This window comes from Lissotriton vulgaris, chromosome 12, assembly GCF_964263255.1.
Source record: "Lissotriton vulgaris chromosome 12, aLisVul1.2, whole genome shotgun sequence".
NCBI lineage: Eukaryota > Metazoa > Chordata > Amphibia > Caudata > Salamandridae > Lissotriton > Lissotriton vulgaris.
The window spans coordinates 79,373,015-79,445,103 of record NC_141700.1 but is presented as its reverse complement, the minus strand read 5'-3'; the positions used below and the strand labels follow the sequence as shown (position 1 = coordinate 79,445,103).

The 72,089-nt window shown below is 44.6% G+C and overlaps 1 protein-coding gene across 1 annotated transcript; it reads left to right on the top strand.

The window, feature by feature from the left end:
- Positions 1–26,043: 26,043 nt before the first annotated feature.
- Positions 26,044–70,806, top strand: LOC147673371 (uncharacterized). The gene is made up of 6 exons (XM_086947230.1): positions 26,044–26,167; positions 34,581–34,694; positions 36,106–36,453; positions 38,337–38,488; positions 43,934–44,046; positions 69,988–70,806. Exons 1-6 carry the CDS (start codon positions 26,077–26,079, stop codon positions 70,157–70,159), a joined length of 990 nt encoding a protein of 329 aa, XP_086803356.1. The 5' UTR covers positions 26,044–26,076; the 3' UTR covers positions 70,160–70,806.
- Positions 70,807–72,089: the final 1,283 nt, after the last annotated feature.

Sequence of the window (72,089 nt, the reverse complement as noted above, 5' to 3'; positions counted from 1 at the left end):
GCGCAAGAGGAGCAGGAGAAAGCCTGGGATTTTGTCTACTCGAGTCTTGGACGAGTAGCGCTTGGGACGCGCCACTTGTGTACTCTTTTTTGGTTTCCTTGGCGATCCAGTGTTCTGTTCCGCACCAGAGAAGAGGAAGGAGAGCATTTCGCTACGAGCGGATAACGGACAGAGAGAAGAAAGAAGGCGGCATCGTAACTGTGAGTTAACGAGCGGCGTGTAAAATCTCAACGCGTAGCTCGAACAGTAGAGCAGACTTCCATACGGGAACATTTGTGCACGGAGAAGAGTGTTTTGGAACTAAAGAGAGAGCGGGGTGTAGTGGGAGATAACCTCCTGCTCGCTGCCGTTACGAAGAGAAACACTAGTGTTTATTCGTGTAATTGCCAAAGCGGAGGGCAGTGGGATAAGCCTACACCTTGCCGTGTTTGGATCATGTTGTTCCAAGGAGTGTGCTATTACAAATAAGAGCGGAAGTCAGTAGTAGAAAGCTGCAACTTACCGTTTCACTTAAGGATTATTGTCTGAGCATTCCTGAAGGAAGGAATTAGCATTTAAGAGACAGATTTTGGTTTTTGATTCACGATTTATGGAATATGGACACTTGTTTTCTTTGAGCACTGAAACACACAAGGCAGGGTATGTGCCAAAATACTAGAGAGCTTTAACTACATGATTTTGAGAGTAACTGTGAGTAACTGGTGTTATTTGTTCCATAGGGACTATCAATGCAGTTCTTCATATCAGAAAACACAGGGGAAAGGTGGAGCGCATTGCTTCTGGAAAGGTGAAACTCTTTTTACCAGTAGTGAGAAGGCAAATGAGAGTAGGGATTCCCTGAGAGCATTTGTAACCTGTGTGCCTGTTGTTTTTGTCTTTCAGCCATCCCTTCCCTGCAGTCCCCTTCCGTCCCCTCCTTGTTTTGTTTTCTTCTTTATTCCCTCGCTCTATCACTCGAACTCGCTGTGTTTTATGTACTACCGTGTTGGTGAGATAGGGAGGTGGAGTCATATGTACAGCAATCGGATCCTGCAGCGTGGAGTCTCACATCCTGTGCCCACAAACTCTGGTCCTCATAATCCTGTGGCCACAAACTCTGGTCCTCATAATCCTGTGCCCACAAACTCTGCTCCTCATAATCCTGCGCCCACAAACTCTGCTCCTCATAATCATGTGCCCACAAACTCTGGGTCTGATAATCCTCTGCCCACAAATTCTGGGTCTGATCATTCGAGGTCTGAAGACACCAGGCCCGCACTCATATGTGGGTCAGCAGGGGCTGTGGGCAGCCTCATCACTCTACAAGTACTGGAGTCTGGGTGCTGCATAAAAAGATTCCACAGTGAACACTTAAACTGCTCTGCCCTTCTGCCGTCCTCTGCCAATGCAGCCACAAAACAGCTGAATTTCCACCATTCTGTAGGAATGTGCCTTTAAATCCCCACAGATATTAGCAGGCGTTTCAAACTAAGGTTCAGGCCCTCCAACATCCACACAACTATCCCCTAAGATCTCTTAATGGGAACCTGAGACGCTATCGGGCATCTCCACCAAATCTGTCCTTATGCTGTAAATGTATCCCCGCTACAAACAACTTCAAGAGCACCGTGACAAACACAAATCATGGATTCAGATAACATGAGAGAATGAACTAACAGGGAGGGGAGAGTACTAGAAACCAAGGGGCCTGGCTTAAAGTGAGAAGTTACAAAGTCCTTGCTGACTCTTGGTATGATCTTGGACTGTTATTGGGCAACTCACTTGATTGAACTAAGTATATATTTATTCTGTTCAGGGCCAATGTAACCAGATCTAAGGCTTTAGGTGACAGCTCTGCTGTTGGTGCCTGGCAGATTCATTGAATCTCAAAAATAAAATATTGAAAGAGCTGCCAATGAGAAGGATTTTTGTGTGTAGAAAGTAATGGTAGGTGATAGGTAATCAGTTATACGTTTCATGCAATTTATGGTCTGCATTTTCTGTAGTTGGAACTTTTGAGAGGGATGTAGCAGTGCAGCAAGGCTGGTCTGAAAACCATTCAATTTTACAGCAAATTGCATGAGTCTATGGGCGCTCAGTTCACCCCCAATGTATTGACTTTGCCCGGACAAGGTACATCTATTAAAAAAAACAGAGTGGGGTTGTGACACACTCCAACTAGAACAAAATACCAATCAGGAATTGCATGAAACCTATTTCATAATGATGACAAAAATAGTTTGAAACACAAGGCCCCTGCTGCCAGGCATGAAGAGAAATATGAATTGGTTTGTTGGGGCGTGGGCCCTACTCTAGGGTTTTGATATTTTGTACATTTTGATCCAGGCATAAATCCAGATGTTTTTGGAAGAGACATAGTCTACGGTGAAGGACCTAAACCATATGATGAGAAAAATATTTTTTAAATCTGGTGAAAATGCTTAATTACTGGTGAGAGCTTTAGATGCGTACATTCTGTGGTATGTGGGGAACCAATGTCACAGGGCATCTTAATGGATCCTCATTGTACTACGTGCTGGATGATAATGAACGAGCCGCTAGAGGCTGCACCGTGGTACTGTCTAGCATAATAGTGCTTTTTTTTGTTTTTGACAAAATGGGGTAACCCTGAGTCCCTCAGAACCTGGGTATATGTGATTGACAAAAAAAGTGGTTCTGTTGGGTATTGTACAATCTCTTTGGGTTAGGCTAAGGTTAGCTCTACAACACAAACAAGCAGAACTCTCTGATATTCAAAGTTTTTATATATATTACAAACAAAAACCAAATGAAACAGTAAAATGGAATTACTTCATTCCACTACATTACTAGCAAATAATTATTAAACACAAGTGCAGTGACTGTGGTGATTCAAGTGACAAGTGTGAAGCATATAGTGACACTTATCTACAAAGACATAAAATCAATACATTTTTCAAAAATGGGGAGGGAGGACCGGGGAAGGTGTAGAACGATGTATTTTTTATTGTTTTGTGGCCAGTTTCATCATAGTAAAGGTTCCAAGGAAAGTAAGGAATTATTGTCCATATTCCTGGAATTAATCTTGGCCAAAAGGAAGAGCGTCGACGTTTCGACCCAAGATGCGCCCCAGTTGGTGGTCGCGGTGGGTCTTTATCAAGACAAAAGGGGGCTGGAAAAGAAGGGAAATGTGTATCAGAGAGATGCTTGTATAAACCGTCAAAAATGACGTGAGTAGCTCCAGATTACTTACATGGGGAATGTTCAGAAGTTATTATATTCCAGAGAGTAGCCCGTTGGTCAACCTGGAACAGAATGTTTAAATGAGGAATTGTTAGGACCAGAAGGTGTGGGATTATTTCAAACTCGTAGTATTAGGTGCCTGGGTGACAGAGTCTATGTCTACTCTGAACAGTGCACGAGTGATTTAGCCGTTCAATTTGGTCTTTGTGAAGGTGCTCCCCTGGTTAGTTACGAGGGATTTGCGAGGGAATTAGCATATAGGCAGATCCTTAATGGAATTACACTTGCGAGAAAGATCTAAGCATAAGCGCCAGCTAGCCATATGAGGACCCGGTGCAACATCATACCATTTAGTGCTAGAGTGTTCGAATAACTTTGCCGGAGTGCCTACGTGATTTTAAAAAACCGATGCGGTTCCGCTTAAAAAACCGGGGTCATCTATGTCAGAGAAAGCGATCCGGGTGTTTTGCATGTGGGCTTACTCTCGATTTACTGTCATCAGCATAGAAACCTCCGCGATGCCAGAAAACGGCGATCCAAATGTAAACGCCAAACCGAGCTCTCCAAATGAAAGCGCTCGTACTAAGGGGCTGGATTCAGCGCGGTAAATATACTCGTATCCAGGCAACAACGACCCGGAACGAGATTAGGCCAATCAAATTGGAGGCGTCAGCAGAGAAGGCGGAGGCCTTTCTCCTCGAGGACGCAGTGGACGTCCGTTGCTAGGCAACGATTGTAAGCTATTGCACGGTGGAGCTGCGCGTGGTCATGGAGGGGGCGTAGTCTCTCACAGGTTGCAGTGAGGGGGAAACTTGTGGCAAAACTCTCATATTAATGAGGAAAAAGTTTAAAAACATAGACAATATAACATGTGTGGTTCTGTTACCCAACATTCAATATCTCATGATGAACTTCGAAATTACAATGCCGGTAATGAGAACGTAATACATATTAATGGATCTTATCAAAAAAGGCATTAGTGAAATGAATGGTGGCACTGATCCAAAGTTGATGAAAGACAGTTGGAGACAACGTACACATTTACATTCAATGTTCAAAAGTAAAAACTCGCATTTTGCAACACATGAGCCGGATTCGTTGCAAAGTACAGGGTAACCATGATCCCACAAGCATGCGCTGGCGCATCCTGGAAAAAATCAATATAAATCCAAGAGGTGGTTCTTTGACCACCACACTGAGCAGAAAAGAATGTAAATGGATCCATATCTTGAACTCTGTGAGCCAGGGACTAAATGAACATGAGGAAATCAGTAAACAGATGGCGCTATTGTGAACAGTTGGCACCAATTATTGTTCTTTATGAGATAACATAGAATATGTTGGTCCAAAACCTTAGGAGAAACATTGAATGTAAATGTGTACGTTGTCTCCAACTGTCTTTCATCAACTTTGGATCAGTGCCACCATTCATTTCACTAATGCCTTTTTTGATAAGATCCATTAATATGTATTACGTTCTCATTACCGGCATTGTAATTTCGAAGTTCATCATGAGATATTGAATGTTGGGTAACAGAACCACACATGTTATATTGTCTATGGTTTTAAACTTTTTCCTCATTAATATGAGAGTTTTGCCACACGTTTCCCCCTCACTGCAACCTGTGAGAGACTACGCCCCCTCCATGACCACGGGCAGCTCCACCGTGCAATAGCTTACAATCGTTGCCTAGCAACGGACGTCCACTGCGTCCTCGAGGAGAAAGGCCTCCGCCTTCTCTGCTGACGCCTCCAATTTGATTGGCCTAATCTCGTTCCGGGTCGTTGTTGCCTGGATACGAGTATATTTACCGCGCTGAATCCAGCCCCTTAGTACGAGCGCTTTCATTTGGAGAGCTCGGTTTGGCGTTTACATTTGGATCGCCGTTTTCTGGCATCGCGGAGGTTTCTATGCTGATGACAGTAAATCGAGGGTAAGCCCACATGCAAAACACCCGGATCGCTTTCTCTGACATAGATGACCCCGGTTTTTTAAGCGGAACCGCATCGGTTTTTTAAAATCACGTAGGCACTCCGGCAAAGTTATTCGAACACTCTAGCACTAAATGGTATGATGTTGCACCGGCTCCTCATATGGCTAGCTGGCGCTTATGCTTAGATCTTTCTCGCAAGTGTAATTCCATTAAGGATCTGCCTATATGCTAATCCCTCGTAACTAACCAGGGGAGCACCTTCACAAAGACCAAATTGAACGGCTAAATCACTCGTGCACTGTTCAGAGTAGACATAGACTCTGTCACCCAGGCACCTAATACTACGAGTTTGAAATAATCCCACACCTTCTGGTCCTAACAATTCCTCATTTAAACATTCTGTTCCAGGTTGACCAACGGGCTACTCTCTGGAATATAATAACTTCTGAACATTCCCCATGTAAGTAATCTGGAGCTACTCACGTCATTTTTGACGGTTTATACAAGCATCTCTCTGATACACATTTCCCTTCTTTTCCAGCCCCCTTTTGTCTTGATAAAGACCCGCCGCGACCACCAACTGGGGCGCATCTTGGGTCGAAACGTCGACGCTCTTCCTTTTGGCCAAGATTAATTCCAGGAATATGGACAATAATTCCTCACTTTCCTTGGAACCTTTACTATGATGAAACTGGCCACAAAACGATAAAAAATACATCGTTCTACACCTTCCCCGGTCCTCCCTCCCCCTTTTTGAAAAATGTATTGATTTTATGTCTTTGTAGATAAGTGTCACTATATGCTTCACACTTGTCACTTGAATCACCACAGTCACTGCACTTGTGTTTAATAATTATTTGCTAGTAATGTAGTGGAATGAAGTAATTCCATTTTACTGTTTCATTTGGTTTTTGTTTTTAATATATATAAAAACTTTGAATATCAGAGAGTTCTGCTTGTTTGTGTTGTAGAGCTAACCTTAGCCTAACCCAAAGAGATTGTACAATACCCAACAGAACCACTTTTTTTGTCAATAGCATAATAGTGCATCAATTCCTTTAAAAAAGAAATTTGTTGAATCTGCAGGAAGAAGTCCAAATTTGAAGTTTTATTATGTATTATTAGTGATCTTTTTATTTTGTAAACCTTGAATTACATTCTACATCTATTTTAGAAAGTATTTGAAATCGTGGAAACCTACCAAGGAACAGAAGAAATTGAACCAGTGTTAAAGACCAGAACAGTTTCACTTCCTTACTCATCATAGGAAACACCTTGCTAGATGCGACTTCCGGGTAGGTTAGAGTAACTCTCAGCAACCTTACCGTACGATATTCAGACTAAAGGTCAGAGTGCACTTTTGGACACTGATGTAAGACCTGGTGCCTCTAATACTCTGATGACCTGCAGTATTCAAGGAAGCATGCATAGCATTGTTAGAAATGTTATCTGTAGTTGCGTAAAAGGGTTTTTGTTAGGGTGAATATGGGGTCCTGGCGTGAGAGTACTGGTCTTTGACTGTTGATCAAAGTGAATTGCATGAGCTTGACTTTATAGCACCTTGCATGGAAGAGGATATTATGGCTTAACCCTGCCTGCACCTTGCCTCTGGTGCACTCTGTCTGCACTTATCACAGCAGCGACCTACATAAACGAAACAAATTCAGATGAGTGGTCCGTAAGGGTGATGTGGTGGCTCAGAAGTCAACTGTGGCTCTGTTTCCAAGTTTAGATCCATCCTCCATCAAACAAGCAAGTATTGTTGGGCTAGGGATAACAGAAAAAGCAATAATTCGGATAAACTGGCTTGAAGTGTCTCAATGTGCAAAGTGCAACTACCCCCCCCCCCCACACACACACACAGAACTTGTCCCATCGACAAATGTATATTGATTTTGTCAAGGGAGGCCCAGCTTCCAAGATGACATCTACATTCTCAGGAGGGAGATCAAAGGAAGTCAGCTGTTACTGCTTAATCTGCGAGCTAGGAGGCGAAGATTGTGCAGGCCTGGGTGGATGACCCTTCCCAGCTGCTGCAACAGAAGATCCTCCCAAGGTGGCAGCCTGATTGGAAAACAGATGCTCACTCAGAAGAGTTGTTAATACCACACTCTTCGAATCCAGTGGCACATGGATGACTTGGACCCAGTCCTTCCATTCCAGATTCACTAGGCAGAAGTGGTTGAGTTTATCCACTCTGTGTTTAAAGGTTCCATCAGGTGGTGTACCACCAGGAAAATTCCATGGTCCCCAAGCAATTTCCACTGGCATGGTGTCTTCTGGCATGTCCATGATGCCGCTCTGATTATTGCAATACCACATAGCAGTGGTGTCTATGAGCACCTGCCCCAGCCTACCTTTGATGGATGGCGTGAATGCCTTCATCACCAAGTGGATGGCCAAAGTTCAAAAAGCTGATTTGAAGCAAGGACTTCACCAGAGGCCAGATGGCTCTGATCACCACCTCCCTCAAGTGGCCATCACACCCAGGAGTTATCATTGTTAGCTCTGGGTGGAATAAGAAGACGGGTCTGCCAATGGCCCAACAACCACTGCAGGTTTTTTGCAAGCACCTCCAAAATCTGATCATGATCAGAGAGGTCCCACAGATCCTACTGCAAGCGTTGCATATACCACGGGCATGCTTTATCAGTAGGATGCAGGAAACCATGAAATCCAGCCGCCTCAGAGTTATCCTCAATGAGATCCAGGACAAAGGCTGAAACAAAATGCCCAAATCTCCTAGACTTACCATTTCCAGGGAAAGGCACACAACTTCAGTGTCCAGAATGGCTCAGATGTAAGGGGAGCATCTGTAAAGGAGTCAAGTGTGACCGTGGCAAGTTTTTCGTGAACCTCAATGAAGTGAGGAGGTTTGCCGTAGTCTGGAGTTGAGTAACGACTGCCTGGGTGAGCCTGCCTTCACAGCCACTCATTGAGGTAGAGGATGATTGGAACCCAGATGTCCTAATGTGCTGTAATGTCCTCCATCACTTTCATGAACACCCGAGTGGCACTGATGAGGCCATTGGGGAGGACAGCAAACTGAAAATGCTCCTGCCTCACCTCACTGTGAATGACAGATAGGCCTGTGGGCTTTGACGACAAGCATGTGGAAATAACTGTCCTGTAGGTCCAACACTACCATCCAGTCTCCAGTGTTGATGGCAAACATGCCCTGGGCCACGGTGAGCATCTTGAATTTGTCCTTGCACAGGAAAGCATTGAGAACGTGAAGGCCTAAAAAACGTATAGATGCCTCTGTCTTGTTTTGGAACCAAAAAGTAATGGGAATAACAAAAATGACCAACTTCAAGACTGGGCTTCACACTGTCCCTATTGTGAACGTAATCTGTTGGTACCTTGGCCATGAAAGGGCTGGGGGAATGCTGAACTGGCTGGGTTGCTAGCGATACAGAAAGCCATATGAGACCTATACTGGAGCCATGATGCACCAGGTGTGGAGGAGCCAAAAGGCAGAGGGAAGGAGCTGTAACCGTGCTATTTTTAAAGTGCTCCAGGACAGAGTCTACTTTGGCCACGAAAATATGGGAAACATTGAATGGCATGTCCATAAGACTAACCTGGACTTCACCTTGTTAAAAAGGGGTTCCAATGACAACCAGTAACTAAAGACCCTTTTTGTTGCCCGGCGGTATCGCCTCTATGACCCACCAATGTTAATCAATGAAGAAGCAGGCGCTGGAGACTGGAAGGCAGGAAACGAGGATTTTATTCTCTCCGGAGGAGAACACATCAATTCAGACAGCAAGTATCGTCACGAGGTGCTCTAACCACATCTCTGAGGCCTGGCCTCTTATACTAGGGTTTATGACCTTTATTGCACATAACACATTCTCGCAATACGTTAATAGTTGAAAGAACATCCTCGGAATCTCCCCTTTAGGCCCGTTCCCACATACATTTACAGTTGGATTCCCCACCCCGGTCACAACAGGTGATGGTTGTCGCACAGCAGGGCATTCCGCCGATTCACGGAATGCATGGGGTTTGATCGGATCTCATGGGGTGGGGGCTTTGATCGGTTCGGGGGTCTTTTGATGGGGAGGGGAAGCTTCCTACTGTACGGGGTAATAAACAGTATCCGCAGAGCCAGGTGGCGGCCTGGGAACAAGGAAGACAAACGGGGACACAGGCAAAAGGGGTTTGCATCAAAAGGATCTGAGGCCATGAAAGGAATGAGGGGAGGTGTCGCGCTGGGAACAGGATGGGATTCCGCGGTGAAGCTGCGCTGAAGAGGGGTTTATGACCCAAGGCATGAGAGAGCGGGGGTTGTCGGCGTGCGGGGGAATGCTTGCGAGGTTAAGAGAGAGAGAGAGAGACGCGCTGGCTATCAGCGAGGGGCAGGGAGGCCATAGTGCTCAAAATGGCTGCCGCTTACGCGCACGAATGGGCTTGGAAAGGGGCAAGATGGCGCCGATAATGTTCACCAAGTTTGTATTTATTTTCCACAGTCCTCCCTTTAACATTTCCAAGACATCTTGCTGGCCTATTTCCTATCTACACCTATATGCAGCGATCATAAGTAAGGGAGAGGGGACTTAGGCGAAAGAACTGTACATAAACATCACATTATAAACATCATATTGAAAAATCTCATCATTTAGTAGGCGGGTTCATCGTTAAGTTGGTTGCAGAAAAAGTCATCGTAATGCAATATCAGACTAGAATTACGTAGCGAGGGCGTTGGGTACAGATCATAGATGCTTATAGTCATTTGGAATAAGAACTGGTAAGTTATCATACAAGTAAGTTATCATACAAGTAAGTCCTTTTTTTTTTTTTTTTTGTACTCGGCGGGAGCATAGTCAGTCCAATGGTGGTTGGGAGAGAAATGAGATATAATAAAAAATAAAAATCAGAGTTCTCAGTGTCTATGCCGTCTTCTGTTGGCACTGTCGAGCACCTGGATTACCTATCAACAGAAATGTTCATGTGGATTGAGTTGTTGGAGGTCTGCAGGCAGGGGTACATTTTGTCTTGTCTCGCCAGACCTCATAGGAGCAATGCGTTGCGGTTTTGGAGCAGGTGCATCTTCTTCCGTAATGCAGAGCATAGATTTGCAATGGAAAATGCAATTGTTCCAGAATTGTGGGATCTGTTTGTTTCTTGAGTCTGTGTGGTGAACATTTCCAGTCGCTTCCATCATCTTCAAGGCGTTCAGCAGCGGGCAGAACCACATACTTCGTTCATCTTCTCTTTAGAGGCGACCCTTGGTGGAGTTCTAGGTCACCGTTCTAAGATTAACATAGTTCGTGGGAGCTCAGTAGGATTTGGAGGAACTTGGGAGTTCGGGTGGAAAGGTGCGGGTGTGAACAGTCCTTATGGTAGGTCGGAGGAGGAGGGGATGGAGCAAGGCCAAGTCGGGAACAGATCAGGGGGACGGAGAGGTTGTGACAGGCGGGTCTGTAACCATGTTCAGAGAGCGGGGACTTTTTGGCACACGTTGATCATAGAGCAGGGGCTTCAGGTCAGCCCTTTCCTTAGCTTTGTTTGAAACAGTGCCCCGTCCTGCGACTCCTTACTGCTGTGGTCTCGCCTCGGCCTCCGTCGCTGATGTTCCACAATCCGCAGTCAGGCCGTGTGCTCCCACATCCGGTCTCTTTCTCCTCCGACAGTGATACCCTTAAATGAGTTTTGAAAAGACAGTCTTTAGAGATTTTGCAGAAGAAGGTATTACATAAATCTATTTCTCTCCCAACACCAAGCAACTGGGGTAAGCACTCGCTACATTTGAGATTTTTGCGGCTAACGTATAAACAATTGATGATGGGTTTGCTGGAATCCTTACAACCTCCTTTTGTTGGCTAATTCTTTGGCGCTCTGATGATTATTACGTTCATTTGTAATAGGTACGAGGTCTGATACTCATTCATTGCATATGTCTATTATAGTAGATGTCAGTTCTTCTGGCTGAGACCCATTTCCCTAGTACGAGTCTTGCAAGGCTAGGCTGGTCTTCAGGGCCTTGTATTTTACAAAAAGTGCAACGTGCTATTCACCATAGTCTGATAGGCATCCTTCTGAGGGATGAACATAGGCTAAACAAGTCTTCATTACATCAAAACATCTTATTTTCAGCAAGGCTTACTGTAACAGGTTCTTTCGATTTTCGATCTAATTTTTAACTTTGCACACATCTTTCTAACTTTCTATATAAATCCTCGCAACCTGGTTGCTATAAAAACTCGGGGGGGGGGGGAGGTTTGCGATAATTATTAAACTTATCCTCGGGGAAGGTGGGATCTTATGGAAAACGATTAGGAACACAGCGAATCGGAGCAAGGGGCGTTTTTCAAGTTCTCGTTCAGGGCAGCTGATACCAAACTGGGGGCATTTTGGGAAGATGGGGGTGTCTCGATCATTTCTTACAGCTTGGGGTATGGAGACAATTTGGAATGGGGATGGTCGCATTACCACAGACATATTTTCCCATAGAAGCCACTGACAAATGGTTCCCTGACCGTGGGTCAAATTTAGGGAACCTTAGTCGTCTTACCTGTCCCTTTCCTTTTGGCCAATTTAAATTTCATCCATATTTAGCAGAAAAGGAGAGGTAGTAACGTGGTACCGATACAATTTTATGTAGGACAAATTTAGTGCAAATACTTGTGGTATTTGGGGCCAATCAGGAGGTGCACCAGGTTCGTCAATTAGGTGCCAGTCGTTAGGAAAAGGGAAAGCGTGGAGGGGTGAAAGAGTGAGAGAGAGGGAGAGAGAGAGAGAGAGAGAGAGAGAGAGAGAGAGAGAGAGAGAGAGAGAGAGAGAGAGAGAGAGAGAGAGAAAAAGAGAGAATAGGCCAAACAGTACACGTGGGACATGGAGAATGACCGTGTATTGTTCGGGCTATTCAGTGCGTTACCCAACGTTAGACGTTTCGGGTTTGTGTTAGGATGTAGAAAGCATGCAGTTTTGGGACAGAAGAGCATTAGATCAGGTAAAAAGGTCGTGCATTGGGTAGAGCGTCCTTGTTGTGCCGTTTTGCAGCGCTAGTCCGTTTTCATGCATCGGGCGTGACGTGGTTCCAGATCCCTTACGATACTCTAATCGGGATTCTAATGTAACCTGCAGAGGGAAAAAGGAGGAAAAAGGGGAAGGTTGGGGGACAACATTCGAACACATCAAATGTATGGGCACGAAAGTCCTTTACTTACCACATACTCGTACTTATCTCTTCGGGATATAATCCCTTAGGGTTTTGGTTTCCTAAAGTCATGGGGGCGGGCAACGTGATAGGTGGTTCATGGGGAGGTTCAAGGATGGCATTAAGGATCGTGTGTAGGGAAAACGCTAAAAAGAGGAATCAGAGGTGCCTAGCGTGAGGTACCCGGTTTTGTAGATGTATCCGGCCATCGGGATCCCTAAATCATTCCCAAAGCTGTGATGTTCTAAGGCATATCAGTTCTTCGTTCAACCCTGTACCTTAGTACCTTCGACCACCATATCTTTATAACATTTTATCAATCACACCGCTTTACTTTACCCATTCTCAGAAGTCGAGGTCCTTCTTCATACGTTAGTTCCTGAGCTTAGTCGCGTATCTTGGAGGCAGTGTATCATACCTTTGATTCGACCATCAACCCAAGGCCGAACAACCATTCTTTTTCAGATAACCTTAAAGAAAGAGCAGAACAGTTGCGCACAGAAAAACCCTCCCACCGATACCCGTATTTACAAAAGTATGCGATGCCTATCCATAGCTTTTTAAGACCTTTATTTGTAGAATTATTCAGTACGTAAAATGTGAGAGCGCAATCATATTTTGGCCTGACATGTCGTCGATGGAAGCACATACAGTAGGGGGTTATTTTGTAGCACAAGAACATGTAAAAAAAGGCCTAATTAATTATTTGCAAGTAACTAAAAACATTTCATTGCGTGACGAAGGAATCAGGGGCATTTCAGTTCATAAATGGAAACACAGTCAAGCTCATCGTAATCACATTTCCTAGATGTAAACCGTGGGTGTGCATCATAAGCGACGTTATGTATCAGTTACAATAAACATCAAAATAAATCGTTCATTGAAATCAACATTTTTACGGAACCCCTCTCAAATGTTCGCCAAGTGAACCCTCCTCCCTTTCTCATCGAGTGCACAATGGTTCGTATATATATCTTAGTACATCAAGTTTCATTAGCTAAGGAATACCACGAGGCATCCGTTAGTTTCCATTGATACCGGCGCCATCTTGGGCGAGGCCGGTTTAGTCCGGAAGTAGCATCAGGGGCAAAAAGTGTCCCCGACGATTGGCGGTTGTACCAGGGTCCCTTTCGGCAGTTCAAAAGAAAACTGTGCTAACAGAGGGGCTGGTGGTGTGGACCGTCAATCAAGAGAGGGAGGGGGATAGAGTCTTTCTTACCGGGTCATGTTGATGCTCAGCCGGAACTTACTCAAGTTCGTTAGCCCATAATGTTCCTGGGTGGTTCAGACGGAAGCTGATGCAGACACGAGAGCACCGCCATCTTGTTGCTGTGCCGTGGTTATTTCAGTTGAGATCAATGCAGCTGTTCCTCACCGGAAGCCTGAAGGGGCCGAGGGCTCTTGGGACTTTGGTAGAATCTTCAAAGTCGAGGGGATGTTTGTCGATGGTGGGGGCTTGCGCCCAGGTGGGCAAGTGCCCGAGTTGCAATTTCGGACAAAGTTACTCCAGCGGCCTAGACCCGCCTTTCGAGGGCCCAGACGCCATTTTGAGACCCTGTGGCAGCCACCTTTGTCGTATCCATCAGGAGTGGAAGAAACTTCTTGTGATGGCGAAGGACAGAGCATCATGCTGCTGGAGCAGGACATTTTGGTTCGGGGCGCCAGGGTGCAGCAGTGGAGCCTTCATCTGGGGAGGTGAGGGAGGCTCACTCGTGCCGTCTCCCTCTCCCGGCGCATCCTACACCGTCCCTTTGAATCAGGGGCGCACATGATGACCACCCTACACCCCTGATTCCGACTCTTGGGGGACCACTGTACATCCGGTGCTCCGTAAATATGCCCGTCGGGCATTGTATGTCCTGTACTACGCAAGTATACCAGCCGGGCATTGTATGTCCTGTGCTAAGGAAATATACCAGTCGGGCATTATGTGTCCTGTGCAGCGTAGGTATATGGCCGTCGCCCGGCTGGAGGACATCGGCGCCGGACCAGGGCAGGGAAGCCTCCTACCTGTGGAGGTGGAAGAGGCTCGTCCGCGTCGCCTCTTCCTCCCCGCCCACCCTGCATCCGTTCGATGGAGGAATTCGTGATGGCCGGACCAGGAGATACGAGGGAGGGGGTCATTTGCATCCGCCCCTTCCCTACTCGCGGCCCGGGGGACGCCATCCCTGGAAGGGTAGTATGGAAAGACCATTTCATTGCCTGCTTGGTGGAGCCTCCAGGACCTTCTCGCCAGCGATCTCTTTTTGGCCCATGGTTGCTGGCAGGCCCCGCCCCACACGTGCTATGTGTTTCGGATGGGCGGGACCATCGAACTGTTACATTTGGAGGACTTCCGGAGTGAGCATAATATGTTTTGTATTTTTCCTATTAGTAAAGTTTGTTTTAGAGAGAGTTCTACTAGTTATTCTATTTACCGTTGGTTGTGTGTTTTCCTTACCGTAATTAAATCCTAAGTTATATAATAGGCGCTTGGTTTCCTTGAGTCTTTTCTCTAACGGGGGGTTGTTTACACTGGCCTGCAGTTGTGTTTGTTTTTCAGAGTGGGGGAGCAACAGAGAGCAATCAGTCCCAGAACTCTAACATGTCGTTAAAATTGGTCTGACGAAATCTGTGCCATCGAGCATAATCAAACGGGGTGGTCCTGTCTGTTCTGTCTGCACTAGTCTGATTGGTTTTTATCTCGCGCCTTTTTCCTTTCTGTCGGTCTGTCCTTTCTGTCAACCCTCCAGTCTTACCTATGCTTTGCAGAGTCGGGCATTGGGCTTTCCAGTGCCCGAGGCATTTACAGAAAGCACATTGGTTCTGTTTTAAATCTATTCGTCCTGTGCGCAGTGTCGGGGGATTACCTTCGGGTCGTTGTGTCCCGGGGTTGACTTGTCGGCACATCCCTTTACACCGTTCTCTTTTCATATCTACTCCTCGGGACTGTGCCATCGCTGGCCCTTCCCTTTGCCTACTAGACGTTTGGTGGTTTGTCCGTTGTGTCCCTTCACCTTTTCTAAATTCGTCGCCTTCCCTTCGTCGTGTGGCTTCTTTGCGCCACATACCGAGACTATCGAGCATAATAGGTGTTGTTTCATTCCTACGAAGGGCTATTTCTACCGTTTTTATTTTGTCAAGATCAAAGGATCCTCTCAGTGGCCACTGTCTTTCTTGATCCTTTTTCGTATATTTATGCCACAGCTCACTATAGGCTATAGCGATCAATCCATGCTTCATGAACATGTCCTTATTAGGGGTGCCTTCCAGCGGAGCCGGATGGTTCATCTCTAATAAGCGGTCCGGGCTAAACAGGCTACTAACCAGTGGGGAGAAGACAGGCATGACGGATCACAATGGGATAATAGTCAGCACTACCTATCTTATCGCTGCGTGCAAAGACTAGATAGAATATTTCTATTCTACGTTGTTTGCACGTAGTGAATACCTCATGAACCAATTTTGAGCAATCAATGTTAGGTCAAAAATAAAAAATCAATATGGTCAATGGGAAGAATAAGTAGGCTCGCAAAGGTTCGCGTCACCTACCCTTTCACTATCTGCAAAGAGGGGACCTATTCTTCCCTGTTTGCAGACAGAGAATCTCCAGAAAACAATCTATAACAGTTAATCAATGTTAGGTCAAAAAATAAAAAATCAATATGGTCAATGGGGAGAATAAGTAGGCTCGCAAAGGTTCGCGTCACCTACCCTTTCACTATCTGCAAAGAGGGGACCTATTCTTCCCTGTTTGCAGACAGAGAATCTCCAGAAAACAATCTATAACAGTTAATCAATGTAGGGGGAGGGAGCAATTGTTCAATGGGGGAGAAAGATAGGTCCGACGGATGCGTACCTATCCTTCGCTGTTTATAAAGGGAGAGCCTGTTGTTTCTCCGTTTGCATACAGCGAATCTCCAATAAATTAACAAAAAGTAATACTAGTATTTTCTCAACAATTATCAATCACTTTCAATTATCTATCACTTTCGCAATTCGTCGTGTTTACACGACCTTACCCGGACCGCATGGACAGTTTCTTGTCTTCCGAATCCAGCGCCCGATCGTCCTCTTCTCTTCGTACTTCTCGTGGCACTCCTGATGGTTCCCAGTCAGGACCGCAGATCACTCGAGAGAGGTCTGTTCGGAACCAGTGAAGTTCGGATGATCGGCTGTCAGACGAGGGTCTATCGGACAGGGTACCTTCCGATCGTTGCAGTCGTTCACTCTGTCGTCAGGACCTCTCCCACTGGATCCACGAGTCGCTGATGGGCCCCACGTTGGGCGCCAATTGTTAAAAAGGGGTTCCAATGACAACCAGTAACTAAAGACCCTTTTTGTTGCCCGGCGGTATCGCCTCTATGACCCACCAATGTTAATCAATGAAGAAGCAGGCGCTGGAGACTGGAAGGCAGGAAACGAGGATTTTATTCTCTCCGGAGGAGAACACATCAATTCAGACAGCAAGTATCGTCACAAGGTGCTCTAACCACATCTCTGAGGCCTGGCCTCTTATACTAGGGTTTATGACCTTTATTGCACATAACACATTCTCGCAATACGTTAATAGTTGAAAGAACATCCTCGGAATCTCCCCTTTAGGCCCGTTCCCACATACATTTACAGTTGGATTCCCCACCCCGGTCACAACAGGTGATGGTTGTCGCACAGCAGGGCATTCCGCCGATTCACGGAATGCATGGGGTTTGATCGGATCTCATGGGGTGGGGGCTTTGATCGGTTCGGGGGTCTTTTGATGGGGAGGGGAAGCTTCCTACTGTACGGGGTAATAAACAGTATCCGCAGAGCCAGGTGGCGGCCTGGGAACAAGGAAGACAAACGGGGACACAGGCAAAAGGGGTTTGCATCAAAAGGATCTGAGGCCATGAAAGGAATGAGGGGAGGTGTCGCGCTGGGAACAGGATGGGATTCCGCGGTGAAGCTGCGCTGAAGAGGGGTTTATGACCCAAGGCATGAGAGAGCGGGGGTTGTCGGCGTGCGGGGGAATGCTTGCGAGGTTAAGAGAGAGAGAGAGAGACGCGCTGGCTATCAGCGAGGGGCAGGGAGGCCATAGTGCTCAAAATGGCTGCCGCTTACGCGCACGAATGGGCTTGGAAAGGGGCAAGATGGCGCCGATAATGTTCACCAAGTTTGTATTTATTTTCCACAACCTGAAAATCCAGTTGACCTGATCTTGGCGTGTCTGCAAAGGACCACACTGATGTTTGTGGAATCCAGCCCCCTTTAAATAGTGAACCTGGCCACATTGCAACCATCCTACATGGCTAGAGAAAGGATGGCACAAACTTATTCTAGAACCATAGGTAAGTCCTGGGCTACTGTGTCCCAAAATGTGTGAGATAGCAGCCTAAAAGGCAACTGGCATTCACCAAGCGAAGGACTAAACTTGTGGACAAAAATACCCTTTTTTCAGAAGGTCTCTATCCACTTCGATTCTCTGCCAGGTTGAGTGGTCGGTAACAAATTTGGGTTAAACTTGCTAACTGAAGCCTGCACTACAAGGCTCTCTGTTATGTGGTGATGGGTAAGAAAGTCTGGGTCATTGGGAGCAGGGTGATGGCACCTGGCAATCTTCCACTCAACAGGAGGAACTGAACAGAGGTCAGCCTAGGTCCCCAAAAGGGTATCTGTAAGCACCTCACTAAAAGAAGCCGTGGCTTAGAACTTGTTAGACTAGCTGAAACACCTCAGTTAAAACATTGGTCTTTACTTTCTAAGTAGGGAGGTTAAAATCAAGAACCACAGTCGCACTCAGCACAACCATGGCACAGGAAGCATTTTCTTCTGTGGCAAATCCTTGAGGCGAAACCAATCTAGTGTCTGTGGAAATATCCAGACCACTGGCCTCCTGGAGACTTTAGACCAATTGTCCTCGTGAGGAAGCAGGGCAAATTCATCCTCTACATCACATCCACCATTAATAGCTAGCAAAAATTGTTCCCACAGAACTCATTTTCAAGAATAATCTTTTTTTATCACAAATTGTTACTTTGGTGTTTGGTTTAGTCGAAGAAAAGGAAGGACTAAAAATAAGGCAAAGTCTTTCTGCTGTAAATAAATTGCAATAATACAATGCAGTTGTTTGTTTTGGAAAGAAAGTCATTGGATATGTTCAGTGTCAGCGGCTCGGTCGCAGTAGCTCATGGCCTTCCTTGGTCAAGAGCACTATGGGTTGGCCGTCATTGTCCAGAGCTGATTGTGCTGCATCAGTGGCTCTTGTTCCCGTGTGGGTTGTGACACTTGAGAGAGTGCTGGTACAGAGGTAGGTCCGTAATTCAGAACGAACCCAGAGGACCCAATTGGTCCAAAGGGTGGTCCAAATCGCAGAAACCCGGTTGGTAGGCTCTCAGCTACTTGGGGGTCCGCATGCTCATCGGGGGAGGCGGTAGGCCAAATTGGCTCCAAAGTGAACTGCTTCAGGAGCAATAAAGGCGGCACAGCAACACCCTCACACATTCTCTGGAGATCGAGAGTGGTGAGAAAGGGCAAATTACTGCTTGGATTTTCTAGTCTTTTTTTACCCAACGATTTGGACCACCATGACAAGCTATCCTGGGAACGGCCTGGGGACTTGTGCCGGGACTCTCCTTAGGTCCCCGGCCAGTCACAACGTGGAGTATTGTGATACTTTTTCATGAACAGTTATGCTTCCCGATCCTGGGTGACCATGGGGTGCATCAAGGCATCATCACTATAGGCTTTGGAGTTGTGGTATAACCACAGGCAAACCATGTGGAAGACTGTCACAGACATCTGTTTGACATTCCCCACAAGTTTTAAACCCTACAGGGGTGAGATTTTCCCATTGCACATTGCAGAAACTTTTAGAAAAATCGAAAGAATAGTGTTGAAAAATGAGCGGTAGCGCCGGATCAGCATCTGTTGGCGCAGAAAGGAACTGATGTCAGTGCATGTGGGTTGCGCCTATATAGGGTCTTGCATGTCCCTTGCGGAGTCAAGCAACGGTGCAAAGGAGCATCATGCTACTAGTTGGCTCAAAGGGTTACTGCTGAAGATTTTCCAGCACCAATCTGGCACTGGAGGAAATATTCAAAAGGTCAGAAATCTGCGGTTAGAAGTCTCTATCAGAAATATTCCCATTAGACTGGAAATACTTTATAGTAGGGGTTCAAATCCTAAACATGTCAAGCCTGCAGGGGCAAATAACTGTCCTGTAGGCCCAACACTACTATCCAGTCTCCAGTGTTGATGGCAAACATGCCCTGGGCCACGGTGAGCATTTGTCCTTCCACAGGAAAGCATTGAGAACGCGAAGGCCTAATAAACGGATAGAGGCTTTTGTCTTGTTTTGGAACCAAAAAGTAATGGGATTAACAAAAATGCAAAAGGACTCCTGAGAACACCTTGTGCTGCTTCCAGACCCATTATAACCAAAATAATCACTCAAACTTTGCATTTAATTGAAAGGAGAAGCAGCAGCTGCTTCTAAGGTTGGAATACCACGCCCACTCCACACTGCAAATAGCTACAGGTAAAACGTCTAACTTGTGCCCTTGCATTTGTGTGAGGTCTGCAGTGTGCAAACATCTGTTTCTTTCAAGGCTGCTTTCTTGAATGCAACTGTTTAACATATTTATGATAGAAAATGAAACTTCACTGAAGAACAGGCTGAGGCACTCTGTATGCTGTTTAGTGATCTCCAGATACTGCTAAATCAGTCTGCACTGAAAAGACTTGAAGATGCGTATGCCGTCAGACGATAAGAGATGGCTTGAGCTATTAGGTGTGCTGCAGATTTTGACGGTGGCTAAAAGGCAATGACACTTGCATTTTCTCAATGTCCCAGCATATATTGTGCACAAAGAATGCTAAGGCCGCCCTTTTATATTTACAAATGGCCCAAGATCCCTTGACTCTGCTCTCTATCACGAGTTTTCTAAGACTAGCATTCACACTTAGAGGAACGAGAGGACTTGCCGGAGGGGGCGGAGAATTGTAATGAATGTCCCGGGACCTTTCTCTTCATGCTTTTTTCGTTTCCCGCTGTATAGTCAAATAATATATGTATTTTTTTGTATTTTAAACTGTACTTTTATGGTGTTTTGTACAATACCGAATAAAGATTTTTGAAGATTGAAATTGATTAAAAGTCAATAAAAAGTCCAACAGCATCAGACTGTATAAAAAAAAAATTTGAATAAAAAGAAATTTTGATATTCTCTATTTAATATTTCCTTTCTACAAGAAACATACAGTATGTACAACAGTTACACGACTTAACATACAATCATTTGAAGTTTTACATATTGTTCTGGTAGCCCACAGGACATAGTGGAACAGAGACCTGCAACTTACACGAGCGGATACAAATATGCATATTACGCAATGACCTCATGCCCCCCCTCCTCTCACACACACACCCATAGCATTGTCTCCCGTTTCTTCTTCTGATCAATTCCTTTAACCCAGCGATTCAGACTGATCATGCCACACCACTATTTTGGTGGATCAACAGGTTTGTGCCTGTGGTGTTGGGTTTTTGTCACTGGAAAAAAAGTGTCAGGTTTCTAAAGGATTGAAATAATTTTCTTTATTTTGTGAAAAGTGTTTATACTTAAAGATGTATATTTGGTATGTGAAAAGTAAGTTCACTAATATATTCAGAATACAGAAGATCCAAATATTCTACATGGAACCTTAATGCATCTTCGCATCTTCCTTTAAGGTTTTGAAAGAGTTTCTCACTTTGCAGACTATGTCTTCCTTTAAAAAAAATGGAAACTCAATGAACAGTCTGTGTTCTGCCCATTTGAACGTAAGAAGAGAAGCAATGGCATACTGTGAACACAGGTCTCTGCTAACTGGCATGCAGATCCAGCAGGAAAATGGGGAATGGGTGAAGGACCAAGAATGGTGAGGTGCTGATACAATTTAGCATTACTGGTCGCAAGCAGGGGACTTGACACACAGGCTGCAGTGAAGGCCATTTAGCTAAGGACACAAGTATTCCCAGATGTGTTTATGCGTAGTCATAAAAGCATGGCAACTAGATGTATGAGGGTTTAAGCTTAGTATCGTGCAGTTGGAGTTCAAGGATGTGATCGGGACACCTCTAAACATGTACATAGTGTAGACAGTTGACCGTGATATTGTGTTAGAATGTTGAGGGATACTATATGAAGATCCCAAACCCACAACATTTGTATGTGCTGTTAGGTCAAGGAGACCACATCCTATAAAATGCTGCAGTTGGTAGGAGGCCCTGGACTGGGACATAAAAGCCAGGATAGCGAACAGACTACTTTTATAAATTAGGTGTGTGTCAAATAGGTTATGGTGACAAACAGTGTGAAATACGTGCCGGTTGTTGCAGGTGGTGGGCAATGGCACTCGTTTTTGGAGACCAGGACATATTTTGATCCTCAGTCACTGACAACGAGAAAGAGAGAGAATGGTATGAAATGGAGGAAGGAGAAAAAGAAAGATAGCAAAACAATGTCAAAGTGAAAGAGCAAGGATGAGAACAGCCTGCAAGAGTGGTATGAAGTGAAAATGGTGGAAGAAGGAGGCTAGCGCATTTGGCAGCACCAGGGGTGGGAAGGCTCCTGAGAAAAGCACTGTCCTTGTACCCAGTCCTAATCAGTTCTGTGCAGTCCTGGAGCACTTTGTTGACAAGACTCCTTCTTTCCTTTGTCAGACGCACCACAGGAGGTGGAGCCAGCATTGTGGAAGGCAGGCACAGCCCTATTCAGGTCAGACAAAATACAGGAGGAAGGCAAAAAGTTCAGGGATGACCCTGCAAAAAGGGCCAAGTCCAACAGTCCACCATGAGAGAGTTGGACCTTCCACTTCCTTTATTGGATATGGTATTGCCTGGTAAGGGAGTTATAGATATCATAACACGCCTACAAAGAGATAATTTTGCTCAGGTGACATGAGGCCAAAATGGTGAAACAACTGAGGAGTTTAGTGTGGCCAAGGGTGTTAGGCAAGACGGTGCACTTGCTCCAACCTTATTTTTCCTCTTTATTAACTGGTGTGTGGACTTTCTTCTGAATTGTGCTAATGACTCGCCTAGCCTGGGGGGGCCATCAAAACCCCAGTTTTATTATTTGCTGATTACACCTTGTTGGCTTCCCAAACCCGAAAAGGGTTAGAAACCCTACTGAATAGATTTAAGCTGTTCTGAGCAAGGGTTATCCATAAACACTTCTAAAACTAAGTTTATGGCACTTCATCCTTACAGGCATTTTAGAGGGGTCATAAGTCTGGATAACGTAGTCCTTGAGAGAGTCTCGGATTTCAATTATCTCTGCATCCGCTTGTCCAATAGTAATTCTTGGGCAAGACCGATCTTGAAGACCTTTTCTTTTAATAACCCAAAGGGCAGCAGCTACATTTAAATCTGCAAGTAACACCTCTATACACCCTATATCTCCTTCTTGAAATATGGAGAGCCCAAGCGGTGGCTGGAGCTACTTATGACATGGAAATATGGGGCTTCTGCAAAGCTTGACACCTTGGGAGTTGCTGAGAATATGTTTTTGAGAGCAACCTTAAAACTGCCTAAAAGTACTTCTTTGGGTTTTAAGTATGACCTGGGCATGTCTCCCATTACTTCCAAGGTCAAACTGAAACATGTTTTATATTGGATAAGGGTCTGGAGTAACCCTAAGCTACTTCACTACAGGAATGGCTTGAGAGACATCTTTGGGGAAACAAACATTGTGACCATCACTTCCATGGTTTAAGCATGTGCAAGAGTCTTTAAATACTGTGGGTTTGGCTGATTTCTGGATCAATCTGGCTTCTATTTCTTGCAGCTCTTCCCGAATGGTTAAGTCTGGTTTCTGGGAAAGTGAAGACAGAGCCCTGGTACATTCTCAAAATCTTGGTCCCCTCAAAGACAGGTTTCTGGAGATGAAGCCTGTGCCAGGTTTCGGGCCCTTTATGGACCCCATTAAATCACTCTTGATCAAGGCTTTTTACATCAGATTCAGACTGGGTGTCTTACCGCTTCCAGTTTCCCTGCCAAGTGTAAGAGCCCAGCTAATGGGAGAAAAATCTGTCAAGCCTGTCCTACTGCTCAGGAATCTGATGATCATCTTTTATTTTTCTGTTCAGCATTTATCTGTCAGCAAAAGCGCTGGATAGTCCCTTTATGCAGGAATCTAGGAGATCGACAGTGGAAAATTTCACTGAGAATTTGATATTTCACCCTATATAATATTCTGTATTGCAAAATTCCTTGAAAGTGTTCGGCCCATTAGATCCAAGCTCCTCCTCTAAGGGGCATCCTCCTGATTGAATAACTCTGTATGGAGTGTGGTCATTTTTGATTGAATCTTTCTATAATTGTTTAAATTGGTATTTGATTATCATTTAGGCATTTAGTGGTTTAGCTTATATTTAGTTCTTTAATATGTCGTCCAACTTGCCCACCTCAATATATATTTTTTTAGCAATGTTTTTATTATGATCCTTTTATTTATGACAATTGAATGCACTTTAAGCACTTTTTGGTGAGATGTACTTACGACTCCCTGCCCTTTTGTATCCCTGTACTTTTACACCATTTTTTAAACAGTTACTATTGTAAAGTGTATGTTGATTGTTGCTTTTAAGGTCTGTAACAGAAATAAAGTGATTAAAGATATAACACAATTATTTAAAAGGAAGGTCAATATATTTTCCGGCCAGAACATTTCAATGTGAAACAACGCTGCTCAGTATCCTTTAATATTTTGGCTTCCTTAGGAAGAGGTTTTATAATTTTTTTCTATCGCGGAAGTCAGTTTGATTACCTCGCTGGTTCCAATTTTCTCCCCAGTGCTCTGTGCTGTACTACATTCACACAATTCAGCACCTCCGATCCAGGATATGCATTTGTTTTTTGTTTTGTTTGAAGAGGGCAATCTTTAGACATATAGTGGGTCAACACAATATTATATAAAGAGAAAAATTTGAAAACAATTAAGTCTTTCGGTTCATTTCACAAAACAGTAAAAATAGCGGCTGAGAATTATGTATCCAACTAAGCATACTTTTACAAGTTTTTTTGCTCTGTTTAGGGACAGAAAAAGCGAAGTTCATCTATAAACTTAAGCTTAAGATCAAAAATTATCTATGTAAGTAGTATCCATGGTTTATACTTTTTTTGTTTTTATTTAGTTTATTTTTATTTTACAAACAATATAGGCCTGTATGGAGTCATAACGGTAAATGCTACATCTAGGTGAGAACCACGATAAAGTGCATAGAAGCATATGCAGTACATTATCGCTGTCAGCTCAACCAGTTATCTAACAACCATAAGAACATCATAAGCGCTTCAGGATAACATTATTAATCCTCTACAGCTGAACATCCACTAGTATCTGAGTTGTGCCGATCACTAGAGCGCACCTGAGGATTTAAAAAACTCTGGCATAGCTCCCTCCAAATCCCAAGGTTCTGATCTCTTCTGCTAGACTTCATATGTATCTCCTCGGCCAGGGTCCGCTCCGGCACATCTCTCGTCCATACATCCTAGGAGGGGGAATGCTTGCCCATCCATGTTATCGCCACCCTACGTTTTGCTAGGACCAGGAGGAGTTGTAGCAGCTTGTACTCCATCTTGCACTTCTTGGGCTTTAGAACATGGCCAAGTAGATCCATGGTTATTACTTTAGAACTGTGTCAATTGATTTGTTACTTGAGCAATTTAATGTGGAGCACCCGAGAAAACTACCACACAGGACAGCTTCCGCTGAAAATGTTTTTGTTATTTTGATTCTATTTCATCCTTTTGATTAATTGTTTATTTAACTTCAAGATTCTTTAGGACACCCACTGAGCTCTACAAATCAAACAAAATCAGCCTCACTCATCACTTTCAACTTCAAGACCTTAGATGTGGCGTATCTAAGACCAGGACACAGCAACAGATGCCGTTCAATGGGTAAAAACTGCATCTACCTAATAGCACATCACTCACTCCAGCCTTCCCTCGCCTACTAGCAAATGACTTACAAAGGATGGCTGGGGCAGCCCAATACCACACTTAGCACTTCAATGTGTTTAATTAGTTCAAAAGAGAAAACTGGGTGCACATGTGCGAGGGATCGACCCGCTATTAGGCAATCACCTTGCTCAAGATATTACTCAGCACTACATATCAAGTCACAAATGCAATATTGCTTTACACATATTATGAATTAATTGTTCATGTAACAATTAAACAAAAGCATCCTTATACGTAGTTGCAGTTAAAACCTGACCTAAGTTGCTCTTGGTGGATCACCCTCACAACCACAGCAAGCAGTGCACATGTAGAAACCACTATGCACCCCTTTCTTTCCTTCTGCAATACAGCGCTTCAGGAAGCAAAAAGAAGCGTGCAGGGTCTTCAAAAAAAACCCTAAGCAAATGCATACTAACCTCTCCACATGTGCAATATCTTAGTGTAAATCACCTCCAAGTAACACTTCCTGCACGAGGAGACCTGCTTGAGTGTCTCGCAACGTGTATCGTTTGCTGCCAGGGGTGACTTAACAGCCAAGTGTGACAGACATCAACTGGTGAAGTAGAAAAGGACATGACTTAAAACATTGTTCTTACTTAACAGCTTACAGCATCGGCTGAATATTAAGCTCCAAACATGGATTGGCCACGTTTCTTCCTCGACAGATTGCTGAAATCACCTTTTGTCATGGGGAAATTTGCATAACTGAAATCCAGCCCTAGAGGGATTGAGACTTTCCTTCCCCTTTCTGCAGCTGCCACCTCCACCCCTTCAGACGTACTCTTGAGAGTGTGGGGTCCACGGCCGGGATGGAGCCTGAGGTGACGTACGCGGAGCTGAAGTTCCCTCAGACAGCCCCGCCGCCAAGGAAAGGACCGGTGGCCGCGGTCAGGACAGCAGGTAGGGGGCGCTGCAAACAAGCTTTCATAGGGCCTCTGCACGAGGACTTCTGTAGAGGGCTAGCCACAGAACAGCTATAAGGTCACAGCTTTAGGATTTCTATAGGGGCACTGTAGCAGATCTTGTGTGGCAGAGGTCTTCAATCTGTGGGGCGCGACCCCCGTGGGAGCCGTGGAGTCATGTGAAGGGGCTGCACACATTCTCCAGCCTTAATTGTGTCACACAAGTATTGCTGAATGGCATCATCTGCTCCGAGTGGTTGTACCGGGCAGAGCCTCGCACTGGAAACTGCCCTGAGAAGCAAGCCTATTGAGCACACTCCTCACCAGCTGATGAGTCTTACCGACCACGACCAATAGGAGGCAGTCAGGCTTTGCTGTAGGCGAGTACCACCTTAATTGAGCTCAGCACGCCTGTTCATGTAATGCGTCTACAAGGGAAGGTGCCAGCTGGGCTTGAGGGGCTGGAGAGGGCTGTGGTCACCGAGGGGAAAAAGAGACGGAAGTCAGAGGCCCTGACCACCCAACCAGGAACTTTCCTTCCCTTCTGCTATCTTGAAATGTGACATTTTTGCTGTTTTTGTCACCCAGTCTAAGCAAATACTTTTATAATGCATACTCTAAAGGGCTCTTGTATTTAGAAGTTGTTTTAAATTTTCGATTTTTTAATTGTGGTGCATAAAAATCCTGGAAAGGCTTATTGACGTCTGTTGGTAGAATATTTTTCCTTTTAAATACTTGTTTGCAGATTATTTTGAACATTTATTTCCATAAACTTTACATTTTGTATTCCTTGCTCTCATTGAGGCATACTTCTGCCAAATATGATATTTCTAAAGTGCAATCGCACAACCCTTTGAGTGATGAAGATGTTTTCCGCAGTGAAAGCACTCGCAAACATATTTAAATAGCCGTTCCCTTACTTTCTGGAAAAAGACAACCGTCCTGGGACAGTTCATTCTGATAGTTAAAATGCTTTGGCTGATCTGTCATTCAAGGAGTGTGGTGCTGTGAAACGATAGCCTGGCAGACAGCTAAATGCCAGGGTGCCTGCTTGCCTGAAAGAAATGCAAATGTGCGCTACGAGTTCATCTGCACATGTAAATAAAGAGTGCTCGGAGGCAGGTACTGCTTTTAATTAATCAAATCACTCAATGCTTTGTGATCACAAAGACATATTCTTTTTGAGTGGTAGTGTAAAGAGAACAATTGAGTTGTGAAGTGTGTGCTTTTAATTTTAATTGTATTTGTATAGCGCTTACTACCCCAGGAGGTGTTGAAGGACAGTATTGTTAAAAAAAAGCACACACAAATTACGTATAATCAGGGTATTCTTAAAATGCAACTTTTAAATAATGACTTACATATTCACAGTGCTTTCTGTCATAATCTGTGACCTCGAAGCACTACAAATGCACAAGTTACTTTTCTCCACTGCACCATCTAAGAGATAATTCTGTGGCTCTCTGGTTACACACAGACCTCTACAGTGCACTAACTAATAAAGGTTTCATAATGTACTAATGTGCATTTCCCACTGAGGAACAACTTTTAAAATTATTTTTTCATTTAAGCTATCCGTAATTTTATACTTAGCACTGGCAGTGAAAGACCTAAAAAAACGTACAGATTACACTGTTTAATATTATTTTCTCACCGTGAAAATGACTTGTCCTGGGAATTGAGGGCATTTATGGTTGTTGCTGATGAATAACAGGTTCAAGAAATTTTTTGTCAGGAGGGGTTCCTTACACCTAAAAATTTTTGACAAGGGGGTCTCGACCTCATCAAAAAGTTTGAAGACCTCTGTTGTATGGTGTCACACATGATTTCTGTAGGGTCGCTGTACCCTTGCTTATAGTCACTATAACATGGTGGCTGTTCATAAAGTTACTGTCGTTAAAATGGCTGGAGTTGCTTTTGCGGGATGTTTGAATGATAAAAGCAGGAGGACATCTGTAATGTTACAGCTGCAGCTCTTCTGAGGGATAACTCAGGTAGTCCTTTAAGGGCACTGCAGCAAGTACTTTGTTTTGCCACGGCAACAGTACGTCTCTTTCCTTGTTCTTATATTTGACAAAGGTTTAGAACAGAAAGCCTTCTTGCCTCAATATTCTTCTGGGATGATATGGCAGAACATTTCAAACTTAGCATAATCATTTAACAGCGCCCAGGGGCGGCTCTAGGCTCATGGCAACCCTGGGCAGGGAGCGCAGGTAGGGGACCCCGGAAGAGGGGGTCCGGGCAGGGTGGGGCGGAGCGCAGAGGCCAGTGAAGAGGGGGGGGGGGTCAGGGTGTTTGGAAGTGGGACAGAGCCGGAGGCCGCCAAATCCCTGCCAGGGGCCGCCACGCAAATATGTATCCATCCTCAGAGGATTATTATATTAAGGATATATATTGGTGTGGTGGCCCCTGGGGTTTGGTGGCCCTGTGCAGGTGCACAGCTTGCACATGCCTAAGGCCGCCCCTGCAGCGCTGACAGTAAGGAAGAGATTTGGCTAGTAGTAATTAGAGAAATTAACATTGGAACATGGGGAACCAGGCTCAGTTCTTTGCCTCAGCTCAACATTCTGTGATTCTGGCCACATCACTCAATCTACCTGTGCCAAGAATAAAAAAAAATGTGTACTGTCTGGTTCTCTATTAAAGCCATCTAATGTTCTGAGCTCTAAGTTTGAACTACAAACAGGAGCTCAGTCTTTTAACCTGTCTTTTTAATTATGTGGTTATCAAATAATACAGTAAAAAATAAGACAATTTCAACAATATTGATTTATATCAGAATCTATCGCTTCTTTATAGTGTTTCACCTTGTGTTAAAAATACGAATGCTTATATATTTTTTTAATTTACAATAAAAAGAAAAAATAAAGAAAAACAAAAAAGATAAGCATGCTAAAATCGATAATAAATACATTCATAAGTAAAAAAAACAAAAATACAAATCTTTAGACATTAGTGCTATCAAATTGTGAGGGTGTCACAAATATATTTAACCATCCTGTATTAGTGTACTTTTGGTGTTTTAATAATGTAAACCCCCAAATGTTCATTTTCTCCTCTTTGTATTTCCTTTTGGAATTGGGTTTAAAGTTCAGAATAGCATGTCTTTCACCTCTTGCCATGAAATTATCTCTTCAACTTCCCATGACTACTCAACAGAATTTCTGTAGGCCCTTGTTTGTTGAGTCAGTGTGGGAGCAAGGTCTACATATGTCATGTTTATGAAGGAGCAAGGACCGCTTACGCACGTCACTTGCATGCCTATGTGAGTACATGTTTTGTTTCAAAGGTTTTTTTTGTCTGAGCACATTTCAAATGATTTTCTATGTTGCTTGTTTCCATGTTCTTATATTTTTGTTCTTTGAATAAATGCTTTTGTTCTCACATTCACTGTATTTCTTGTATTGATTGGTAAACGCACACATGGTTTTTTGTGGTGTTTAGTCAATTGAACATGGTTTATGCTGAAAACCAATCTAGAGATTCTTCTACTGATCTACCAGGGTACCAGGTTGCCCCCATTGTGCTGATGGACTATGATTAACAGGATCCAGCCAAAACTGAGGTTTTACTGAACCACAATAAGGTTTGTAAATTGGTCTAGATAGTGTAGTCGAGTCTATGGGGACTACCTTAAACTGGTGGTGAGAAACTTGTGGGATCTGCTTGATTGTGAGGTTTTGTAAACTCAACCAGTGTCAGTGATCCACAAGTTGTGTTTTTATCTTCTGCACATCTGTAACTGGATTTTTTCCTTTCTATCCTCTGTCGTCGCATTGTTGCTAACAATGCTTTTTGTTTAATCGGGTATTGCTTTTGAAAATTCTCTTTACTTGAAACTTCCCAACATCTTCAACATAGCTGTTTAGTGTGTCTAAACCTGATGAGGTTCAGCCACGTCTTTCACAACCGAAATGATTAATAAAACAGCTATTTTTAATTTTAGTATATCATGCAGAGAATTTTGATGGAAACAGCCCCAAATTCTGGTAAAGAATTTTTTAAATTACAACCTTTGTCATCTTCTTAGATATAGTTCCTGGGTGCTCTTTAAAATACGTAAATGCAAACACCAAAAATTGGGTAGGTGGGCCTTTTGAGGCTAGGCGCTGTATGGTGGCTCTCCCTTTCTCAGGTTACCCCCTGAGTTAACCATCTTCTTTAGTTCAGATGTAAACCGAAAACCTCACTTTTTGTTTAATAGCTTTGCAGTTGTGTTGGGCTGTGCATCACACGCATGCTTCGCTCCGATAGTGGCAAGAAAATCTTTCCAGAGTGTAAGTTGTACTTTCTACAAGTAGTCACTTAATAATAAAAATAACAACAATACTAATAATCACATCAATAAAAAAAGCTCTTGTGTGCTGTCTGAGGGATTTCTATACAGGTGTTTCTGCTGTTTGCTAGGGTTTATAGGCCTGTTGGTGTTAAGCATGGGATTAGTCTCAACTTTGGTGATTTCCTCCATCTAAAAATGCTCTTAATCCTCTACACTCGCTCCTGATAGCTAAGGGAGTTCTCTTTAAATCATTTTGTATTTACCATTCCTCCTTACATAGTTTAGGCCTGCCCTATCTTCCGCATCATCTTTGTCTGTAGACATCAGCCAGCTCTCTCCTGCCCAGAAATTGCAACCGTTCCAAAGCCTGAACATCTCTTGAACTTTTACTGGTGACCACTCCTTTTCCTAGTTGCTGGCCAAACATTAGAACTCCTTCCTATCAATCTTCAAGTCATTACCAACCATCTTCTCTGTACTTGTCAGCTGTGAGCTATAACACTTCATCCTTAGTCAAACAGTAGCTTAGGTACCTGACTTTCCAGAGGACCTATGTTATCGCTCTCTTCTGCATCTTCCCTTGTGAGGACAATGTTAGGTCTTCAACTGTGTCATCTGAGATCAGTCAACCATCTGAGAGGGCCCTAGGGGGTAAGAGGGAATATCTGGCCTTGTGACTTTACTCCAATCCAGTGTGGGTGTAATGTACGTTCTCTCCGTGTGGTGTTTGTGCATTTCTGATTCTGCTCCTCCTGTTGTCCATATTTATTGGTCTACCTGGTCATGTGTTTCCACTCCCCCTATATATCCCCCTTTTCCCATGTGTTCTCTCTTCTGTGTCTCCAAAGCTCCAGGTTCTGCAGTCACACGGATTCTATGTCTCTGTTTCATGTGCCCCTATCCGTCTTTACACCTACAGCTGTCCATCTCCTATCGCACTCATTCAATCCTCACCATCACTGAGTTCCCAGTCCCTATATCCCTACCCTGAATCTTTCTCTTGCCACGTCACATTGTTCCTTCCCGCCATTGGGCCTTGCCTCTACACGTACTCAATGGCAGGGACCCCTGATAGGGACTGCAGATGGGGTGGAGGATATTGTGAAGGCGAAGGGGTGCGAGTGGGGGAAGGGGGCCCTGCCAAGAAAAATGGTTTACATTTAGAAATCTAAAATAAGACCAAAAGGCCTCAAAATATTAGCATTTTTGGAGACCTTTTAAAATATCAAATCAATGGTAGATTGAAAGATGGTACAAGAATAATATTTTCATATTGACCAATTTAATAGCATCAATGAGCTGGGGGCTTTACTTATGGACACACACACCTGCTCATCAACTTTCTCTTGCTCCAAACTTAACACCATTATTAGCTGCATGGATTACCCAAGCATTGGCAGGCTGGTCAACCCAGGTGCCATAAGATGAAGGCCTGTTTTGGCCATGTTTGGCCTGTTTTGGGATTCCCCTGAGTGCTTCTTGAGAGACCAAGTGGCAGAGTAAACGCTACTGAGACCCTTTTAAAGAATGAAGGGTGGGGGGGGCAAATTCAACTCTTCCCCTTTGTCCCTCATTACACCCTAGACTTCCTGCCTGGTTCCAAATGGTGAGACGACAGGGAGTCCCTCCATTTCAAGCCACGGTGGGACAGGCTCAGACCAAGCATTGGAGGCAGAAGGCTTTTTAAAAAAATGCAATAGATGTATTGTTCTATGTTTTGTTATTCTAAGTAGCGCGAACTCTGTCCAAGGGCATTGGAACGCTTTCCATGAGCCCAAGATTGCATTATGCAAGGTCACATTCATTTCTTTTCATTTTCTTTTTTTTTTTAGGCATAGGCAGATTAAGACATTTTCCCTGCATTACAAGACCCTGAGCCAAAGCTGGGACTCAAACCAAGTTCCCCAATTCCAAGGTTTGTGGCTCAGGAGGAGGAGGTGGATTACACACAGACATGCAAATTAACAAAAGAGGGAGGTAGAGTAACGAAGTAGGATTCTTACTCCACAGGCTTAGTTATATAAACAAAGGGAATCCTACTGACAGTGTTTAGAAAAGCGTTACCCACAGTGGTGTGGGAGCACCACACATAGTCATTACTAAAAGTGCTCCCGCGGAGTCGTAGGTCATAGCACGCCCCATCCCGCTAGAGGGGTGCGAAGACCCCTATGATGAAGCATGACACCAAGGGGCCTTTTGGTGTGTGAGGGGTATTTTAAGAAACACTAAGTGCTCCCACACCACTGTGGGTAACGCTTTTCTAAACACTGTCAGTAGGATTCCCTTTGTTTATATTACACACAGACATACCATGGCCATTAGGCTAAAAGTCCTTAGAGGACCAAAAATCAAAAAAATGTTCCCCAAAAATGTATTGGACCAGGCACTCACCACACCATGTTCCGCTCCATCCTGGGCAGTCTTCACCCCGCGCCGTCCCCTGAGTGCAGTGGCTTAACTAGTGAACATGGGCCAAGTAGTGTGATGATGCACATAAAAATTAGAATGCAGGGGCCTTGAAAAACCTGAGTAAAGATAGTGGTGGACTTGAGAACTCATGGGTACATCACTAGGGAGAGATGAAAGTTGGTGTGTGCGGGTAGGGGTGGGTTTCTGGGAGGGGAGAGGTAAAGAAAACCATCTTGGGGCATTGACCATCCATTGAATCAATTATCCACTAAGATATCTAAGTTCACTAGGTCCTGTTCAGTAAGCATGTGTATGCAGTCAATGGGGGTCTAGACATCTTAGTAATTTATGGGGTATAAAGGTACACGCCCCACCAGAGGTGCGTAGGTATGTCAAGATGGTAGAGGTTGATGAGACACACTCAAGGTGGCGAAGAAAACAGACATAGAGAGCCCGGTACTGGTTGGGCTGTTGCATGGCATATGAGACTGAATACAGGATTTATATAGCACAAGGCTGGACCAAAGGCATTGGATCTCTTTATATGAGACACCAATTTTTCAAGACAGACAGATTTTACACATATTTTTTCAGACATGGGGAGGTTAAGTGATGTGCTCAGAATCAGAAGAAGTGAAGCTGAGGTTGGATTCAAACCTGGTCCAACAGTACCAGAGTTGGCAGCTCTAGAAACCAGCCCACCTCATCTCCCATCCGGCCGCACCCATCCTTGTAGCCAGCTTGAGGCAAAAAAGGACATTGAAAACATTTTGGAAGATGCTTGATTTCCTCATACACACGTCCCACTGCATAGCACAGATCTGATCCTAATCCATTGCAAGTCAGTGCCATAATCCAGACATGCCACCCGAGGGAGTGGTTGGTACAGAATTAGGGATGCCAGCTCACTCCATCAAAAGAGAATTTACCACTTCCTCTACATATCAGATTTCTAATTCCTCCAGCTCCAAATCAAGTGCATACATGTGGGCAGTCTGTCCAAATCCTTCAATTTTTGCTTCCCATATAACCCTAAATCAGATCCATGGTGTCCAGTTAGCGCAGAGAGGCAGGATAACCATACCTACCAGATGGCTCTTTACTAGCAGCTGTAAGTGGCACGCTTTGATATGAGTCACAGCAGAAGTGAGCGGTCATTTCAGAAGCGCCAGGCCAATCTGAGAATGACCAGGGGAGGGTCACCAGGATGCTCCAATTCTGCAATGCATCTCCCAATGCCAACAGCATAACACCACATGACTGGGTGCCCCTGTGCCCTCATGTCTCATAGTTAGATTATTAATATTATTTGTATTACAACTGCCTTTATATTTATTAAGCACATGTCTATCTAAGCAACTTCGCAATAAGAACAAATGAAAGGAAAGAAAAAAAAACACCCAAAAAATTAAAAACAAGTAACCAAGAACACTAAAACACTGCATGGAGTGTCTGCGTGTCTAGGACAGAGCCTACAAATAGATCTGTTTATAGGACTTGGGCTGAAAGGTGGGCCCCCCTGAAAGGTGTGGGACCCCTGCACTACAGGCCCATGTGCCTGTGTTACAGTCTAGCTATGTGCTCTGGGGCGTGCAAGCACAGGCAGGGATGCATGACTGATGGGAAGAGGTGTAACTGCTCATGAAACCACAAGACAGCCCACGTCAATCACAGATGATTCATGCTGTAAACATGTCGATTACTGACTTGTTCCTTCTTTCAGTGACCACGACTGGAAAGACACCTGTTTCTTCGCCAGCGTCTACAAAGTTGGTGCGAGCTCTCGCCATTTTATCTTTGATCCTGCTAGTGCTTGTGATCACTCTTTTAATTCTCTGTAAGTATATTCTGGAATATTGTTTTGGTATTTCAATAAGCATTGTTCCAAAGCGTTTTGTGCCCCTGGGGCACTTTGGCATTGCAGAAAGATGGACAATAATTTTTTCTGCATTGGCGCTAAATGTGTGCAAGTGCGATCTCAAGGAGGCAGCCCCTCATTTGCATGGGGGTGTGGTTCTGGGGAAATGAGGAAACCCTTTGCATTAACGCAATATTATAGACATGGGCGCAACCCTCACGGTCCCCATGGGATTTGGGTGACATGGATTGTCCCAGGATCCCTGTCTAGGCAATTGGGTCATTCACTGCACCTGCCTGCAAGGGAATCTCTAACCCTTCGAAGGGCATGCCAGTTACGTCAAACAGCTAGTCCGTCCTTCGCTGATGAGCTGTTCTCAGTGAAGGCATGGTGGGACAGTGTTTCCCTGGTGCTACATATGTTTAAAGTGGATTTCCCCGTGGCTGTTGAGTGGTCCCCTATTCCTTCTACTAGTTAGGTCTTTTTAGCCCACAGCACTTTGCGTTCTAGAATTAGTAATTTTGAGGTTGTCATTATAAGTGGGCTTAAAATTCCCAGCATGCAAAGGGATATTGGCTCATAAAACCAAGAGTAGCAAAGGTGTGGTGTCATGCATAAGTTATACCATCAGGCAGGTATGCTTCCTGTGTGATGTTTCATTGTCTATGTTGAGTTTTATCCTCTCACACTGCTCTTAATGGGAGGGCTGCACTGATGGCTGGGGTGACCAAAGCATTTAATGGCACGGCTGACCACGGTTTCCTGTCCTAAGCATTTCATCTACAAATCAATGTTATCCAGTGCGATAATCTAATTAGTTATTTTGAAACACACCAAGCCTACAATACCCAACATGGGTTAGGTTATTATCACACACAGGCACAGGCCGGTAAATGTGTCAGTAAAGAGATAATATAGATGCAGCCACCCTCCTAATATCCTCAAAAGTCATATGAATGTCCTGGCTTATGATCCTGGAAGCATTCCTGGAGTTAGCCAGGGTATTTTACAAGTGGCCATTGAAGGGTATATATGGGGCTAACAAATGCAAAATCTTTGCTGTAACTTATCTGCCAGGTCATTCTTAAAGGCAAGGCTAGTTGTCCCATTAATGTGGCTTAACAATTGAAGCACTCCTAGGAATGTTGTAGCAGCACTTGGGCTAGCTGGACTGGGAAGGAAGACATTGCAACTAGCAGATGATTTAATAGACGGTTAGAGTGCTTCTGGAAGACAACTGAAGGCTCAAACTCCTTCTTAGAAAAAAATTGGGCGACATTATTAGTAGTCAGCTGCTTTGGATTTGAATCTATGAAAATTAAATGAGCAAATGCAAATTTAAATGATTGAAGTTTGTGACTCTGTTTTCATAAACCTTGATGTGTTCCAGCCATAAAGTGGTCCAGTCAACTGCAGGGGAGGACAGCGGAAGTGATGCAATGCTCTGCCAATGCCACCTTTTTATCAGAAGAAGTCGGGTATTTCTCTAAGCAGTGGGACACCGCCCAACAAAACCTTACCCAGTTGCTAGCCGAGTATGCCACAATGACCCGGTTGTACCAAAATCTGTCTATATCGTACCAAAATCTGTCAATATCGTACCAAAGCACCAACAATACTCTACAAGATGTGCTGGAGCAGCAGAGGCAAGTGAATGAGCTCTTGACCCAGATGTTGACCTGGCTGCCAGACAGAAACTGGTTTCAGTGTTCTAGAGAGGAAATGAGTGGTCATACAGGTGAGGCAGTTTGTGTGTCCGAGAGCTGGGTAGGGGCATAGTAGTTGATCCCTCATAATAGTCTCACATGACATTCTTCATGTACGGCTTGATCACTTATATGGGGATGAGATTAAGTCACAAGTAATTTCTAATAATTGGGTATATTCAGATGTAGACGTCATGTACTCAAGATGTTCAGCCATAATTTAAGAGGCATCTTGCTATGTGGGGTGGAGGTCAACTGAGATTCAGTTTTTGCAGACTTAGTTTCAATTGATAGTAGGTCTTTTATGATTATATGTTCTTAATGATCTGTGTAAAAGGTGTATTCAAGAGGCAAAAGTTTCAAGTAATGGCGAGTTCTTTGGCAAAGATTTCCCCTGTGGTTAATTACAGGGGAAAAGTTTAATAAACTTCAAAAGAAAAATATTATGTTGAATATTATCGGCAATTAATTTATATATTTTAAATGTATAACAAAATTAAAGATTCTGCAGCACTGTTAATTCAAATATGAAATGTAATTAATTTCAATATATTAAATTAATATTTTTGCTGAGTTTAAATCAAACAACCAAAAATAAAAAACAGTATATCATGTTTTAATTATTATTAAAATGATGAGTACAATTACAAGTAATACTTTAAATGTTACTGTTACATTATATAGATTAAGAAAACGTTTTTAAATATTTTACAATAAAATACTAAATGATTTTTTAGATTTTTTTAACATTAAAGTACATTTACTCGTAATTTTGAGTAGTTTAAATAACTTAATTACATTTAACATTATTTTCTATGGGGTTTCCTTTTAAGTCCTTACTGCCATAATTTTCTATGGGAGGATCTTGCAGTACCAGTGGTTGACCCTGCGTGATGCTGAAATTACTTCAGTTCTGATCTTAAGTACATTTGCAACAGTTTTGGTCAGAAGTGCAGTTTGTGAATTACAATGGTTCATTGTTTTGTTGGAGGGGGCATGTCCCTACTTAACCCCTCTTTTGGGGTAAGAGGGACCCCTCCCCTGCTGATGACGGAACTGCTCCGTCATCAACTGCGGTGGCGCTGTGTTGATGAGGGAGCGGTTACGTCATGGCCCTGCCGCTGCGCCTGCGCGGCGCGTTCTATTGAGCGGGCGGGGCCGTGACGGAACCGCTCCGTCATGAGCACAGCTCAGCCGACGCTGGTGACGAAGCGGCTCCGTCACCAGCATGCGCCCGCTGCTCGGCCGCCCTCCCCTATTAGCACTGCGGCGGAATAGCCACCCCAGTGAAGGGGTTAAACTCCTTCCTTACCTTTTCTAAACACCTCCATATGCCTCTCTAAACTCCTCTCATCTAGTAGTAAGTGTGCCACTTTTCCAGCCAATTCTCTTGGCCGAAATACACTGTCAAAATAAACCTCAGGCATTAAAAACGTACAGTGCTGGGCCACAATCTATGCAAAGATGCAGAAAGTTGGGCAGCAAACTCTGGGAAGGTGATCAGCCTTGGTTATGTATAACTGGTTGTAAGTAAGGCTTGAAAATGGGAGTAACTGTGAGTGATTGCAATCATACGTATAGCTCTGGTCATAATTAAAACTGGTCCAAATCTAAGACATGTAACCCAGAGAATGGTACAAGCGGGTAAGCTGAAGATGGGCCCTTTCTAAATGTTCAGTGATCCTGCCTGGTTTCGATAAACGGTTTCCATAAGCCACCAGTGGAACTGTTGCCATCTTGATCACATCTAAGCACATTCATTTCCTCCCAAAAGTATTTACATATATAGCCGGCTTACAACATCTGCTTTGAGTTACTAAGGACCACACCATGGTAACATCAATCATGCGGTTTATATGTTGATATACTGTATCAAACATTAACAGCACTGGTTTCCTTTCCTTTCTCTTTTCAGCCATTCGTTGTAAGTTCTGCCAACAAGAATGGACACAACAAAATATGCACTGCTACTATTTCTCCCAAGACGCCCGGGACTGGTGGTACAGTCAAGGGTGGTGTAGGCGCCATCAGTCCCAGCTAGTGTCCGTGAACAGCCAGGAAGAACAGGTGTGTTAACTTCTCACTCTAGCTGGATCACAGCCCAGTAAGCAGTATATTGTTAGAGCATCATCATCTTGCAAAGTGTGGATCTAGCGTTTGGAATATACATGGGTGCAAATAACAGTCTTTTCTTCTCAAACTCTCCCCAAAGTCTTGCCTTCACAGCATGTTTTTTCTCTAACATGATTTTCTCGCTCTATTCTCAACACTCACTACTTATTTATAAAGCCAACTCTGTGTTACATCAGGATCTATGCTGTACCATTATGGAAAGGGTATGTGTTAAATCTTTACCCTACATTTTAGATCACTGTTCAGAATGCATGAGTGATAATGCGTGAATGGAATGGTAAGTGTGGAATGTTGGCTGCCTGAGTGGTAATGCGTGAATGGAATGGTAAGTGTGGAATGTTGGCTGCCTGAGTGATAATGCGTGAATGGAATGGTAAGTGTGAAATGTTGGCTGCCTGAGTGGTAATGCGTGAATGGAATGGTAAGTGTGAAATGTTGGCTGCCTGAGTGGTAATGCGTGAATGGAATGGTAAGTGTGGAATGTTGGCTGCCTGAGTGGTAATGCGTGAATGGAATGGTAAGTGTGGAATGTTGGCTGCCTGAGTGATAATGCGTGAATGGAATGGTAAGTGTGGAATGTTGGCTGCCTGAGTGGTAATGCGGGAATGGAATGGTAAGTGTGGAATGTTGGCTGCCTGAGTGGTAATGCGTGAATGGAATGGTAAGTGTGGAATGTTGGCTGCCTGAGTGGTAATGCGTGAATGGAATGGTAAGTGTGACATGTTGGCTGCCTGAGTGGTAATGCGTGAATGGAATGGTAAGTGTGGAATGTTGGCTGCCTGAGTGGTAATGCGTGAATGGAATGGTAAGTGTGGAATGTTGGCTGCCTGAGTGATAATGCGTGAATGGAATGGTAAGTGTGGAATGTTGGCTGCCTGAGTGGTAATGCGTGAATGGAATGGTAAGTGTGGAATGTTGGCTGCCTGAGTGGTAATGCGTGAATGGAATGGTAAGTGTGGAATGTTGGCTGCCTGAGTGATAATGCGTGAATGGAATGGTAAGTGTGAAATGTTGGCTGCCTGAGTGATAATGCGTGAATGGAATGGTAAGTGTGGAATGTTGGCTGCCTGAGTGGTAATGCGTGAATGGAATGGTAAGTGTGGAATGTTGGCTGCCTGAGTGGTAATGCGTGAATGGAATGGTAAGTGTGGAATGTTGGCTGCCTGAGTGGTAATGCGTGAATGGAATGGTAAGTGTGGAATGTTGGCTGCCTGAGTGGTAATGCGTGAATGGAATGGTAAGTGTGGAATGTTGGCTGCCTGAGTGGTAATGCGTGAATTGAATGGTAAGTGTGGAATGTTGGCTGCCTGAGTGGTAATGCTTGAAAGGAATGGTAAGTGTGAAATGTTGGCTCCCCACTGATCAAGTTGCACTCAGCGCACCAGACTTCCAACAATATTACTAAGTGGCCCAGCTGCAAAGGCTCTCACTCTAGCTAGCAGGGCATGACGTCACCGAAACAGGCCACCACAACAGCCCAGATAGATTCTTGGACACTACACAATGCACTTTTCCCAAGTCACAAAGGACCCCCAAAGTGCAGTATACTCTTAGAGGTAGCATGCATCTGTATGCATAATGCCCTCAAATACACAAATGCTGCGCCTACTTATGCCCCGGCTATCTCACCGAAGGTCCTCCCAACTCAATCAGCGCAGATAGCTTCCGGAAACTTAACATGCTGGGAGCTTGTATGACTGTGTACCAATGGGGACCTGTTTGAGGAAGCCTTCCCCTTGATTTTGAAGGCCCTGAACAACCCCAGGGACCTTCCTGCGTGCGAGTTTCTCACATATGGTAGAATTCGGCTTGCAATACACCAAGCTTAGCAGATGGCCTGACACGAACCACCCACACATGCTGTATCACAGACTCTTCTCACAATGGGGCGCGGGAAGAGACTAGTGTCCAGACTGTATAGTGGGGTTGGGAGACACACAGGAATCTCCTTATATACACTTAAGTCTGACTTGCAAGATGAACTCCACTTAGTCTTCGATGATAAGGATTGGCAAGCCGCGGTACAAAACCCCTCACAATATCCAGGTAATGCTCTTTTTTAAATGTACTCACACAGATTCTCCACAGAGCATATCAGACTCCGCAAAAATATATGTACCATTACCCTTGGCTTCTCCGGCTTGCCCACGATGTCAACAGATGCCTGCACACTTGACTCACATGTTGTGGGACTGCGCAAAACTGCAACCCTTTTGGTCCGTTGTGCTCTCCACGCTAAGGGGTGCCCCCGTGCATGGTAATGGAGGACCCCCAGAGGTCTCTCTCCTACACCCACTTTTGCTGGAGTCACCTTCAAGTTAGGTCCTACCCATACTCCTCCCCCTCACGAAGTGCGCTGCTAATAGGACAATCTCCATAGTAGACTGATCTGGGCCAACCCTGCACCAAGCAATTTTGATCACCCCCCAATAGGGCTCCACCAGAAACTAATATCCATTGAAACCACAACCCCTGTTGAAAATAGGCCTGTAAATCACTGTACTATATAACTTTTCAAACTTGATAAAAATGGTTTGCAAAAAAAAAAGGTACCAAAAGTTGCTTCAAAGGACTCCATAAATGCGTCAACAAAACCGCCCTTTTTAATCACGCACTTGGATGCAGCACCTTAATCATACTGATCCTAAGCGGATACTAGTTTAGTAATGTAAAGCCTCACTTGCTGTAGTTAAAATTAGGATTGATAGTAATCCATATGCTTTATCGGTCCTCCTTTTTAGGTCTCGCCTAACCCAGCGCTTGTGCTCTTCTGGCCAGACCTTATGCAAGAAGGGCTTCAAAAAATGCTACCGCCGGCTACAGCTTGCAGTGCATGTGCGCGGGCACGCGCTTAGGAGCAGAGGTGCCATAGGGCAAACCTCGTTATGCTCATTAAGCGCCCACGATCACTTTCACTTTCGGCCGCGATCACTTTTGTGACGGCCCTTTGGTGTTCTCGTTCAAAGAACATCAAACACCAAACATCAAAGGACATGCTATTGTGTTAATGCTTTGCTGCTGTCCGTTTGACTTACAACGTGCTTTCTCTTTCCACAAACTCGATGTTTGTGTTCCTTTATTTTGAGATGCTTTTAGTATTACTGTCACACACACAACCACAACCACACACACAACCACAACCGCACACGCAACCATAGGCACAACCACACACACACACATAACCACACACATACACACAACCACACATACACACACACAACCACACATACAACCACACACAACCACACATACAACCACACACACACACAACCACACACATACACATACCCACACACACACAGCCACACACACAACCACACATACAACCACACACAAGTCCACAACCACACACTCAACCACATGCACAATCACACACAGCCACACACAAAGCTACAACCACTCACAACCACACACACACACAACCACAACCACACACACAACTACACACAACCACAACCATACACACAACTACACATACAACCACACACACAACCACACAAACAAACACACAACCACACACACAACCACACACACCCAACCACACACACCCAACCACACCCAACTACAACCCCACACAAACAACCACACACATACACAACCACACACACACAACCACATACACAACCACACATACAACCACACACATACCACCACACACACACAACCACACACACACAACCACACACGCACAACCACACACACACACACAACCAAACCCACAACCACACACACACAGCAACACACAACCACACACACAACCACACACACACAGCCACACACCGCCACACACACCCAAACACACACAACCACACACACACACAACCACACACACAACCACACACACAACCACAGGCACAACCACACGCACACAACCACACAATCACATGCAACCACATATACAACCACACACACACAACCACACACATACACATAACTACACACACGCAACCACAGCCACACACACACACACACACAACCACAACCACACATACAACCACACACAAGACCACAACCACATGCACCATCACACACAGCCACACACAACCACACACACAACCACAACCACACACAACCACAAAAACAACCACACACACAACCACACACATACAACCACAACTACACACACACACAACCACCCACACACACACACACAACCACCCACACATACACAACCCCACACACACACAACCACACACACACAAAAACACACACAACCACACACACACAACCATACGCACACAACCATACACACACACACAACCACACACAGCCACAACACACAAAACCACACACACACACACGACCACAACCTCGCACACAACCACACACACAACAACCACACACACAACAACAACCACAAACACAACCAGACATACAACCATACACACACATAACCACAAACACACAACCACAAGCACACACAACCAAACACACACACAAGCACACACATTCACACACACAACCACAAGTACACACCCAACCACACACAACCACAACCTCGCACACAACCACACACACAACCACACACAACCATACACACAACCACATACACAAACACACACAGCCACACACACAACCACACACACACAACCACACACACAACCACAACCACACACACAACCACACACACACACAACCACACACACAAAACCACACACACACAACCACACACATACAACCACACACATACAACCACACACACAACCACAACCACACACCATACACACAACCACACATCTACACACACACCGATAACCGCACCCACACGCAACCACGCCCACACACATACACACACACACAAACACACACACACACAACCACACATACACACAACCACACACACACCACACACACACACACAACCTTACACGCCACACACACAACCACACACACAACCACACCAAGCATTGGCATAGCTAATAAGTCTCACCTTATAAGTGTTTAACAACGCAACAGTTGATGTGGTTGCACCAAGCATATTGTGCTGCATAACTAAATACTTAGAAGGTCCCAAAAGCGAGACCTATTGGCTATGCCAATGCTTGTTTATTGAGTGTTATACTAACATACAGTTGACAGTGTGTGATTTGCGTGTGTTAGTGTGATTCTTTTCCTATTTCTGGAATTCTATTGACAATAGAACAAGTGCTTGTGATGTCATGGGCTCTCTCTATTTGTAGGATAGAACATGGCGAGTGGGTATTTTGATTTTGTTTCTATCTTTTGGTCAATTGTATAATAATTAGACGAGGAGTCGAGCATACTGAGTGCACTTGTTTGCCTGCACACATACCTGATCTCTTTTCTTGGATTCAGCGTTGTCTTTTCATTTGGATGTAAGCCGGTGAGCGTGCACTAACAAATTCTTTTTATATTCAGATGTTTATTAACAGCAGATCAAAAGACTCATATGATAAACTTTGGATTGGCTATTCAGATGATAAAAAAGAAGGTCATTGGGTCTGGGAGGATGGCTCTTCTCGCTACCTATGGTGAGATCTTCCTTACATATTTAATGGCGCTTTAGTAATAGCTGATGTAATGCTGTTGAAAAAGAAACTCGTTTGATGATATTGTATGTCATGTCTCCTTTTTACAGGCACATTAAAAAAAATAAGATCACTGTATCATCTCAGTTTGCAGATTTGCAATTTGTCTAGTTATGAGTTCTGGCTCTATAATGCACATTGTGGGTTGTAAGGAATTGGGCTATTAGTTGAGAGGGGTGAAAGCCCCATTCAAATAATAAACATAAGATTTGTCAGGGTGAACCACAAAAGTCACTAAATAATCCTGTGCTTAACACTCTGGTTCCTTGGCACAAAAGCAGTAAGGCTTAACTTAGAGGCACATTGTAAAGTATTTCTGCAGCACACAACCAAAAAAAAAGTGAAAATACAAAATAGGAATAATCCTAAACCAATGTAGAAAAAGAGTAATACAAATAAATTTCACTAAAACAAATGAATTCCGAACAGTTGAACCAGAGTTATGAATTTTAATTTTTTTGTGTGAAATCTAGATCCTAAAATATCAAAGCACCAACTGTGGGTATCTGGTTTCGCGAGACCGAGCCAAAGTCAAAAATAAGCGATGGAGCGTGGGTCGGATACAAGGGGTGGATTGGGCCTGGTCTGGACTTACCTTCTGATGAAGAAAAAATCCTACAAAATTCTTGAAGAAAGTATTCTTCAGCAGAGCAAATCAGCAGGCTGTGTCCGAGGAGGTATCATTGACACCGAGGAGCCACTGGATGAAGGTCCTGTAACACCATCAACGAGGACGGGAAGAGCTCCAGGCACGAAAAGGATTTTTAAGCCGAAGTGGTTGTCGTCATAGTCAATGGGGAGCCAGTTGACATTGACCCTGGTGAAGATTTCTACCATCAGACTTGGACTACTTTTTGGAACTCAGATTCCTCTGCTGAAAAGGAGTTGCTGCTGCGGAAAAGAAGGTAGCAGGAGCTATCGCAAAGTGAGACAGACCAGCAATGAACCTTGTGCAAATCTGCTGGCAGGTAGGTAGGTCCTGGTTTTCTGTCAGTTCTCCAGGTAGTTTTTCTTTGAAAATGTTCTAGGCCTCAACTTTTAGAGTTAGGCAGAAGCAGTACCACCAACACCACTTTCAAGGGTCCAGGGCATGGGGGCACCATATCAGCAGTTAGGACTCACAACACCAGCAGGGGTTAAGGCAAAAGGTACCTGTGTAGGTCCCTTTAGCACACACAGGATTCCAGCTAACTCGCTCTTGGAGTCACTTTGGTGGTCCTGGTTTCAAGGGGCAGGTCAAGTTCTGCTCCTTCAGATAGCAGGGCAGCAAGGCAATCCTTTCAGCAGTAGGGCTTTTTTTCTCCTGAATCATCTACAGGACACTGGCAGAAGGCATAAATGGTTAAGAGAAGAACATGGCAACTTTTTAAAAGTTGCATTTTCAGAATTGTGACTTAAAATCAAACTGTATCATTAAAGAGGATTTTAAATTACTATTCCTTTTAGTCCAAACACCATATCTCTCTCTGCATTCAGTCCAAAGTTAGCACTTATTAAAGGTAATAAAGTAGCCCAGTGAGTAGTCAATGGGGAGATGTCCTTCCAGTAGTGAAAAATTACTTTTTCACTACCAGGACATGTAAAACTTAAATCCACATGTCCTACTTTTTAAATGCTAAGGACACTTCCCTATGAGCTTTTTAGGGCCTAAATTAGGACTTACTTATAAATATTCAAAATGCTTTACATGCTGCAATGGCAGGCTTGAGACATGTTTTAAAGTACTACTTTGTTTGCCAGCACAATGAGTGCTGCAGGCCCACTTGTAACATTTAATTTACAGGCCCTGAGTACATGTAGTTCCATATAACAAGGACTTACAAGTAAATTAAATGTGCCAGTCAGGTGTAGAACAATATTATCGTGTTTTAGGGCGAGAGAAGAAGCACTTTAGAACTGGTTACCAGTGGTAAAGTGCACAGAGGCCTACAGCCAACAAAAATAAATTTTGCACCCCATGAGGGGTGAAGGCAAAAGGTTTGCAGGAAAACTACACCAAGGATTTCAGGACTTGCAAGGGTTACTATAAGGCATAACAAAAATATTGCATCCACTTCATTGGGCACTATGACGTTGTTAAGATTAATAGATGTGGAGTTCAGAATAGTAAATCTATATTGTCAAGGTAAGTAGACGTGGAGTTAAGAAAAGAAGGTATATCCTTATCATGCTGATATAGTAGTAGCCAGTGAGGTGTATGCAATATTTTTATAGGTCGATATTGATGACCTCACTATTAGCTTAGTAAATCTGATTTAAGAGCTTACATTGCCTTGCGTCGCCTTGCCAGTCTGTGCTAAATCTGGGGCAGGCTGTGTTGATGCCATTAAGCAAAATGCCAACACTAGGCACAGCAAGTGCCTTAGCCCAGGGTAAGTGGATCACCACATACATTTAGTGCTGGTAGTTACTTAAATCGCTTTAAAAAACCAGCTGAAGATGTGCAGTGTTTGAGTCATTATCAAGCTGTGAGTTCACTCTGCGTATGGTAAAGAAATTGACTGCAAAAGAACCACCAGGAAGAAAGAAAGATGGGACTTTTTACTCCCTCGTTTCTGTCTTCAGAGGTTAATGGTTCCTCCATTTCAGAACACATAAACATGGCAAGAAATGCAGCATGGAGTAGTGTGAAAAAACTAGTTAATTATGCTCTTGAAATGACAAAATGAGTGCCTTGATGATTATGGAAAAGATTAGATGAAAGTTAACAACAAAACTTTTAAAAAGTCATCATGCAACTTTTTTTAATCATAGTAACATTGCACAAATTAGATAGTTATTTTATTCTTAAAGGTATACTCCAAATTAAAAACTATTGTAAAAAGATCTTTAACTGTTCCTGTTACTCATTACTTGTCATCCCCATTGCCTATTGTATGGTGCCTGGACCTGTTAGCTTACAACCCAGTCTTGTACACATGAAAGTGGTCAAGGGAGGAAGAGGGCACTTGTGCTAGTTGAAGTTCTGACCTATATGATGGTGCAAACCTCAAATGTGTACATCTCTTCAATGACACCTAATAGATAGGTCGATCTGTGAGGTCTTGCTGTGACCCAGTACAAGGATTGGCGGTGGGGTCTATTGTTTAATTACTTACACATGTTTTGTGATCTGCATTTATATAGGTAAAACAACAACAATTGCCAGTACTGCAATTCACTTGGATCTATCTTAGAGCATGGAGAACAAACCAAAACTAGATCTCCGAAAGACTAAATCATTTAAATCAATTCATTTATTTTCTAATTGTCAATAAAAAACACATTTTCTGAACATCAAATTATTCTACGTTGTTCGAAAATGCATTAAATATACAGGAGAGGAAAGAACAAGGAAAAAGAATCCTACATAAAAGTATTTGCATTCACAAGTACTAACAATGTGTGGTTTTCATTCACTCATGTGTCTTCATTCATACTCATATGTACAATGTAACAGTCATCCCGAGGAAGTGTTGGAAAGAAAGGTAAGAGAAAAAGAAACAATCAAAAAGTGCCTAAAAAGATTTTTTTGGGTAGTCAAAAATTATATTTTAGAAAAAAACATTTTAATTTTTTGAGCAATAGGCCATCTATACAACTATCTACATTCGGAACGATTTGTTCTAAACTCTTAAGAAGATTGGCCTAACACGATGATGGTCGACGCGTTTCGAGTTCCTTATGTGGAGGAACTCTCTTCAGGACCTCAAAAGTGGTTCTCTGCACTTTCAAATCAGTGTGTTTGTTGTCTGACTGATGTCAATCATTCATTGCGAGTTGTCTCTGTGCTGTTATGGCGAGAGCTTCTGTGTTGCGTGTAACATAGAGCTTCAATTTGAAATTGCTTTAGATGAATTCTTGTGTCGATTTTTCTTTGGTTGGGTAATTTTCTTTAAAGTTTCATTGTTTAAACTGCAGTGACTGCCGTTGAATCACAGACGAGCAAGAGGACAAGTTTTGGAACAAGAAAGCAGAATGAGTGACCTTCCTCTCTGACACGGTTAATAAGCGGGACTATGATTAATCTGCAAGTTGATGATCTGAGATACTAAGTAGGAAAGTAGGACTGTATGAGAGGTCTACGGTAGCGGTGGTAATGTTAATAATGATGTGGTAGGTCAAGCACAACATCTTGAATTTAATGTGTTTCTCAATAGACAGCCAGCAAAGGCTGCTTAACCGTTTTGAAACCGATTGTAATTTAGCAATACAACAGAGTAACCTAGCCTTGGCATTTTGTATTAAGTGGAGTCTCTTGATAGTTGTCTGGGTGATGCCTAAATATAAGATGTTACCATAATCCAGGACTGATGTAATGAGGGCTTGAATAATTGTCTTCTGGGTAGGAGAAAAATTCCAGAGTATTTTCTTTAGGCGTCTCAGGAGACAAAAGTAGCATGTTATAACTGATTTTGTTTGCTAATCAAGAGATAGGTTACCTTCTAGCCAGATGCCCAAGTTCTTTCAGCCAAGAAACCATTCAATTCCTAAATTGGCAGGAACTCCTCTCCTCTGAGGGAGTCAGGTATATAATGAATTGTGTGTCATCCGTGTGACATCAGGGAGACGCAAAGGTTTTAACTATGTCCATCAATGGGCAGACATATATGTTGAAGAGCGTACGGTTCAAGGAAGAGCATTGAAGCATGCCGTAAGCCGATGCTTGATAGTGGAGAACAAAGTGATGGTCACTTTAAAGGAGCGCTCTTTCAAGAAGGAGGTAAAACCTGTCAAGACTTGTCACAGATCCCACAATCTCTCAGTATTTTTAGAAGCACGCTGTGGGAAAGCGGTATCCTATTCCACAATTAGATTTAACAGTATTAGAGCCATAGAGCCTCCAATCAAAAGATTTGCCTTATCTCTTCCGCCACAAAAAAAAATCAGACTACTATCTACTCAAAATATTCCAAAAAATCAGACTACTATCTACTGCTAAATTTTCCCAAAATCAGACTATTATCTATTGCTAAATTTTCCAAGACTTTAGCCTGCACGGGAAGAAGAGGGATGGGGAAATAGTTCTCAAGCCTCACGTAATCAAGTGACAGTTTCCATAGCAATGTAATTAGGACATCATGCTTCCAAGTGGACGGTGCCACAGCTGTGGGTATAGAGAGATTGAGAAAATCAGTAAAGGTAGGGAATAGAATACGCCCAGACATTTTAAGGATTCTAGGCAATAATATTCAAATGCTTTCAAAGGTTTCCAGATTCTTTAGATTAAATGTCGTCCCAATACAGCCGGAGACCAAAATAGAAAACTAATATGATCCAAAATTTGGGGAAAAGGCCCTTTAAACGCAACCATTACAACGGATGCAATTACATTGCATGCCTTTGCAACGCAAAAGGTGTGCGGCAGTGGGACAAAGGCGTTGGATTTAAATCCAACACCTTCCCTACTGTTGCACACACTGGAGTTGGAATAGAAAATTAATCTATTTCCATTTCCAGCGCTCCCCCGACAGAAAGTCAGGGTAAAGTTTTGCGTTGCAACGGCATGCGATGTAATGACATGCGTTGTAACGTCACATATTCATTCTGATGTTAGTAGCATGAGATGTAGGGCTACATGCCCTGACTGTGTGGGTTGAGTATGGAAGCAGGTGGACTCCAGACTGAAGTCTGAAGAGGATGGATGCAGTGGCTTGAAGTCTAGACCCTTTGTGGGCATCTTTTTTTTTCTTTTTTTTTGTTTGTTTCCAAGACCTTTATTGAAAATGTATGTTAAAGAAACACGGCTTGGTGCCTACAACCTTACTTAGGCCGGCAGCGTTATGATCCGTTAAGTAAGTGGCACTTAAGGAAACTGCATAGATAGCGCATAAATACACAGCAAGTCGCCTACAACCACTACGGGCCGGCCGCGTCAACAGTAATCTTTGGTCTCGGGGTTTTACTCTTACCAATGCAGAACAAACATAAACCAAACTGGATCATTCCACTACCGCACTTCCCACCCACTCGACAGTACAGCGTAAATTGACTTGTGGTGCTGTTATACCGTTGATACTGCAGTAATTACAGGAGATCCCTACACATAACTGATAACAAAGACATTCAATAAGCGTCATGTGCATTCAGGTAGGTCGTCAGATATACCCAATAGTCCTTAGGTCGGGACCTCGGTGGCAACATTTCTTCATAAGTACGTAGTGTGTCCTGGCAATAAGACATATCCCTCAGCCACTGTTTGACCATTGGTACATTTTTACTCTCCCGGCACATTGAGATTCTGCGTTCAGCCAACAGCAAGGCCACCGCACAGAACTTACGTGTTGTGGCTTTCACTTTTCCCAGTAGTCCCAGGAGACAGCAGCGAATAGTACATTCAATAGCAACCTCCACCATTTCAGACAATATAGTTACGACTTCCGTCCAGTAGTTCTGTATCCTCGCACAATGCCATGCTAAATGGATAAAGTCAGCCTGGTGGTAGTTACATCTTTTGCATCGCGCTTCGTCATGTAAACCATATCTATGCAATTGAACCGGGGTGTAATATGCCTGGTGTAGGTGCTTAAAATGTATAATCCGCAAATTGCCATTAGGTGTAAGCAGTTTAGTCAGTGTGCAAGCAGTCTCCCAGTCCTTTTCTATGAGGGGGTCCTCCAGCACCAGGTTCCAACGTTCCTGAGCTCTGGTAGCCCTATAGCCTATTTCCGTCTGTGCCATTGCTTATAGTCGAGATACTAAGTGTTTGGTGTTGGGGGACGTCAGGACAAGTTGTAATGTGTTCAAAGTAGACGGTTCATCAGGAAAGGTAGGGTAAAGTTGTCTGATCGCACCTTTCAGCCTGTGAAATGTGAATTGAAATAATAGCGTTGGGTTTTGTATATAGGCCAAATCATGGCCCGTGAGGAATACTCCATCCTTATATAAGTCTCCCATTGAGACTATTCCCACTTGATTTAGTAGACCCGTACCCACAGTTTCAGCCGTCACCGACAGATTGGGATGATGGTGGAGTGGTAAAGCAGGAGCGTAGAGTGGCAGTTTGTGTGCTAGAGGACCTAACCTCCTCCATGCTGCGTTTGTAGTGTCAATTGTATTAATGTCCTTGTTGTGGAGTGGTGGTCTAACATGCGTGATGATGGCATCCAGTGGGACAGGCTTAGCGTCTCCCTCCTCAATAGCTACGTGAGTCAGATTTGGAATTTTATGGTACCAAAAGGTGGCATAGTGTGGCTGGGCACATAAGTAATATAATAAGAAATCTGGTACTCCCCATCCCCCTTTGGAGTGTGGTAACGTTAATATAGCTAGAGTGACGTGTGCTTGCTTACCCGCCCAGATCAGTTTCAACACCATCGCGGTTTTACGCTTGAAAACTTCCCTTGACGGTTGAATGGGGATATTATTGAAGAGGTAAAGGAGTTTGGGAAGTACTACCATCTTTACTATCGCTATGCGGTCAGCTAGCGATAGCGGGAGCTTAATCCAGCTCTTAATTTTGTCCTCTAGGGTGTCTATTGCTCTGCCGTAATTTGTCCTAATGACTATTTCTGGGTCTCTGTGGAACCAAATTCTTAGGTAGCGTATGGGATCTGTTTGTAACTCCAATGGATATTCTATCGCAAGCGGTAGGGTAGTGTCCGTTAGCGGGAATATCGAGGATTTTTCCCAATTTATCTGTAGTCCCGAAAATCCCCCAAATTTAATGTATGTACGTAAGAGAGGGTTTGATTTCTTGCGGAATCGCGAACATACAGTAGCATGTCGTCCGCGTAAAGGGATATATGCAGGGGTCTACTTGGGAATTGGAGCGCCAGATGATGATTCTTCTGCTGAACTATGCAGGCCAAAGGTTCCAGGGCGAGGGCAAATAGTAGGGGGGATAATGGGCAGCCCTGTCTGGTCCCCCTTCCTATATTAAAAGCCTCCAAGACATAGCCATTGATTTTAACTCTGGCCGTGGGTCTTGTGTATAATAGTTGGATCCATTGAATAAATATTAGGTGGAAACCCATCCTGTGAAGTATTGCAATTAGATAGGACCATTCAATGGAATCAAATGCCTTTGCGCCGTCTAGCATAACCGCTACAGCTTTCGTAGTTGGGGTCAGGTAGTGTGAGACCGCAAAGAGTGTCCTAGTGTTGTGTGCAGTGTTCCGAGAGGGTATAAAACCCGACTGGTCTGGGAGGATCAAATTCTCCATGAGTGGTTGTAATCGCGTGGCGAGAGCCTTTGCGAGAAATTTCGAGTCCACATTCAGCAAAGACAGCGGACGATATAAGTTACATCTGTCAGGATCTTTGTCTGTTTTAAGAAGCGCTATGATCAGTGCTTCCCGCAGCATGGATGGTAGTATCTGGACGTCATGCGCAGCCCCAAACATAGCCACGAGCCGAGGCACTAGGATATCTTTGTACGTTTTGCAGAATTCACAGGTGAATCCGTCAGGACCTGGAGCCTTGCCATTCGGTAGCAATTGGATCACCTCCGTCACTTCCTCAACAGTGATTGGCAGAGATAAATATTGCCTCTGTGTGTCGGAAAGCCATACAATGGCAATGTCCTCCAGATAGTGGAGCGTTTCATGCTGTGTAGCTACCGGTCGTGATTGATATAAGTCACTATAGTTTTGGACATAGCACTGCAGTATACTCATTTGATCTGTGTGTATTCTATTATCATCCCCTCTAATCTGCGTTACAGTGTGGGTTTTGCGGCTGGCACAGATTTTAGACGCTAGTATTCGTCCGGGACGCACACCCTCTCCGTACACTCTGGCTATGTGTCTTTTACTCAGATATTTGATCTCGTCCGCTGCGAATGCTTGATGTTCAGTTAGTGTGTTTCTGATTTCACTAAGTATAAAGGTTGTGGTGCCTCTTCATACTGATGTTCTAACATACTAAGTTTGGATTCGCAACGGGTCAGTTGTGTTCTGATGTCTCGCAATATCCCCGCCGTTGTGCTTATCCAGACACCATGTATTGTGGCTTTAAACGCCTCCCATAATAGGCTCGCGTCGTCAGTGGATTTGTCATTCAGTTGAAAGTATTCCCTAATTGCCTTTTCTATTATATCTGCATAGATTGAGTCAGTAAGCGCTACAGCATTGAACCTCCAGCTATACGGTGGCGGCGTGTAGTTAGGAATTTGTAGGGACAACTTGATGGGGTTGTGGTCTGAAAGAGTTTTGGGCATATGTGCGATCGCCCTGGTCCACAATAGTAGATCATCTGAACCCAGCCAGTAATCTATGCGCGACCAGCTGCCATGTGCTGCCGACGCATGTGTCGCTTCTCTAACTCCTGGGTTACGCGCCCTCCAGATGTCTGTGATATGTAAATCTAACAGGACATCATGTAGTTTGGCACGGGCCTGTGTGTGGTGTTCCATCGTGTTGCCCGATCTGTCCAAACTATCATCTAGAGCGATATTTAGGTCACCACCCCAAAGCAAAGTCTGATCATCCTCAGAATGTAGCTGCTGCCAAATCTCATGATAAAAATCAGGTGTATCAGTGTTTGAGCCGTATGTGTTAACCAGTGTCAGTCGCCGACCCCGTATCCTACCTTTGATTATAATGTAACGGCCATACGTGTCCAGTACCGTTATGTCAATTCTGAAATTTGTACCTTTCTTCACCAGGATGGAGACCCCTCTAGAGTACGATGAGTATTTTGAGCAGTGAATAGATTATGCCCACCTCCTTCCCACCTGTGCATGCGAGTGTGGAGCTTCGTGTGTCTCCTGGAACAGAACAATATCAATGTGCCACCTGTCCAGGCATGTGAATATCTGATGTATCTTTTTGGGGTTGGTATACCCTCTTATATTCCAAGTGAGTAAGTTTAATGTCTGTGCAGCTAACATAGTCTCAGCCATGGGGCCTGACAATGTGAATTGTGAACGTTCTCTGTCTGATCTAGATAAGATCTCCGTGTGAAAGATAACATATACTGCATGCAGGCACCACCTTGAAAACAGCAGACATTTTTCGTTTGGATGTCGGCAGTGCATCTTGAGCAGTCTGATCCATGAACTAAAACAGTGACCCCAGAGCCCCATCCCCCTCCCACAACAGCAGCCCAATCCTGCTGATGCCATACCCCAATTAAACATCCCAATTGCATAGAACCTTCGTGGGGATCACCCATTGGGGGGGTCTGCCTGGACTGCACGTCTCCATCCGATCTAACGGATGTGGACAGACTACGCTATCCAATAGCAACCTTAGTACTACACCATAATAGACCTTAGTAGCAATTATCAGTGTAATGCATAGAGCCCATATATAGCACAGCAGCTTGCAGGGCGCGTAGCACATTCCAACGCGCATGGCACATCACATTAGAACAGTGTACAAGCAATGTTAATCTGCGATGGAGTAAATGCTGTGCCAGTTACAGTGGTGGCAGAGTGAGCCATGGTATAACAAAGACAAATAGATAGCATAGTAAACAGAACAAGTAGGCCCTGGTAGAGTCCGCCATACAGATGTGCAGAGCGATCCAGATGCGTGCTGCATATATTCCAAGTTCACCTCTACACCTTGTGGCACCTTACCACACCCCTCTATCCAATGCCATGGATACCTGAGTTCCTGTGCAAAGAAGTCCGATGTGCAAGCACATTTGCATAGGGGGCAGCCATAGCCGCATCATAACCGCTTGGCAGTGCCGTATCCATACCGTTCCCTCCGACCCAATGTTAGTGCAGGGACATGTGGCATAGATCAACCACCTTTATAGAAATTGAACAGAGAGCTTACAGTACCAGTATGTTGATGTGTAGCAGATGTCACCTTTGCCCAGAGCGTAATGAAAGCCAGGGATGGGATCAAGCGGAGACATACGTGAAGGCATACATCGCGCCGTGACTCAGAAGCTTGTCTCATAGTTTATCAAGCCCTACATCCGTAATTACAGCCATACTTTCTCAGACCCTGTAGTGACCGTTCTGTACCTAGGTCTGTACCCCAGCCACTTCTGCGAGGATGGGGATTCACTCCCTCATAGTATAATACAGTTGTGCACTGAGTCTCTGCACCCTCCAGGTAATACAGCACCCATGGTATATCGAGATAGTTTATACCCATTCATGCTTGTGAAGTCGTGTGTACCAGTGAAGGGCAGTAGTACAGCATGTGGACTTACCCCTGGTGGGGCGCTCATCGCGATTCAGTTCAATGGTTATATCAGCCAGGGCAGTTCTTACCAGGTCGTCTGGGGTCATCCGTGAGCATCAGCGCCATCGACAGGACCATTTCACAGCAAAGTGTCATTCCTCGTCCTGTTCTTGTTCTTGACCTCATCTGTTCTTCCGGGCGGGCACAATGGTTTTGATGAAGTCGTTCGCTGCCTTGGGTATGGAGAGCATAGTTGATTTGCCATTCCAGGTCACCTTCAGATGCGCTGGGTACAACATGGCGTATTCTATCTTCAGGTCACGCAGTTTGGCTTTCGCTGCGTTAAATTCTTGCGGGCCTGCTGCACCGCCATTGTTTAATCAGGATAGAACTCCGGTCGGTTGTTTTGGAAGGTGAGGTCTTTGTGCTCTCGTGCCATCCTCAATATAGCATCCCGGTCCCGATAATTCAAGATGCGTGCCACTTTTGGCCTGGGTGGTGCTCCCGGTGGGGGACGCGGTGCCAAGGTGCGATGAGCCCTCTCCACAATAAATACCGACGATAGTGCATCTTTGCGAAAAAGTGCCAGGCAGAGTTCCTCCACATACGTCTCCATCTTGCCCATGTTTGTAGATTCTGGCACACCTGCGACGCGTACATTGTTGCGACGCGATCTGGCTTCCAAATCCTCTGCCCTGGACCTTATGACTTCCAGTATCTTTTTAAAACCAGTGCATTTAGACGTGCTCGCGCGTGCTTCATCCTCCACCGCCGATATTCTGGTTTCAGCCTCATCCAGCCTTTCACCATGCTTGTCCATCTTCGCCGCCATATTATCTACACGGAAGGTGAGGTGGTCCAGTTTACCGTTTATGTCCTGGAGACTGGATTGGATGGCTTTCAGAATAGACTCCATCCCCTGCGTCGCGCCACCCTCTACGTCCGTCTCTGTGTCGGAATGTGATGCAGGCGCCCGTGTTGTCCTGCGCTGCTCAAAATGAGTTTTGGTTGCTGCTTGTCCAGTTTCCCCATCTTGGAAAAGCGACCTTTGCTGCGGCTCCGCAGTGAAAATTGCAAAAAACACAGTTGATGGACAGAATGCAGAACAATGTCTTACATTCACCCCAGTACAAAGATCTGGGCCTAAATCCATCGTTTTTTTGCACTCCACACCACCCTAGGTCAGACAATGGCTATATGCAAATCAGCCTTGACCCTGTGCCTCATGGGAACAGTCCAGCCCGAACTACCAAGCCATGTCTTTCCTAGACCGGAATCAAGCATCCAAGGACCGGTTTCTGGATATCAGCCTTCTTCAGCCTGGATAGCTTGACTCCAGTGATGTGGAGAGCCTGGGACTCACGTCTAGCATACCCAGCCCACTCGGGGTGAAAATTGCAAAAAACACAGTTGATGGACAGAATGCAGAACAATGTCTTACATTCACCCCAGTAAAAAGATCTGGGCCTAAATCCATTTTTTTTTGCACTCCACACCACCCTAGGTCAGACAATGGCTATATGCAAATCAACCTTGACTCTGTGCCTCATGGGAACAGTCCAGCCCGAACTACCAAGCCATGTCTTTCCTAGACCGGAATCAAGCATCCAAGGACCGGTTTCTGGCTATCAGCCTTCTTCAGCCTGGATAGCTTGACTCCAGTGATGTGGAGAGCCTGGGACTCATGTCTGAGCATACCCAGCCCACTCGGGGTGAAAATTGCAAAAAACACAGTTGATGGACAGAATGCAGAACAATGTCTTACATTCACCCCAGTACAAAGATCTGGGCCTAAATCCATCGTTATTTTGTACTCCACACCATCCTAGGTCAGACAATGGCTATATGCAAATCAGCCTTGACCCTGTGCCTCATGGGAACAGTCCAGCCCGAACTACCAAGCCATGTCTTTCCGAGACCGGAATCAAGCATCCAAGGACCGGTTTCTGGCTATCAGCCTTCTTCAGCCTGGATAGCTTGACTCCAGTGATGTGGAGTGCCTGGGACTCACGTCTGAGCATACCCAGCCCACTCGGGGTGAAAATTGCAAAAAACACAGTTGATGGACAGAATGCAGAACAATGTCTTACATTCACCCCAGTACAAAGATCTGGGCCTAAATCCATCGTTTTTTTTGCACTCCACACCACCCTAGGTCAGACAATGGCTAAATGCAAATCAGCCTTGACCCTGTGCCTCATGGGAACAGTCCAGCCCAAACTACCAAGCCATGTCTTTCCTAGACCGGAATCAAGCATCCAAGGACCCAGCACTATAATGATAGCAAGACGTTATCTTTGATATGTACCTATTAGCGGCAATTCGAACGTGACCTGTTATCGTCGGTGGAGATGCTGCTATCCGTAGGTGTGCACATCAGCCCCCAATTTCAATGTCATTTGTGCAACTGGGTCCACTTCGCTGTGTTAGGTCTGTACGCCCAGACAGCGTGCACAGGAGGAAATGCGTGCGCTGGTGTCCAAAAATGCGCCTCGGCAAGGAAGGTATCCGGGCCTGATCTCCGCGTCCTATACCACCCGACGACCACGCCTAAATGGCCGCCTGGCGCGAAGAGCCGTTATGCCTCGGTTTGGCTAGATGCCACTTGGGGGGATTTGCTGGATTTGGCAGCCAATTAATTCCGTGTCTCCCTCGAGATTCACTCCTATTACGTGCGGCGTGCAGCTAATATATTTATGCTGTTAGCGATGCGGTACCGGTACTCTAGTAATCTGGTGTGTCTTATTGCCAGAACCGGAGCTTCATAAAGTAGTGCGGCGTGTGCGGTATGGATGGTCGATGCACTTCTCAATTACACCAGGCAATGTTCATTACATTCCCATGTCGCATACCTTGTTAGCAGGGTTGGGTGTACACCAGTGTGCAACAGGGGGCGCGGATACTCAAATGCAGCTTCCATCGCTACAGTGACACTAGGGCGGTACGCCACAACAACAGCCCCGTGTTTAGTGCAAGTTTGGCATCGCGGTCCGAAGAGCTCCGGGCAGCGTTATTCTTCAAGCGGACCACCGCTCGTGTTACCAGCTATGCATTAGTTCCATTTAATGGACAGACAGTACCATGGGAATGCGTACGGTGGTCTGTTGGCCTCACTATCGGAGCTCTGTGGGGGCCGCCATTTTGTCTCGATCGGCTCGGCAAATGTCCGCGCGCTTTACTCCGTTTTTAGTCTTCTCCTGGCATTACACAGCCATATAAGTGCCTTATCCGCATTAGGTGGTCTATTGTGAGGGTATGACGCAGTGGCTTGAAGTGTAAACGTCTGAGAGCTGAGATTGCAGCAACATCTTGGGAGCAGGCGCCATCTTACCCCTCTAGCGCAGTCGCGGCTCATTCAGGGGAGATTACAGGACTCCGCTCCACAATGCCGCTGTTTAAGAGTCACCCTCAGCAGCACAACATGTTCCGATTGCATCACATTTAGTTTGTTGGTGTGTTAGGTCGCTGATGTAGATCCAATTCCCGCTGTTCAGCTTCCGTGCGGCGGAGCTGGCGCTTCAGTCAGCCATCCCGCAGTGCGCCCTCTAGCACCCCACCTTTGTGGGCATCTTTTTGACAGTAGAGTTATCTTTGCCTTGAACGTCCAAAGCCCTTTTCCTTCACCCCGAAATTGGGGCCTACCTGTGCCCACTGTGCCGGACCGAGAGCCAACAGGAAGGTTGCCCTATCTCTACACTGGAGGTTTGAGCCGGAGCTACCAGGAACCTTGGCCTATTGTTATCCTGGGTACAGGAAGGGAAGCTAGCATAGACTATGGAACCGGTATGAGAACAGACCACGCTAGCCCCAAACAATGGTGACGGTTGGCAGAAACATCATGGCAGAAACATCAAGGCTGAATGCAAACTAGCTCCATCCAGGAACAATGATACAAAGTTCCTGGACCCAAGTGGAAGAACAGATCAAAGGTATTACTGCACCAAGTAGACTGGCAGCTGCTGTCTGGCCCTGAAGGCCTCTGAGTTTGGATGTACAGGGTTATATGAAGCTCAGAAAGTCCTACTTTCCAGGAACAATTTGCTGCTGATCTTTGGGCTGGGAAGGTCAGCACAGACCTGTATGGCTAGTGGGAATCCACAACCATTTAATCACCAAGACAGAACATGGTGTAGCTCACAGTGAAACAAGGTACCATTAGGAATATGTTTTAGAACTTTTCTACGTCTACATAAAAGGAGCATGGGGAAATCACTTGAAGGTAAGTGTGTGACTGGCTTTTCGAAGCAGATTTCTTGTAGGTTGGTTGTATTTCAATGTACTGCTGTGCTCTAGTGAATATTAATTATTTTCATGTTGGTTTATCGTTTTTCAATTATCACCCAGGCTTTCATTCAATTAGTTTTGTTACAGACCTTAATCCTGTGATATTATCCTTACCATTTTTGATTCATTTTGTTTATTGTTATCTTGTTCATTTTTTAACAAAATGTGGTTAGAACCTTAAAGCCATTTAGTCTTATCGCTCTCGTCTATCTATCAAACAGTACAAAATCATGCAAAAACGCACAATACAACGTAACTGTCTTAAAGTACGTACATTAAGTGGCCAGCAATTACCCATAATAGTTGGGTATTACAATAGTCTATTGTTACTAGTGAATATTCAGGACATAAAACATGTAAATGTTCTTCTTTTCACTGCCAGCAATGCCCTTCCCAAACTGTATCTACTGCAGAAGAACATCTCTCTTTGTTGTTGACTGCATCCACATGGAAATGTTTTACTTACACTTTTAAGAATATGTGTTCTGACAATATAAGAACTTTCTCTTCAAATCTAGCCAGCTACTGGATTTGCAGTGTAGGTCCCCTTACACCCAATAGTGACCATGAGGCTTACATTACACCTCACTTCATTTTGGTTTTCTGTGTTGTAATCATTTAGCTCCACCACTCCGCCATCTTTGATTCTTGCTCTACTTACTGTTTTCTCATCATTACTAAAACTTTTGTAATTGCTCTTGATTGAGCAAGTGTTATTTGTCTTGGAGCAGGTAAAGATTAGACATAGCTACTGAGTACATCAAGTTCTGGTATCTCACCACTCACGCAACCCCAAGATAGTCCAATTAAGGTTTGGCCATGTCTTTTTCAGATATACTGAACACCCAAATTTTGGAATATGTGCATGCCGTTGCAACTCAAAACTTTACCCTGACTCTCTGTCGGGGGAGCGCTGGAAGTTCCAACTCCAGTGTGTGCAACAGTAGGGAAGGTGTTGGAGGTAAATCCAACGCCTTCGTCCCACTGCTGCACACCTTTTGCATTGCAAAGGCATGCAATGTAATTGCATGCGTTGTAACGGTTGCGTTTAAAGAGCTGTTTCCCCATCAGAATATCCATAAGAAATGTCCTCTTTCTGCATCTATTAAAGAAAGAACCAAAACAAAACTTAATTTCTCTGCCGGGTCTAGGCCATGTTTAATGATGTAGGACAAGCCAAGATGGGAACGCACTGCGGTCTTAGCAGAGATGGCACCAATAAAATACGATTTTTGGAGAGATTGCTGCAACATAGTTTGCCGTTCCTGTTTTCGTGGTACATTGCACACGTTCCCCCACAACAAAACTTCATTGAAGAGGCAGTTTCTTGCTGATAACCTGCAGAAGTCCCTCTCTTCTTTCCCATTGCCTTTAACTGGGGTTACTTCACCACCCATTCTCCAGAAACCACTCTTCGGCTACGAAGCTCTACTTCTTTCCTACTGTCATCATCTGCGTCTTAGCACCTCAAGCCATCTGTGAGAAAGTGCCATCTTTTTTGCATCGATATGCCCCCACTTCTTGCTGAACTGCTTTGACTGAGTGTGCCCTGGGTTCCTTACAACCAGGTGCTCAGGGCCTGTGTTCCTTCCCTAAAACGTTGTTGAAACTAAAACCCAATTGGCATCTCTGGTCCCCTGTCTGCCCCTAGTAAATGGGACCCCAGGGTACCCGGGGCATGGTGACCAGAGAAGGCTCTTATTGTGCCACCCTTAGGGGTCCTGTACCCTGACCCCCACACACTGCCTTTACAGAACTAAACAGAGAGTCGACGTGGCACACATCCCTGAGTGCCATGCCCACAAACCCACTGCCCTGCCATACATTAGTCACCCCTCTAGCCGGGTGATCTATGCCAGTGGTGTGGGGACAGGTGCATGAGCACTGTGCCCTACAGTACCCAGGGCCATTCCTGGGCTCCGTAAGTGCAGTGCTGCCATTAAGAGTTTATGATGCCGGGGGGTCGTCATTACGAACTCCACAGCACCATGGTGGCTTCACTGAACACTGAGAAGTTTGATATCAAACTTCTCAGCACATTAAACACGCACTGATGCCAGTGTGAGATTTAATGTAAAATGCACCAGAGGGCATCTTAGAGATGCCCGCTGAAACCTAACCTACAATCCACGTCTGGACTGAGAGGCTGCCTAGGCTGCCACACAGCAGACATGTTGCTAGACCCTTGGGTGGAGAGCCCCCACTCTCCTGGGCCTGCAACAATGCACATCCTGGGTGAGGTGCTAGGTCTCCTCCCCCAGGATGGGCAGGTGGAAGTTTCAAAGGCCTGCCGCTTCTGTCAGCTTCTCCAGACCATTTGCTGTACCCAGCAACTGGCCCCCACCAGTTCTGGCCCCCACTCTAGCGGGAAGACTGGCGGGAAACCCTACGTCAGGAAGGGGAGTGTGCCAGCCTGTGCCAACCCCAACCCTCAGGTGCGAGAGGCGAGGTGAAGCACGACCCCGGGCTCCGGCCATCTTGAAGATAGGGAGCCCTGCCCAATAACAGCTAGGCTCCTGCCCCCCTCCCACAGGAGAGGAGCAAACTAGGGGGTGTACCCACCCTAGGATAGGGACCTATTGGTCCCTGCCCTTGCCCTACCTGTAACGCCCCTACATTCAGTATTTAGGGGCTCCCTGAACCTTCCTTCCTTAGATCCCGATACAAAAAGAAGAAAGAAGATCAAGAAGAAGAAGACCCGCCGTGCAGCTGCAAACAACAGGACAACACCCACTGACTTGGCCCCATCCCTACCGGCCTGTGGACCCTGGAACCTGCCCCTGCTAAATCCCAGCGACTCCTGCGGACAGCAACCTTGGAAAACCTGGAGGACCTGCCTGCCTTGACGCTCTAACAGACTGGGACTCCAATGAGCAGAGGCTCTGCTCCAGCAGCAACACCCCTGGTGCCAGCCAGGAACCGCAAATCCGGTCCACTCTTCACCCGCCAAGCCCGGCCTGTGCCCGAGTGATCCAAGACCACGAGGACATCCCCCCGGTGACTGGGACCCGAAGTCCAGTGCCCAAAGACCCTCCTTGATGACCCAGACCACGCCTGCAGCCTTAGAACCCGGGCCCCCACCAACCGCGACCAGCCGAGGGTAAGGTTTCCCGACACCCAAAGACACCCCTGCAACCGGCATCCCCACGGCCCCCTGTGCCCTCCTTTGGGGCACTCACCTCTTCTCCAAGATCCCAACTTACCTCTCGAAGTGGTGTGGCACCTGAAGAATCTCCGTCCCGAATCTGCTGCCTTTGTTCCCTTTTTACCTTTTCCATTGAATAACATTGGGCGCCCGATGTCTCAAAAGCACCCTGCAACCAGCCGCCCTAGTGCAGCTGGAAGTGCAACTACTACCCTGCTATACTTCCCCATTTGCCCTGAGTAAGTGACCAGGAGCCCAGCTCCTACAGCCGCAAGGTCTGCTTGCAGCCACCAACCAAAGGTCCCCTCCCCTCCATTGGATTGCATTGGGCCTTCTCTCTCTGAACCCGGCTGCCTCTGTGCCGCTGAGGGTGTACCTACAGTACCTTTCCGATCCTGGCTGATCCCTGAGTCTATGCCCAGAACCTTAACTTCACCAATCGAGTACTCACCTGGAAACAGATAACTCACTTTCCTACCATAGGATAACATTGACTGGTTTGACTCGAAAAAGTGCGAAGTTTTGAAACTCTAAAATATTCCTCTAAAATCTGCCGAGTAACGAAATCCGAGTGACTCACCTGCAATCAGGAGAGGAGCCAGTACTGTACCTTTCAGCCCAGTACTGAACCCCCAAAATGATTTTACCTATACTTACCGATAACTTGAATTTTCTCCCATAGGAAACCATTTACTGTTTTTCTCTGAAATTTCTTGTCTACTTTGAAAATTGCAAATATTGTTTACAAATCGTACCAAATAATGAAGCATAAATACTTACCTGTCTTAGGTAGAGACCCCAGTACTGAAGCTGGGAGTCCAGTCCTGGATTACTAAAGTAACAAGAACCTACTTTACCTGTGACTTGAATTTCTGTCCATAGGATAGCATTGCTAGTTTTTCACTGAAAAGTTTCGAAGTGTCCACTTTTAAAATACCTTTTTATTCCTTAAAAATCATTGCAGTAACTAAAACGTTTTTACTAAACTGTTATCAGCTTAGGCCTCAAGTCTGAAACCAGGATCCAGTCCCCGAGTTACCAAAGTAATCTATAAAGTAATCAGCTACATTTATGTAGAAAATCCCATTGAGCTCAAAGTTAGATGATGTTTAGAATTGTGTTGCCTACTGCAACTACTGTACCTATTGTGTCTACAAAGTTTATTGCATCTCTGCAAAGTAATTACCTGCAAGTACTCATCTTGAGAAAAGTAAATTTTTATACCTGTTGGTTCTAAAAATAAAACAACTATATCTTTGATATAAAAACAATTAGCTTAGAGTTCAGTTCTTGAGTGTGTGAGACCTTTTGCTGACTGAGTGTGTACAACAAATGCTTTACACTGCCCTCTGGTACTGCTTTATTGCTAGACCAAGCTACCACTTTTGAGAGTAAGGTCAGACCTGACTTTAACCTCTGTTAGACCGCTGGGGTTGGTTGACTCTATACACACTGTACCTTACTTTGGTCCGGTATGTATAGAGCCACTTTCTCACACCATCTCTGTGGTCCACTGTTCAGGTGGGACATACACATGGGCTGTCGTTATGCTTGGAGTGTATGGTGACACTCTACATTCTTCATAGTTGCTGATCTTTTTCTTTTCATAGAGAGAATAAAACTGTGCTCTTTGGTATAGTCCTATGTTGGGTGGTTTGTTACTCATCACTGTTATCGCAAATGGTACTGCACACAATACGGGCTGTCTTTTATCACTATACTTATTCTACAGGTTCTGTGTTCATTCTGAGGTGAAGTGTTGGCTACTCACTCCAGCGTCTGTATGAGTAGCATGTTACCAACAATCATCCACTTATAAGGGGTGTGCTAAGGAGGGTGGAAGTACATATGCCTCATGAAGCCATGTTTCTACTCATCCTGATCTCCAGTCCCCTACACCACACTTAGCTAGTGACGGCTGAGAGAACAGCGAGCATGAAAGTCATGCTTACTTCTCAGCTAATGCAAGTTCTCACAAAATTACAGAATTTCAGTCTAGGGATAATGCATTCATAAGGTGCTAATATGTTCTATACTCCATCCTCCTGCACAACAAGAGAATAAGAACAAGCATTTACAATGCAATGGTTTCGCCTTTGGAAACGTTTGAGCTATTGGCATTGTAAATGACAACATTTGTATTTATGTGTTGGTTTTGAAAATAGATAAATAAATGGCATTGTTATTTACATTGCCATTAGCTAAATCTCTCGCAAATGTGAGACTTATTGTACCCTACGGACGAGCTCAGCAGACAGCAATTACTACCACACACACACCTAGAGCCACACACACACACACAATGTGGCCACACATACACACGCACACTCAGAGCCACATACACACGCACACTCAGAGCCACACACACACACACACACACCCAGAGACACACACACCCAGAGACACACACACACACACACACACCTAGAGGCACACACACACACACCCAGAGCCACACAACATACACACACCCAGAGCCACACAAACACACACCCAGAGCCAAACACACACCCAGAGTCACACACACACACACCCAGAGCCACACACACACACACATCCAGAGCCACACACACACAGACACACACCCAGAGCCACACAAACACACACACCCAGAGCCACACAGACACCCAGAGCCACACACACACCCAGAGCCACACACACACCCAGAGCCACACACACACCCAGAGCCACACACACACACCCAGAGCCAGCCACACACACCCAGAGCCAGCCACACACACACACCCAGAGCCAGCCACACACATACACACACACACTAAGACATGTTATACCTAAAACAAATAATCAAAAACAAATTAGATAAATGCCAAGAAACAAAAGGCTTACCTTAAACACTAAACATGCCGACAAAAGCATTCCATTCACGGAAAACAGAGACAACAGCAACAAGACACGGAAACACGTAAAACAAACATGGAGAGGACATGAGACGGGGGCAACAGAGACAACAACACGGAGACACGCAAAGACTTAGCACAGAGACAACGTAAAACAAACATAGAGAGGACATAAGACGGGGGCAACAGAGACAACAGCACCAACACACGCAAAGACTTAAACGTAATCACATGCCGCTCGACAGCTCGCAGTGGCCTGTGGTCAGAGGGCAAATACAATGGGCGTGTGAAGGCGCGAGGGCAAACTACGCTGAATGGACCGCGGGGAGGGGGGGGGGGGGGTGGCAATAGACATCCCAAGACATAAATGCAACTGCGGCACAAATTGTCAAGAACAAAGTACATGACACAAGGGTCCAGCAACAAAAAAAAAAAACATTGTGAATTGTGCTAATAAGGAACACCCGCTACCCAAAAGACGGACAAACGGAGTAGTCCAAGAAACGCGGAAGGAGGCGCGAGCATAAGGAAATCGTCCATACTGGAGCAAACATCCGAAAAGACTAGGTAATCCCCCGGACACCATCGGAAAATACAGAACTTTGAAGCCAAAGGTATGCTCGGACCCTGTACCCCAGCGCTAAGGCCAAGAGCTATATACACCCTCTACATCCTCACAGGGGAGTCAAAATGCCCGGCCCATGTCCCAGTGCCAGGGGACTGCTCGTGTCGCTAAGATGGTCGCTGAATGCCGCCCTTGTCCCGTGAGCAGTGACCAAGCAGCCATGTTCGCTAAACTGGCCGCGGCATGGCGCCCATGTGTGTTTAGTCAGTGACCTAAGACTGCACGGACCTAAAATGGCCTCTACGTGGTCCCGATGACGGCGTGCTCCTGAACAGATGGCACCAAAAGACAATAGCAATGACCCAACTTCCCGGCCGCAATGGACACTGAGGCCGCTAAAGGTGACAGCACGATAATGCCCTAAAGCCTTCAGGGAAAGAGAGGAGGGGGCCTCCGTTACCATCCCACGTGCATGTACTCTCCCCCAATGGCCACCTCCAGTCCCAAAGACTCCCCTCAAACCAACCTACCGCACGTTGGTGCTAGCACGGGGGGGCGGCATAGCGCCCGAAGGTAAGGGCACAACAAAACCCCGTTAGCTAGGAGATAGGACGATAATGACACAGGCGACAAAATGCTGCACCACTAAATAAAAGTCAACCTAAGATTGGAGCACAATGCGGTCCCGCCAGATGCGCCGCCCGACTCCGGGCCAACCCTCCACCCCCGCAGCAGACACGGGCCGTGGAAACAGGAACGGAGAGCAGCGGACCCGCACCGAAATAAATTAACTGACTAGGCAGAGCAAAAAATTAAATAATCGTGAAGGCACCGCCAAGACTACAACTCCCAGAATGCACTCATTTGTTAAATATAGCCCATGACCGAAAGCTTGGCGTTGCATCAGCATGCAGCTATGTAATCAGCCTACTATAAGCTAGAAACGTTGTTTCCTGCTGTAGAATACATCCCTGGGGTGTTGTCTGCGCCCTAATTAGGCGTGCATCACACAGCTACTCTGAGAGTTTCTGGGTATGAGTGCAGAGCTGTGCCCGAGCCTGTGCATACCACAGGCCATGAGCAGAGATCAGCTCAGTGAGCTAAACTCCCTCAGCTGAGGCATGCAGGAATCTGCAGGGCACAAGTGTGAAACCCAGCAAGATAGACTCGGCCTCCATCCTTCTGAGGCTGGTCAATTAAGTGCCATTAAAGTGAGTAATAGTGACATGTATTCTTTATATACAGCGCTTAGAAATGCATGAGTGCTGCATGATACGTCATATCAAGTTATTTAATATGCCATAGTAGCCATCAGCAGACACGCGAGTTTAGGGACACACGGTACCCCTCGATGACTGTTTAGGATTTATTTGTAAACGTATTAAATGCTAAATAAAATACTGCAGTTTCATGGGTCCGGGAACTGTTGAAAAAGCCGATACTCTGATCCTTCGCTCCCTGGTCTGGTGAACGAGGACAAGGCTCGGAGGCTGCTTTAGAAGCCACCGGTGAATGGCCGTGAGGAGCCCTGTCCTCTGACGAGCTTTATAGAAGGAGGAAGTGAGGTAGTAGGAGAAGCACCAGGTGCAAGGGAGGGTTTGAGGGACTTCTATGGTCCAGACCACAACCAGGGGATGCAAACTCAACCCGAGTAACATTTACGGCTGTAGGTAGAGAGAATTTCCAAATCTCCCATATTAGACAGCAGGGGGTGCTTTCCTCGGCTCAGCTCTCCTCTTACAGAGTTCTTGTGTGCCTTTGTCCAACTGAAGGCACCGCCAAGACTACAACTCCCAGAATGCACTCATTTGTTAAATATAGCCCATGACCGAAAGCTTGGCGTTGCATCAGCATGCAGCTATGTAATCAGCCTACTATAAGCTAGAAACGTTGTTTCCTGCTGTAGAATACACCCCTGGGGTGTTTTCTGCGCCCTAATTAGGCGTGCATCACACAGCTACTCTGAGCGTTTCCGGGTACGAGTGCAGAGCTGTGCCTGAGCCTGTGCATACCACAGGCCAAGAGCAGAGATCAGCTCAGTGAGCTAAACTCCCTCAGCTGAGGCGTGCAGGAATCTGCAGGGCACAAGTGTGAAACCCAGCAAGATAGACTCGACCTCCATCCTTCTGGGGCTGGTCAATTAAGTGCCATTAAAGTGAGTAATAGTGACATGTATTCTTTATATACAGCGCTTAGAAACGCATGAGTGCTGCATGATATGTCATATCAAGTTATTTAATATGCCATAGTAGCCATCAGCAGACACGCGTGTTTAGGGACACACTGTACCCCTCGATGACTGTTTAGGATTTATTTGTAAACGTATTAAATGCTAAACAAAATACTGCAGTTTCATTAAAATGCAATTAAGCGGTTTCCAGATTTTCTTCCATAGGGCGGTCACACTTTAGCTATAATGGAAAGTCTTGGTTTTTCCCCCCAAGAATCCATAGCTTGCCAGGAGCAAGCAAAACTCTGGCTAGTTGCGAGCAGCAACAGAGACAGTGGACGTGTGAAAGTGAAGACAGGGGAACACGCATACAAACCCTGTGTGGAGATATCTGTGTAAAGCCTGCAGGGGGAGGACACACAAAACATACCCCCACACCTGTTGACTGGCAAGCCACAGAGCCACTTACTTTAAAATCACAGCAGCCCTCCAATGGCAGCCTTTCCGATGTACACAATGCAGAGGGGCACAAAAATACAGCCTGGGGTGTTAGTGAAATAAAGAAACTGCACTGGTATTGTTGACAAACGCAGCTTCTTTTAGAAAAAGAGGACAAACAAGAACTACATTAAAACAAAATACGTACATATTTGCAAAATAATTACTGTGTCGCCCACGCTACGCTCGGTTTAGTAGCGACGCGACAAAATTTCCTTTAACACGTCTCGGTGTGGCTTTCTCTTATTTCTAGTAAATAGACGTCCGTCCTCGCCTCAAACCAGGCATGCGCTGCTCGACCGCCGCACCCAGCATGACCGAGCGCAAAACAGAAGCAGGAAAATATAAAAAACAAGCAACGGAGAGTGAAAGGGGAGGGGGGGCGGGAACGGGCAAACAGGGAGGGGGCGGAACGGACAGCGGGAGGGTGGGGGGCGGGAAGGCAAGGCAAGAATTAAAAAAAACACTCACCTGGACTTCTTCCGGCGGCCGTGGTTGGCATGGAATGACGAAAACAAACGAATTTTAAAAAAAACGAAACTCCGCCGACCGCCACGATGACAACATCGCAGAGGCAGAGAGGGAAAAAATCGCAGGAACGCCCTCGAATCTGGTCCGGCCATGACGGACAGATCTCTGTTCCAATGGCTAGCCTCCATTTATGGAGCTAGCCAATGGAACAGAGGGCGTAATCCCAAGTCCACTCTGTTCTAACATAAGATTTCGCCTGCGCCGAAAAGCTGCGCAGTGCGTAGCCTTCGGCCAGGCGAAACCTAAAAATGAAAAGGACAATAAATAAATTTGAAATCTAAGCAAGTTATCGTTCATGACATAAATATTTACCTTTTTCTAAACTCTGAATCCATATTGTGCCAATCATATAGATGGTATTGTTCAGTCGTTTCACCATAAAGATGTCTCCGGGAGTTCTGCACTCAACGCATCTTTGTGATTTGAAGATCAGAATTACAAATCCTCCAAGACCAACTCTTAAGTCTTTCCAAACTCAGCAAATTTGGCAAAAGCAACATCTGTCCTTTTCAACTCTTAGAAACATCTAAGCCGCGATATTAAATGGTCTTTAAATAAAAATAGGTGATTACTATTTTGCGAAAAAACTTTTATGTTTTTAACTTAAGTATGATACATATTACATTTGCGCTGGAACTCACTACTCAGTGTTACCATAAGGAGTGTTTTATTGTTAATTGAATGTTTTCCATAATAGTAACATATGCAAGACTTAAAAATGAATGATATTAGATTTATTTTTATTGTCTCATTTTGTTTCTAAACAGGCTTTGGAAATGGGGACAGCCAGATAACTATAATGGAGAAAACTGTGCCACAACAGAGCAGACTGGAAGTCCCAAATCCTGGAACGATGATCGATGTATGAAATCATACAGATACATATGTGAGAAGGATGCAGACCAGGTGCTCTTCAGTAGCACTGGTGTATTCTCCTAAACATCTCAGGCTAGTAATCCATGTCTGGAGTCTGCCTTTGCGATTATTCATACATACACCTACTTGCAAGACATATGTTTCTATGTGACGTCATCAGTGCAGCAGCCAATCAGTATAATCATCTTTAGCAAGGAGTATTGAGAAAGCTAAAATGATCCCTCTGTAGAGCCCACTATCACTGGAATCCATTATGGTTGCTCTAGGAGTAAGACGATGTATTGTGTGACTTGGACGAGAACAAGTTTGGACCCTAATGACAATTGCAATTCAGAGTAATGACTTCTAACTAGAAATATAGGAGATGCAATAATAATAAGTGCCAAAACAAGGAACCGCGTCTGAAGTACTCAGATTGGAACTTGCGTATTGTGAAGATCAGCATATGTTCTTTATGTAATGATCTATGTCCCTCTTCGAAAACTTTTTTACAGATTGAATCTTGACATACTTCTGGTTGGCTGTCTGTTGAACCAGAAAAACCTCCTGAAGATAAATGTGTTGATCCTTTATGCTTCTGGCACCCCCCCCCCCCACAATCCAAGAGCTGTCAAGATTCCCCATTCATGCACTTTTGAAAAGGACCTAATGTATGCACAACTCTCATGGACACGGACGCAAAACATTAAATCAGACATGGACTCCAGTGTAAACAATGGGCACTGGGCCTTCTCTTCCTGTGCTTTGTTATGGTCATGGTAAAACAGATGTGTGGGCTGATGGACGAGCATATAGAGCCACATGTGTGCATGTAGCATCTTGAGTTTAATTCTGAAATAGATGAAGTACCCTGAGACTAGTGTACCTGGGGGGGGGGCCGTATACAGGAGTTGGGCTTTGATTATAAACTCCTGGTATTTTTAGTGTGTTAGATTAGAAATCCTTAAAAGCTCTAGATTGACAATTCACTGCGCGGCAATAGATAAAGGCCTTTGATGGTCGCAGTGGCCTTTCGGACATTTTGGAAGACTTCGAAGCTCTTAGTCAGTTCTCATGTGTTTTTTTTTTTTTTAAAGGTGGGAAGTTTATACCTGAGTAAGACTGCATCCTTGAGCACCAGTTTGGAGAGGTATCAGGAAGCGGGCACATCTGAAAATGAAGTGCTGAATTCCTCAGGTAAACAAAAGTTAACCAAACAAAAGGAGGCACAATTAAATGCATGCAGAAGTCCTTCCTTTAGACTGTAGTGAATTGCGTTCTAAAAAAGAAGATATAATTCAGGTGAATAGAGAATTGGTTAAGCAATTTTTAGTGCACATAATAAATACAGATCCAGTATGAGGCTGCTCTTTGAACAGCTGTAGAGAAAAATACTGCAGGATGAATGCTCTTCAAGGTTTGGAGAGTAGGGGTAAACAACAATGACATTACTAGCATAAGTTACCTATATTGAAATGGTGATAGTTACAGGTCCTTCTTGTTATTATTCTTAAAGATAAGGTTTGGCCAACCAAACATAAGAACACTGGAAGAATATGAATGTGTGTATATGTGTGTATATATATATATATATATATATATATATATATATATATATATATATATATATATATATATATATATACATATATATATATATATATATATATATATATATATATATATATATATTTATATATACACATATATATATATATATATTTATATATACACATATATATATATATATTTATATATACACATATATATATATATATATATATATAACTAATATACTTTTATTACATATATATATATATATATATATATATATATATATATATATATATATATATATATATGTATATATATATATATAGAGAGAGAGAGACTTAGATGTTGAGGTGTTCAGTGGTTCATCTTGTGAGACTCTGCCCCTTTCTGCAGCCTTCTAAGACCCTCTTTCTTTCTCATTTATCTACATTTGATATAAATGTTACTAAACATATTTATG

Excerpts from the sequence above, each read along its gene's own strand:
- LOC147673371 (XM_086947230.1), top strand. The coding sequence starts at position 26,077 with ATGGAGCCTGAGGTGACGTACGCGGAGCTGAAGTTCCCTCAGACAGCC. Across the intron at positions 26,168-34,580 it reads GGCCGCGGTCAGGACAGCAG|TGACCACGACTGGAAAGACA; the intron begins GTAGGGGGCGCT and ends TCCTTCTTTCAG. Across the intron at positions 44,047-69,987 it reads GGCTCTTCTCGCTACCTATG|GCTTTGGAAATGGGGACAGC; the intron begins GTGAGATCTTCC and ends GTTTCTAAACAG.